Here is a 71,866-nt window from a genome sequence, read left to right as displayed (position 1 = left end):
ACTTAAGGTTTATACCTGACTCCTTACCTTCTCGAGTTCCCAATCTTCAGAGTTGCGTTTAATTCTTTCCAATAAATCCCATTTGAATTCAATATCCTTCTTCATAAAAGAACTAGTAAAAGAAGTATCGAGCATGGATCGATCATTATGAGAAAGCCGATCATAAAAAATTTGAATAATAATTTCTCTTGAGAGCTCATGATTGGGGCATGAATATAACATTGACTTAAGACTCCCCCAAGCTTGAGCGATACTTTATCCTTCACGAGGCCAAAAATTATATATATAGTTCCGATCATGATGAACCAGATGCATATGATAAAACTTCTGATGAAATTCTAATTTCAATCGGTTGTAGTTCCATGATCCAATATCATCACATAGCCTAAACCATGTCAATGCCTTTCCCTTCAAAGAGAAAGGGAAGACCTTCTTCTTGACCACATCCTCGGACAAACCTGCAAGCTTAAATAATCCATTAACTTCATCCACATAGATTAGGTGCATATGAGGATGTAATGTTCCATCTCCAGCATAAGGATTAGCTAGCAGTTTCTCTATCATACCCGAAGGAATTTCATAATAAATATTTTCAATAGGTGCAGTAGGTTGAGGAGAAACTCTTTGCTCTTCCGGTCGAGGTGAAGATACCCCGAACAAGCCCCTCAAAGGATTATTTTCCATAGTAACAAGTGACCGTAAATTTCAGCACACTATATAAATGTTTCCTTACCAAATTCCACTTACCAAAGGCACCTCACTCCCCGGCAACGGCGCCAGAAAAGAGTCTTGATGACCGACAAGTATAGGGGATCTATCGTAGTCCTTTCGATAAGTAATAGTGTCGAACCCAACGAGGATCAGAAGGAAATGACAAGCGGTTTTCAGCAAGGTATTCTCTGCAAGCACTGAAATTATCGGCAACAGATAGTTGTGTGATAATATAAATCGTAATGGGCAACAAGTAACAAAAGTAAATAAGGTGCAGCAAGGTGGCCCAATCCTTTTTGTAGCAAAAGACAAACCTAGACGAACTCTTATATAAAGCAAAGCGCTCCCGAGGACACATGGGAATTGTTGTCAAGTTAGTTTTCATCATGCTCATATGATTCGCATTCGTTACTTTGATAATTTGATATGTGGGTGGACCGGTGCTTGGGTGCTGCCCTTCCTTGGACAAGCCTCCCATTTATGATTAACCCCCCTCGCAAGCATCCGCAACTACGAAAGAAGAATTAAGATAAATCTAACCATAGCATGAAACATATGGATCCAAATCAGCCCCTTACGAAGCAACGCATAAACTAGGGTTTAAGCTTCTGTTACTCTAGCAACCCATCATGTACTTATTACTTCCCAATGCCTTCCCCTAGTCCCAAATCATGGTGAAGTGCCATGTAGTCGACGTTCACATAACACCACTAGAGGAAAGACAACATACATCTCATCAAAATATCGAGCGAATACCAAATTCACATGATTACTTATAACAAGACTTCTCCCATGTCCTCAGGAACAAACGTAACTACTCACAAAGCATATTCATGTTCATAATCAGAGGAGTATTAATTATCATTAAGGTCTGAACACATGATATTTCGCCGAATAAACCAACTAGCATCAACTACAAGGAGTAATCAACACTACTAGCAACCCACATGTACCAATCTGAGGTTTTGAGATAGAGATCGGATACAAGAGAAGAACTAGCATTTGAGAGGAGATGGTGCTGGTGAAGATGTTGATGGAGATTGACCCCCTCTCGATGAGAAGATCATTGGTGATGACGATGGCTTCAATTTCCCCCTCCCCCGGGAAGTTTCCCCGGCAGAACGGCTCTGCCGGAGCCCTAGATTGGTTCTGCCCAGGTTCCGCCTCGAGACAGTGGCGCTTCGTCCTGAAAGCTTCCTTCCGATTTTTCCAGGTCAAAACACACCATATAGCAGAAGATGGGCATCAGGGGCCTGCCAGGTGGCCCACAAGACAGGGGGCACGCCCAGGGGGGTAGGGCGCGCCCCACCCTTGTGGATGGCAGGTGGCCCCCTCTGGTGCTTTCTTCGCCCAATATTTTTTATATATTCCAAAAATATTCTCCGTGAAGTTTCAGGACTTTTGGAGTTGTGCATAATAGGTCTCTAATATTTGCTCCTTTTCCAGTCCAGAATTCCAGCTACCGGCATTCTCCCTCTTCATGTAAACCTTATAAAATAAGAGAGAAAAGGCATAAGTATTGTGATATAATGTGTAATAACAGCCCATAATGCAATAAATATCAATATAAAAGCATGATGCAAAATGGACGTATCATACTCCCCCATGCTTAGGCTTTTGGCCATCATGTCCCACGTTGAAGTGCTGGGGTGAGGGCACCGGAGCATCCCACTCCCGAGGTTCCTCCTCAGCCACTGCCTGGGCGTTTCGGTAAGCAATAATGTCTTCACGCACGATCTTGTATCCGCCCCTGGCAATAGAATCAAACAAAGCAGGTGCAGGCAATGGGATAATATCACGGGTATCCACACTGAAAACCAGGTTGTAAGGAATATTATGAATAGAGTTATCAATATCAGTGAACTGGTGATCCTCCATCGCCTGGTGATCTAAATAAACTTTGGGTAAACGATAATCATGTTGGCGGATGTGAACATTAAAGTGACTCGCTAAACGAGTAGCATAAATACCGCCATGAATTTTGCCCTTGGTTCTGTTAAGGTGCAGACGACGTGCAATAATAGCCCCTAGGCTAAAGGTGTTATCGCCGTATAGTGCATGGCGTAAGACAGCGAAATCGGGGGCACGAAGTGCACCAACCTTCTCTCTAGCAAGTAAACACTTCGCGATAAATAGAGCAAAATAATGCACAGAAGGAAACTGCAAGCTAGTGGCAGTGACACTCGATACACCTCTCTCACCTCCCACTGACATAGTACGATAGAAATCCTCAAACTCTGTAGGTCTAGGCTCTCTTATTTCCCCATCTGAAGGGATCAAGCATATATCACAAAAGTCAGTGAGTGGTATCTGATGGGTTTGAGCATATAAATTAAACTGCACCTCAGGAGGATTATTCCTACTCAGAAAATGAAAATCTTGCACAAAGGAATTTGTAAGGAGATGGTATTGTTCATACTCAGCTGCGATCAAGTCGGTTAGCCCGGCATTTGCAGCAAATTGTGCGAACTCTTGATGGATCCTGGACCCATCCATGAAGGGGTTATGCGGTCATTCGCACGGCCGCACCTCCGCCCTTCTCCAAGTATGGAGGTCATTGTTCGATGATTCCCCAATGACTACCTTAGAGCTTTTCTTGGAGGCAAACTTCCTAAAGAAACTCATCTTATTCCTAGGAACAAAATTCTGAAAAGATTAGTCCACAAAATTTTTGTTAACAAAACTTCACAAGATTGATAGCAACTACTCATAGGGAGGCATAGAGGCTATATTGGGCATTCAAACTACTTAGAACTCTAAGAATTAAATATGCAAGCTCATCTACATCAGCACCCAGAGTAGCAAATTATTCAAAATATAATCCACTAAAGCAAAAACTAATTGGAGCAATGGAGGAGTCAAATGCCAAGTAGCAATCCCCCAAAATAGTTTTGGAAATGGAGCTTCGAGCAAAGAGATCGAAATCCGCGGGTTTGAGAGCATGATACGTCTCCAACGTATCTATATTTTTTGATTGTTCCATGCTATTATATTATCTGTTTTGGATGTTTTATATGCATTAATATGCTATTTTGTATGATTTTTGGGACTAACCTATTAACCTAGAGCCCAGTGCCAGTTTCTATTTTTTCCCTTGTTTTAGAGTTTCGCAGAAAAGGAATACCAAACAGAGTCCAAAAGGAATGAAACTTTCGAGATGATTTTTCTTGGACCAGAAAACATCCACAGGGCTTGGAGTGCATGTCAGGAAAGCCACGAGGTGGCCACAAGGTCGTAGGGCGCGCCCAGGGGGGTAGGGCGCGCCCCCACCCTTGTGGGCCCTTCGTGACTCCACCGACCTATTTCTTCCGCCTATATATTCTCAAATATCCCAAAACCTACCAGGGAGCCACGAAACCACTTTTCCACCGCCGCAACCTTCTGTACCCGTGAGATCCCATCTAGGGGCCTTTTCTAGCATCCTGCCGGAGGGGGATTTGATCACGGAGGTCTTCTACATCAACACCATTGCCTCTCCGATGAAGCGTGAGTAGTTTACCACAGACCTACGGGTCCATAGCTAGTAGCTAGGCTTCTTCTCTCTCTTTGATTCTCAATACAAAGTTCTCCTCGATGTTCTTGGAGATCTATTTGATGTAATACTCTTTTGCGGTGTGTTTGTCGAGATCCGATGAATTGTTGATTTATGATCAGCTTATCTATGAATATTATTTTAATCTCCTCTGAATTCTTATATGCATGATTTGATATCTTTGCAAGTCTCTTCGAACTATCGATTTGGGTTGGCCAACTAGATTGCTTTTTCTTGCAATGGGAGAAGTGTTTAGCTTTGGGTTCAATCTTGCGGTGCTCGATCCTAGTGATAGAAGGGGAACCGACACGTATTGTATTATTGCCATAGAGGATAAAAAGATGAGGTTTTCATCATAATGCTTGAGTTAATTCCTCTACATCATGTCATCTTGCTTAAAGCGTTACTCTGTTGTTATGAAATTAATACTCTAGATGCATGCTAGATAGCGGTCGATGTGTGGAGTAATAGTAGTAGATGCAGGCAGGAGTCGGTCTACTTGATACGGACGTGATGCCAATATTCATGATCATTGCCTTAGATATCATCATAACTTTGCTCTTTTCTATCAATTGCTTGGCAGTAATTTGTTCACCCACCGTAATATTTTCTATCTTGAGAGAAGCCTCTAGTGAAACCTATGGCCCCCGGGTCTATTTTCCACATATAATCTTCTATTTTCCATCATATAAGTTTCCGATCTATAATTTTAGTTTCCTATTTACTTTCTTTGCAATCTTTTACTTTTCGTTCCATAAACCAAAAATACCAAAAATATTACTTTACCGTTTATCCATCTCTACCAGATCTCACTTTGCAAATAACCATGAAGGGATTGACAACCCCTTTATCGCATTGGGTGCAAGTTGGTGTTTGTTCGTGCAGGTATTCGGTGGCTTGTTGCGTTGTCTCCTACTGGATTGATACCTTGGTTCTCAAAACCGAGGGAAATACTTACTCTACTTTGCTGCATCACCCTTTCCTCTTCAAGGGAAAAACCAACGCAAGCTCAAGAGGTAGCAGGAAGGATTTCTGGCACCGTTGCCGGGGAGATCTACGCCAAGCCGAGACATACCAAGTAACCATCATAAACTCTCATCCCTCGCATTACATTATCCGCCATTCGCCTCTCGTTTTCCTCTCCCCCACTTCTAAAACGATTTTCGAAAAGTTTTGCCCTTTCTTTGCCCCTTTTACGTTCGTCTTCTTCACTTGCTTTTGTGTGCTCGTGTGTTGGATTGCTTTCCTTGTCACCATGACTCCTCCAAAAAATGTTGACCCTCACCTTAGGAGGTTAGACGATATTGAAAATAATGTTAGAAGCTTCATGTCTTTGCAATTTGAGCATAACAATTTCTTTAGAAACGAGCTCAAGGAGCCGAAAAGTTTTATGGAATACATGAATAAAGAGCTTGATGATATGTCTAAGGAAGTTTATGGTTTGAGAATTCAGTTTGCGCATCTTGAAAATTTAGTAGGCCAAATTTCTGATAAACAAGCTACTTCAGTAAACAAAATGGCCGCCAAACCAGAGGCTGAAAATAATGATGAAGAACTTAAAGTGATTGATGTGACTCCTATTGAATCTTTGTTTTCCAATATAAATCTTGATAAAGATGGGATTGGAGATGAGTCAACTTTAGTTAGAAGGCGTCCCAATGATTTGGAGTTTTTAGATCTTGATGCAAAAATTGATAAAAGTGGGATTGGAGAGGTCAAAACTTTAGGTAGCAATGAACCCACTCTTTTGGATTTCAAGGAATTTAATTATGATAATTTTTCTTTAATAGATTGTATCTCCTTGTTACAATCCATGTTGAATTCTCCTCATGCTTATAATCAAAACAAAGCTTTTACTAAACATATCGTTGATGCTATGATGCAATCTTTTGAAGAAAAGCTTGAACTGGAAGTTTCTGTCCCTAGAAAACTTTATGATGAGTGGGAACCTACTATTAAGAATAATATTAAAGATTATGAATGCTATGCTTTGTGTGATTTGGGTGCTTGTGTGTCCACGATTCCAAAAACTTTGTGTGATGTGTTAGGTTTCTGTGAATTTGATGATTGTTCCTTAAATTTGCATCTTGCGGATTCCACTATTAAGAAACCTATGGGAAGGATTAATGATGTTCTTATTGTTGCAAATAGGAATTATGTGCACGTAGATTTCATTGTTCTTGATATAGATTGCAATCCTACATGTCCTATTATTCTTGGTAGACCTTTCCTTAGAACGATTGGTGCAATTATTGATATGAAAGAAGGAAACATTAGATTTCAATTTCCGTTAAGGAAAGGCATGGAACACTTCCCTAGAAAGAAAAATAAATTGCCATATGAATCTATTATGAGAGCCACTTATGGATTGCATGCCAAAGATGATAACACTTAGATCTATTCGTGTTTTATGGCTAGCTATGGGCGTTAAACAATAGCGCTTGTTGGGAGGCAACCCAATTTTATTTTTGTTTTTAAATTTTAGGTCCTGTTTAGCAATAAATATTTCATCTAGCCTCTAGTTAGATGTGGTTTTGTGTTTTAATTAGTGTTTGTGCCAAGTAAGACCTTTGGGATAGCTTACGGTAATAGTTGATTTGATCTTGCTGAAAAACAGAAACTTTTGCGCGCATGAAAATAATTTCATAATTCATAGAAGCGTGCTTTTAAGTTGATTCTTTTTGCAGTAGATTAATAAACAAATTTCTCAGGATTTTTGGAGTTATAGAAGTATTCAAAATATCCAGATTGCTACAAATTGTTCTGTTTTTGACAGATTCTATTTTTCGCGTGTTGTTTGCTTATTTTGATGAATCTATGGCTAGTATTGGGGGGTATGAACCATGGAAAAGTTGGAATACAGTAGATATTACACCAATATAAATAAAGAATGAGTTCACAACAGTACCAAAAGTGGTGATTTATTTTCTTATACTAACGGAGCTTACGAGATTTTCTGTTGGAGTTTTGTGTTGTGCATTTTTCTAGTTTTGGGTAAGGATTTGATGGACTATGGAATAAGGAGTGGCAAGAGCCTAAGCTTGGGGATGCCCAAGGCACCCCAAGGTAATATTCAAAGACAACCAAGAGCCTAAGCTTGGGGATGCCCCGGGAAGGCATCCCCTCTTTCATCTTCGTCTATCGGTAACTTTACTTGAGGCTATATTTTTATTCACCACATGATATGTGTTTTGCTTGGAGCGTCTTGTATGATTTGAGTCTTTGATTTTTAGTTTGCCACAATCATCCTTTCTGTTCACACCTTTTGAGAGAGACACGCATGAATCGTGATTTATTAGAATGCTCTATGTGCTTCACTTATATCTTTTGAGCTAGGCAAATTTGCTCTAGTGCTTCACTTATATCTTTTTAGAGCACGACAGTGGTTTTATTTTATATAAATTGATGAACTCTCGCACTTCACTTATATTATTTTGAGAGTCTTTAAAACAGCGTGGTAATTTGCTTTGGTTATAAATTTAGTCCTAATATGATAGGCATCCAAGAGGGATATAATAAAAACTTCCATATAAAGTGCATTGAATATGAGAAGTTTGATTCCTTATGATTGTTTTCAAATATGAAGATGGTGATATTAGAGTCATGCTAGTGAGTAGTTGTGAATTTGAGAAATACTTGTGTTAAGGTTTGTAAGTCCCGTAGCATGCACGTATGGTGAACTGTTATGTAACGAAGTTGGAGCATGAGATATTTTTTTATTGTCTTCCTTATGAGTGGCGATTGGGGACGAGCGATGGTCTTTTCCTACCAATCTATCCCCCTAGGGGCATGCGCGTAGTACTTTGTTTCGATGACTAATAGATTTTTGCAATAAGTATGTGAGTTATTTATGACTAATGTTGAGTCCATGGATTATACGCACTCTCACCTTTCCGCCATTGCCAGCCTCTCTAGTACCGCGCAACTTTCGCTGGTACCATAAACCCACCATATACCTTCCTCAAAATATCCACCATACCTACCTATTATGGCATTTCCATAGCCATTCTGAGATATATTGCCATGCAACTTTCCACTGTTCCGTTTTATTATGACACGCATCATCATTGTCATATTGCTATGCATGATCATGTAGTTGACATCGTATTTGTGGCAAAGCCACCGTTCATCATTTTTTATACATGTCACTCTTGATTCATTGCACATCCCGGTACACCGCCAGAGGCATTCATATAGAGTCATATTTTGTTCTAAGTATCGAGTTGTAATTTTTCAGTTGTAAGTAAATAAAAGTGTGATGATCTTAATTATTAGAGCATTGTCCCATGTGAGGAAATAAAAAAAAAGAGAGAAAGGCCAAAAAAATAGAAGGCCCAAAAAAATGAGAGAAAAAGAGAGAAGGGACAATGTTACTGTCCTTTTGCCACACTTGTGCTTCAAAGTAGCACCATGATCTTCATGATAGAGAGTCTCCTATGTTGTCACTTTCATATACTAGTGGGAATTTTTTTCATTATAGAACTTGGCTTGTATATTCCAACGATGGGCTTCCTCAAAATGCCCTAGGTCTTCATGAGCAAGCAAGTTGGATGCACACCCACTTAGTTTTCTTTTTCTGAGCTTTCATAAACTTATAGCTCTAGTGCATCCGTTGCATGGCAATCCCTACTCACTCACATTGATATCTATTGATGGGCATCTCCATAGCCCATTGATACGCCTAGTTGATGTGAGACTATCTCCTTCCTTTTGTCTTTTCCACAACCACCGTCTATTCCACCTATAGTGATATGTCCATGGCTCACGCTCATGTATTGCGTGAAAGTTGAAAAAGTTTGAGAACATCAAAAGTATGAAACAATTGCTTAGCTTGTCATCGGGGTTGTGCATGATTTGAATATTTTGTGTGATGAAGATGGAGCATAGCCAGACTATATGATTTTGTAGGGATAAGCTTTCTTTGGCCATGCTATTTTGAGAAGACATAACTTTTTTGTTAGTATGCTTGAAGTATTATTGTTTTTATGTCAATATTAAACTTTTGTTTTGAATCATACGGATCTGAACATTCATGCCACAATAAAGAGAATTACATGGATAAATATGTTAGGTAGCATTCCACATCAAAAAATTTGTTTTTATCATTTACCTACTCGGGGACGAGCAGGAATTAAGCTTGGGGATGCTTGATACGTCTCCAACGTATCTATAATTTTTTATTGTTCCATGCTATTATATTATCTATTTTGGATGTTTTATATGCATTAATATGCTATTTTATATGATTTTTGGGACTAACCTATTAACCTAGAGCCCAGTGCCAGTTTCTGTTTTTTCCTTGTTTTAGAGTTTTGCAAAAAAGGAATACCAAACGGATTGAAACTTTCGCGATGATTTTTCTTGGACCAGAAGACATCCAGAGGGCTTGAAGTGCACGTCAGGAAAACCACGAGGCAGCCACAAGGTCGGAGGGCGTGCCCAGGGGGGCAGGGCGCGCCCCCCACCCTTGTGGGCCCCTCGTGACTCCACCGACCTATTTCTTCCGCCTATATATTCTCAAATATCCCAAAAAACCTACCAGGGAGCCACGAAACCACTTTTCCACCGCCGCAACCTTCTGTACCCGTGAGATTCCATCTAGGGGCCTTTTCCGGCATCCTGCCGGAGGGGGATTCGATCACGGAGGGCTTCTACATCAACACCATTGCCTCTCCGATGAAGCGTGAGTAGTTTATCATAGACCTACGAGTCCATATCTAGTAGCTAGATGGCTTCTTCTCTCTCTTTGATTCTCAATACAAAGTTCTCCTCGAGGTTCTTGGATATCTATTCGATGTAATACTCTTTTGCGGTGTGTCTGCCGAGATCCGATGAATTGTGGATTTATGATCAGATTATCTATGAATATTATTTGAATCTCCTCTGAATTCTTATATGCATGATTTGATATCTTTGCAAGTCTCTTCGAACTATCGATTTGGTTTGGCCAACTAGATTGGTTTCTCTTGCAATGGGAGAAGTGTTTAGCTTTGGGTTCAATCTTGCGATGCTTGATCCTAGTGATAGAAGGGGAACCGACACGTATTGTATTGTTGCCATCGAGGATAAAAATATGGGGTTTTCATTATAATGCTTGAGTTAATTCCTCTACATCATGTCATCTTGCTTAAAGTGTTACTCTGTTCTTATGAACTTAATACTCTAGATGCATGTTTGATAGCGGTTGATGTGTGGAGTAATAGTAGTAGATGCAGGTAGGAGTCGGTCTACTTGATACGGACGTGATGCCTATATTCATGATCATTGCCTCAGATATCATCATAACTTTGCGCTTTTCTATCAATTGCTCGGCAGTAATTTGTTCACCCACCGTAATATTTTCTATCTTGAGAGAAGCCTCTAGTGAAATCTATGGCCCCCGGGTCTATTCTCCATCATATAATCTTCTATTTTCCATCATATAAGTTTCCGATCTATAATTTTAGTTTCCTATTTACTTTCTTTGCAATCTTTTACTTTTCGTTCCATGAACCAAAAATACCAAAATTATTACTTTACCATTTATCCATCTCTATCAGATCTCACTTTGCAAAATACCATGAAGGGATTGACAACCCCTTTATCGTGTTGCGTGCAAGTTGGTGTTTGTTTGTGCAGGTATTCGGTGGCTTGTTGCGTTGTCTCCTACTGGATTGATACCTTGGTTCTCAAAACTGAGAGAAATACTTACTCTACTTTGTTGCATCACCCTTTCCTCTTCAAGGGAAAACCAACGCAAGCTCAAGAGGTAGCAATTCATATTGAATAATCAACTCACGGATACTTGTAGTGACATTGGAGTATCTAGGTGACATTAGAGTTGATTAATGTGTATCATATGGTGTTATTTTAGTACGAACTCTAGGGTTGTTTGTGACCTTTTATGAATAGCTCAATAGGTTGATCAGAAAATATAACTTTGAGGTGGTTCCCTACCCTACAACAATTCCATCTTATGTTCTCCACTAGATAAGAACTCCGGAGTGACTCTTTGTCGCACGTTGAGGGATTGTTATATGATTTAATTATGTTGGCACTGTTGAGAGATTGCACTAGTGAAAGTATGAATCCTAGGCCTTGTTTTCGAGCATTGCAATACCGTTTGTGCTCACTTTTGTTACTTGTTACCTTGCTATTTTTAAATTTCCAGATTACAAAAACCTATGTCTACTATCCATACTAAACTTGTATCACCATCTCTTCGCCGAACTAGTGCACCTATACAATTTGCCATTGTATTGAGTGTGTTGGGGACACAAGAGATTTCTTGTATTTGATTGCGGGGTTGTTTGAAAGAGACTATCTTCATCCTACGCTTCCCATGGATTGATAAACCTTAGGTCATCTACTTGAGGGAAAGTTGCTACTGTCCTACAAAACTATGCGCTTGGAGGCCCAACACAAGTCTACAAGAATAAGTTATGTAGTAGACATCATTCTCCTCGATGTTCTTGGAGATCTATTCGATGTAATCTTTTGCGGTGTGTTTGTTGGGATATGATGGATTATGGGTTTATCATCAGATTATTCATGAATATTAATTGAGTCTTCTCTGAATTCTTTTATGCATGATTATTATAGCTTTGTATTTCTCTTTGATCTATCTGTTTGGTTTGGCCAACTAGATTGATTTATCTTGCAATGGTAGAGGTGCTTTGTGATGACCCACAAGTATAGGGGATCCATCATAGTCCTTTCGATAAGTAAGAGTGTCGAACCCAACGACGAGCAGAAGGAAATGACAAGCGGTTTTCAGCAAGGTATTCTCTGCAAGCACTGAAATTATCGGTAACAGATAGTTGTGTGATAAGATAATTCGTAACGAGTAACAAGTAACAAAAGTAAACAAGGTGCAGCAAGGTGGCCCAATCCATTTTGTAGCAAAGGACAAGCTGAAGGAAATATGCCCTAGAGGCAATAATAAAGTTATTATTTATTTCCTTATATCATGATAAATGTTTATTATTCATGCTAGAATTGTATTAACCGGAAACATAATACACGTGTGAATACATAGACAAACAGAGTGTCACTAGTATGCCTCTACTTGACTAGCTCGTTGATCAAAGATGGTTAAGTTTCCTAGCCATTGACATGGGTTGTCATTTGATTAACGAGATCACATCATTAGGAGAATGATGTGATTGAATTGACCCATTCCGTTAGCTTAGCACTCGATCGTTTAGTATGTTGCTATTGCTTTCTTCATGACTTATACATGTTCCTATGACTATGAGATTATGCAACTCCCGTTTACCGGAGGAACACTTTGTGTGCTACCAAACGTCACAACGTAACTGGGTGATTATAAAGGTGCTCTACAGGTGTCTCCAAAGGTACTTGTTGGGTTGGCGTATTTCGAGATTAGGATTGGTCACTCCGATTGTCGGAGAGGTATCTCTGGGCCCACTTGGTAATGCACATCACTATAAGCCTTGCAAGCATTGCAACTAATGAGCTAGTTGCGGGATGATGTATTACGGAACGAGTAAAGAGACTTGCCGGTAACGAGATTGAACTAGGTATTGAGATACCGACGATCGAATTTCGGGCAAGTAACATACCGATGACAAAGGGAACAACGTATGTTGTTATGCGGTTTGACCGATAAAGATCTTCGTAGAATATGTGGGAGCCAATATGAGCATCCAGGTTCCGCTATTGGTTATTGACCGGAGAGGTGTCTCGGTCATGTCTACATAGTTCTCGAACCCGTAGGGTCCGCACGCTTAACGTTACGATGACGGTTATATTATGAGTTTGTGTGTTTTGATGTACCGAAGGAGTTCGGAGTCCCGGATGAGATCAGGGACATGACGAGGAGTCTCAAAATGGCCGAGACGTAAAGATCGATATATTGGACGACTATATTCGGACTTCGGAAAGGTTCCGAGTGATTCGGGTATTTTTTGGAGTACCGGAGAGTTCCGGGAATTCGTATTGGGCCTTAATGGGCCATACAGGAAAGGAGAGAAAGGCCCCAAAGGGTTGCCGCACCCCTCCCCATGGACTAGTACGAATTGGACTAGGGAAGGGGGGCGCCCCCTTCCTTCTTTCTCCTTCTCCCTTCCCTTCTCCTATTCCAACAAGGAAAGGAGGAGTCCTACTCCCGGTGGGAGTAGGACTCCCCCCTTGGCGCACCCTCCTCCTTGGCCGGCGGCCTCCCCCTTGCTCCTTTATATACGGGGGCAGGGGGCACCCCATAGACACAACAATTGATCATTGATCTCTTAGCCATGTGCGGTGCCCCCCTCCACCATATTACACCTCGATAATATCGTAGCGGTGCTTAGGCGAAGCCCTGCGTCAGTAGAACATCATCATTGTCACCACGCCGTCGTGCTGACGAAACTCTCCCTCAACACTCGGCTGGATCGGAGTTCGAGGGACGTCATCGAGCTGAACGTGTGCTGAACTCGGAGGTGCCGTGCGTTCGGTACTTGATCGGTTGGATCGTGAAGACGTACGACTACATCAACCACGTTGTGTTAAACGCTTCCGCTTTTAGTCTACGAGGGTACGTGGACAACACTCTCCCCTCTCGTTGCTATGCATCACCATGATCTTGCGTGTGCGTAGGAAATTTTTTGAAATTACTACGTTCCCCAACAGTGGCATCCGAGCCTGGTTTTATGCGTTGATGCTATGCACGAGTAGAACACAAGTGAGTTGTGGGCGATATAAGTCATACTGCTTACCAGCATGTCATATTTTGGTTCAGCGGTATTGTGAGATGAAGCGGCCCGGACCGACATTACGCGTACGCTTACGCGAGACTGGTTTCACCGTTGGGAGCACTCGTTGCTTAAAGGTGACTGGCGGGTGTTTGTCTCTCTCACTTTAGTTGAACCGAGTGTGGCTACGCCCGGTCCTTGCGAAGGTTAAAACAGCACCAACTTGACAAACTATTGTTGTGGTTTTGATGCGTAGGTAAGAACGGTTCTTGCTAAGCCCGTAGCAGCCACGTAAAACTTGCAACAACAAAGTAGAGGACGTCTAACTTGTTTTTGCAAGGCATGTTGTGATGTGATATGGTTAAGACATGATGCTATATTTTATTGTATGAGATGATCATGTTTTGTAACCGAGTTATCGGCAACTGGCAGGAGCCATATGGTTGTCGCTTTATTGTATGAAATGCAATCGCCATGTAATTGTTTTACTTTATCACTAAGCGGTAGCGATAGTCGTAAAAGCAATAGTTGGCGAGATGACAACGATGCTACGATGGAGATCAAGGTGTCGCGCCGGTGACGATGGTGATCATGACGGTGCTTCGAAGATGGAGATCACAAGCACAAGATGATGATGGCCATATCATATCACTTATATTGATTGCATGTGATGTTTATCTTTTATGCATCTTATCTTGCTTTGATTGACGGTAGCATTATAAGATGATCTCTCACTAAAATTTCAAAATAAAAGTGTTCTCCCTGAGTATGCACCGTTGCGAAAGTTCTTCGTGCTGAGACACCACGTGATGATCGGGTGTGATAGGCTCTACGTTCAAATACAACGGGTGCAAAACAGTTGCACACGTGGAATACTCAGGTTAAACTTGATGAGCCTAGCATATGCAGATATGGCCTCGGAACACGGAGACCGAAAGGTCGAGCGTGAATCATATAGTAGATATGATCAACATAGTGATGTTCACCATTGAAACTACTCCATCTCACGTGATGATCGGACATGGTTTAGTTGATATGGATCACGTGATCACTTAGAGGATTAGAGGGATGTCTATCTAAGTGGGTGTTCTTAAGTAATATGATTAATTGAACTTAAATTTATCATGAACTTAGTCCTGATAGTATTTTGCAAATTATGTTGTAGATCAATAGCTCGCGTTGTTGCTTCCCTGTGTTTATTTTTTGATATGTTCCTAGAGAAAAAATTATGTTGAAAGATGTTAGTAGCAAAGATGCGGATTGGATCCGTGATCTGAGGATTATCCTCATTGCTGCACAGAAGAATTATGTCCTTGATGCACCGCTAGGTGACAGACCTATTGCAGGAGCAAATACAGACGTTATGAACGTTTGGCTAGCTCAATATGATGACTACTTGATAGTTTAGTGCACCATGCTTAACGGCTTAGAATCGGGATTTCAAAGACGTTTTGAACTTCATGGACCATATGAGATGTTCCAGGAGTTGAAGTTAATATTTCAAGCAAATACCCGAGTTGAGAGATATGAAGTCTCCAACAAGTTCTATAGCTAAAAGATGGAGGAGAATAGCTCAAGCAGTGAGCATGTGCTCAGATTGTCTGGGTACTACAATCGCTTGAATCAAGTGGGAGTTAATCTTCCAGATAAAATAGTGATTGACAGAATTCTCTAGTCACCATCACCAAGTTAGTAGAACTTCGTGATTGTGACGCCCGGATAATCAAGCTACAGTAAAACTCTGCTAACGATGCCATGTCACCATGATCACTTTAGTTAACCTCGGGTTAGTTCAAATTCAAATTCAAGCAAACAATAAAACTTTTCAAATGTCAAAACTAAAATGTTCTAAAAGTGACAAATAAATCATATGTAATATTGGTGGAGGAACCTAGTCTTTATAAAATGTTTAAATGCACCAAACTAATTAAATCAGTAGCTAAAACCATTAATTAAATGCCTTTTGTATTTTGTAAAATATTAAACTATATTATTTTGGGATGAAACTTTTTTGTGGTTGTGACATAATTGGTAACAACAAATTAGGTGCCATTTTGGTATTTTGCTAAAACAAAATAAAAGAGAAACTAGAAATAAAACAGAAAAGAAAAATAAATAAAAGGTAAAAAGAAAGCAAAAGGAAAGAAAACCCCCCCCGGCTCCCCAAGGGCCTTGGCCCACTGGCCCAGCCGGCCGAATCGGTCCAGCGGCCAAGCACCTCCCTCCCTCCCCTTGTCGTCTTCCCCCCTACTCGTCTGTTCAACCGACCGAGGGCGCAGGCCCCTCGCCGTCCCCGCCGGACCTGCTCGCCGCCCCACGCCGCCACATCGCCGAGAGGATAAGGCCGCCGCGACGCGCCTCGGAACGCCTCCTCTCCCACTCATCTCTCCCAGATCCACTTCCCCTCTCCTCCCTCTCCCTCACGCGCCCGCTCCCTTCTTCCCTCTCTGTTCGGGCGCGGCCGACGTCACACCACCGTCGATCTCGCGGCCGCCGGCGCTCTTTGGTTCCTCCGACGAGTCTGGAAGGCCAGCCGGCCTCTGCCCCTTCCTCCTCGACCGGCGGTTGGAGTTCGGAAACTCTACGCGTGCCGGATCGACCCTTCGTCAACCTCGGGCCGCCAGCGACCTCCTCCCTCACCGGCCGACCACTATTGCTACTAAGCCCCTCGAAGGCCTCCTTGCGCCACGGCGGTGAGCTCCGCTCCTCCTCCCTCCTTCTGCCGCTCTTTTCCGCACCCGTAACTGCCATCGCCATGGATGGCCGCGCTGAGCTCCGCCGTGCAGCTAGTCGCCGTCGTTGTAGTCGTTGCCAAGGCCGGACAAGCACGTCAACGTGCTCAGGGCGCCTCCCTGGTGCCGCTCGAGCCTCCAGCTCGCCTCCTCGTGCCCACTGTCGCCGTTGGCGGAGATGGCCGAACTCCGGCGTCCGCCTCGCCGCATGCCGTCGTCGTTTTAGGCCTTCCCGAGGCCAACCGTTAGCGCCACGCGACGCGCCTCGCTCCCCTCTTTCGAACGCCACCTCACGCGTGCAAAACGGTGGCTGGAGCGCGTTTTCCGACGAGTTCCGAGGCCACGCCACTGTAGGTTTGGTCGCCGGCGTGATTCCGGTGCCGACGCCGGCGAGGCTGACTTGGCGCTGACGTATGGGGCCCGCTGAGCCACTGACGGGTGGGCCCAGTTGACTCGTTGACTGGGTCAACCCACTGACATGTGGGGCCGAGTCAATAAAACGAGTTAGATAAATAGAAAATCTGTTAATTAAATTGATTAATTAATCTATCCACCAATTAGACACTGACAGGTGGGGCCTACTAGCTAATTAACTTAGTTTAGTTAAATTAACCACTGTTAATTAGTCCAGTCACTGACCAGTGGGACCCACTGGACCCACAGGTCAGTTTTGACCTGGTCAGCGTGTCTGTTGACCGCTGACGTCATCCCCACGCAATGCTGACGTCATATTCCTTTTCTGTTAATATAAATAATTCCAGAATATTGTTAAATCTTTCAAAAATCATATAAAATAATCCGTAGCTCGGATGAAAATGTTTTCTATATGAAAGTTGCTCAGAAAAGTCCAACGAATCTGAATACGCGGTCCGTTCGTTTGTCACATGCCTCTAGCATGCTGAACATGGAACTTTCCCCCTCCGGTAATCTGTCTGGCATAGGTCCGGAACCGGGAAAACATTCCCGGTTGAATTTCCCCCTTCACCTATTCGTGTAGACATACGTTAGGTCACACCCGACACGCCGTATTACCACGTTATGCTTTGTGATGCTATGTTTGCTTTATATTTACTGTTTCTTCCCCCTCTTCTCTCCGGTAGACCCCGAGACCGATGCTGCCCCTGTGATCGACTACGTCGACGACAACCCCCTCCTTGCCAGAGCAACCAGGCAAGCCCCCCCCCTTGATCACCAGATATCGCCTATTCTTCTCTATACTGCTTGCATTAGAGTAGTGTAGCATGTTACTGCTTTCCGATAATCCTATCCTGATGCATAGCCTGTCTTTGTTGCTACAATTGTTACCCTTACCTGCTATCCTACTGCTTAGTATAGGATGCTAGTGTTTCATCAGTGGCCCTACACTCTTGTCCGTCTGCCATGCTATACTACTGGGCCGTGATCACTTCGGGAGGTGATCACGGGTATATACTATATACATTATATACATGACACATGTGGTGACTAAAGTCGGGTCGGCTCGTTGAGTACCCGCAAGTGATTCTGATGAGGGGGCTGAAAGGACAGGTGGCTCCACCCCGGTAGAGGTGGGCCTGGGTTCTTGACGGCCCCCGACTGTTACTTTATGGCGGAGCGACAGGGCAGGTTGAGACCACCTAGGAGAGAGGTGGGCCTGGCCCTGGTCGGCGTTCGCAGATACTTAACACGCTTAACGAGATCTTGGTATTTGATCTGAGTCTGGCCATTTGGTCTATACGCACTAACCATCTACGCGGGAGTAGTTATGGGTATCCCGGCGTCGTGGTATCAGCCGAAGCCTTCGTGACGTCAGCGACTGAGTGGCGCGCGCCGTGTTGGACCGCTTTGACGTAACCGCCGTGATCGTGTGGGTTGCTAGGTCTGCTCGCGGCCGCGTTCGCAACGTGCAGGTGTGCATAGGGCGATGGGCCCAGACCCCTGCGCGCATAGGTTTAGACCGGCGTGCTGACCTCTCTGTTGAGCCTAGGTGGGGCTGCGACGTGTTGATCTTACGAGGCCGGGCATGACCCAGAAAAGTGTGTCCGGCCAATTGGGATCGAGCGTGTTGGGTTATGTGGTGCACCCCTGCAGGGAAGTTTATCTATTCGAATAGCCGTGTCCCTCGGTAAAAGGACGACCCGGAGTTGTACCTTGACCTTATGACAACTAGAACTGGATACTGAATAAAATACACCCTTCCAAGTGCCAGATACAACCCGGTGATCGCTCTCTAACAGGGCGACGAGGAGGGGATTGCCGGGTAGGATTATGCTATGCGATGCTACTTGGAGGAATTCAATCTACTCTCTTCTACATGCTGCAAGATGAAGATGACCAGAAGCGTAGTCTTCGACAGGACTAGCTATCCCCCTTTTATTCTGGCATTCTGCAGTTCAGTCCACTGATATGCCCCTCTACACATATACCCATGCATATGTAGTGTAGCTCCTTGCTTGCGAGTACTTTGGATGAGTACTCACGGTTGCTTCCCTCCCTCTTTCCCCCTTTCTATCTATCTGATTGTCGCAACCAGATATTGGAGTCCAGGAGCCAGACGCCACCGTCGACGACGACACCTACGACACTGGAGGTGCCTACTACTACGTGCAGGCCGCTGACGACGACCAGGAGTAGTTAGGAGGTCCCAGGCAGGAGGCCTACGCCTCGTTCGATCTGTATCCCTGTTTGTGCTAGCCTTCTTAAGGCAAACTTGTTTACCTTATGTCTGTACTCAGATATTGTTGCTTCCGCTAACTCGTCTATGATCGAGCACTTGTATTCGAGCCCTCGAGGCCCCTGGCTTGTATTATAATGCTTGTATGACTTATTTATGTTGTAGAGTTGTGTTGTGATATCTTCCCGTGAGTCCCTGATCGTGATCGTACACATTTGCGTGCATGATTAGTGTACGAGCAAATCGGGGGCGTCACAAGTTGGTATCAGAGCCAACTGCCTGTAGGAATCCCCCTATCCACACTCCTTGGCCGAAGTCGAGTCTAGACATTACAAAACATTTTACTAACATGGCTGTGTGTCTTACGGGCCCACGTCGCCATTGGGTGGTACTAGGATCTTTTACTCCTCGACCTTTACTCTGGGACTCTGACATCTTTTCTATTCGGGTTAAGTGAATTTTGCTAAATCTAACATTAGGATCTCGTTATCGCTTTCACCCGGAGAGCCCCTTATTGCTGATGATCGTCTGCTGCACGTGAAGACCCTGAAGATACTCCCCGCTGATAACCCGAGAACTTGTGTTCATCGCTTTTGCAATTCCCTTTCATCGATAAACTCCTATGGATAACCGCGTATACTCGCCATTCATACAATGTTCCCAGTTGATCTTGTTATTACAAGATACCCCGAAATTATCTCTGTTGTTCCGAGAATCCTTGAACTTACTGCCTTGCTGTTCTTTGTCACCTGGATACCCCTACGGATAATTCTCGCACTTACCGAGTATCCGCTCATCCCCAGTTGAATTCAAGTATGTCACCAAGGTGTTCAGAATACCATTCGATCCTCCGAAAATCCTCAGGAGCCTATTGCTCTTGAAATTCTTGCTTACTAGCATTATGATTAAACCCATAAGTCTCGAAATCTTATTGGCACCCTTTTTCATTATCTTTTTGAGTCTGTTGATTCAATATGTTGCGAATGCTCGCAATCCTCAATCAGATCCTAGAATTCATCCTTCCGGCTCAGACATCATTTTTAACGTGAGCTGGATCTCGACCTATCAAATTGCCATCGATTGTACCCCTAAGCCTACTCAACTTATCCATCCTTGCTCAGAGCGTGGCTTCTGACCCTCTGATTTGGAAATCATAATTCCTTTGCATTTGAACTTTGAGTTAGTCAGTTGTCTCTATAATCAGATCTCCTTACATTCTTCTTCCTCTGGTTGAGTACTGATGCTCACATCAGATCCCTTGTGGACCACCAGACCCCTTTTGTCGGATTTTATCCGACCATGTCCTCCATATTAAATAAGCTTGTGAGCTTTTCCTCGGATACATGATGCCTTTGGTAAATTGTATCCTCTGCTTTGTGAACCATGCTCTACTTTTGAGCTTGTATTATTTACTCCGAAGTTTGTGGTATATGTTCCTAAGATGGCCTGATGGGTTGAACCTATGCCTTCCTTAATATGTGTGAACTCAGAAGTTTTCACGAGTCAAACTCTCCTAGTATTTTGCCAGTTAAAATTTCAACACTACAACTTCTTTGAAAAATGAGAAGTGAATGAAAGGTTATGCATTGGAGAAGTGGGAGTCGACCTTGAACCTTTGTGTTCATGCCTGTGGACACGATGTAGATCCTATCATGGAAGCTCCTTATAATAATAACTATTTCCCTGGTATAATATCATCTGGTATCGGTGAATTGATCCTTTGCGATCGTGGTTTCGACCATGTTCTCCTTTAAATACCATTTCCTACGCAAGTTTAAAGAAATTGTCTTCTATAGAGCCATACCCCAATCCATCCTCTACTTTGACCTGTCGTCGAGTATTACCCCCTGGTATCTCGAGATTATCACGGAACTGCATAACTTCTTATGAGTTCTCCATCAAGTATTACATTCTCATGGATTCCAATTTTTCACGGGCTCCGAGTTATTAAACACTCAAGGACATCGGTAACTGAATCGAGTCCGCATCATGATTAAACAACTCTTAATAATCTCCTTTGTTTACGAGTTCGTACTCGATCACGTCATCCCTAGCCTGCTCGGCTATGTTATTATCGTGCCGATTTTAACTGTGCTACCCGGTCCTTCCCGGAACACAACTTTCGATGATGAGCTAAGCTTACGTCGATCTTCCTCGTCATATTAGTTTGCCTTGAACAACAAGCTTGATTTCAAGTTTGTGTCGTACCCTTGGTTCCATTAACCTATCGCTTTCATCATTTCTTTGACTTGATGTCATCATCGATCAATTACATCTTCTTGAAAACCTCTCGACAATTTGTCGTGATCATTGTCAAACAATTTGATTTCTTCCAAGATATCTATCGAATTCTGGATGAGAAATACCATCCTTGCCCTCAATGATTTGTTTTATCATCGACCATTTTATTGCCTTCCATTCAACACAAACTTGTTCGTGTTTTGTGTTGTACCTTGATTTCCTTGCTATCTAGCTTATGATATGTTCTACCCTGGAGTATTACCATCTTTTATGTCAAGAATGTCGTAAGGATCTCACCACCTCGTATGACATCTTGGTACAGTGATACTTCTCCCCATCACCATTCTTCTTGGCCCCCGTGTTGTTTCTAAAAGGAATACCAACAAATGGGCTGTGATGTGTAAATTTTAAAATTCTAGCAACCCTATTGCTTTGAAGTCATTGGTCTATAGTTTCATTCTACGTCTATGGTTTAATGAATCATCATTCGAACATTGATTGTGCTACCTAGCCCATATTTCGGTTGCACATTTCAACCAATGTTTAACTGTGTATGTTTTCCTCGAGCATACATCATTAAGTCATTCGATCTAGCTAATGTTATCTCCTTGTTCACATAGTGGTGGAAATCCATCCTTTGGAAATCTCAATGGATTGTCGCTGAGTCAATCAGTCACCTCCTCACCTCTCCTTGATGTAATGATGAACCCTTGTCCGGAACTCGCTTCCATAGTTCATCTCCCGAGAATCTCCGATGTCGTTTCGACAATTTGTGTTGCACCTTTCTTCTCAGGCATCCTGAGTCTGAGTTACCCTGACACCAATCAGATCTGAATCTCGGTCAGATATGATGGTTGGAACATATTTCCAAGAGTTATAACATTGACCTATTTATGACCCGGTAAGGTGATGATACCCAGCACACATGGCGGGAGGACCTATTGTTATAAGTTTTCCTTTCAGCAAGGTTATCTATTCTTCCATGAGGAAATTGTAAGACTTATTCTATAAGTTGTTCCTGATGGATCCTTTTTGTTTCCAAATTCTGATCTTCACCTGTTGACCATGTCAATGCTATCTCAAAGCATGTCTATGGTACTTCGATTTTCAACAGGAACATTTGAAGCCCAATGCTAAATGTTTCCTGCTCAATTATCCAAACACCATTGTATGGGTAATGTCATGAAATTTTCTCTCCCGTACCTAAAGAGTTTTCTACATTATATCATGTCATGGATATCATGCTCTGCTTGTCCTTGGAAAGGATATAACCTTGAAATATGTGTTTAAACACATTTTCCTTTCCATTCTTCTGCTTAATCTGATAATCATATTTTCCTTGCCATTGTTTGGTTTAACTTTTCTGGTGGACTATATGATCTAAGCAGTATTAATTCCCTGCTTGTGCAAACACCTCGGTGTACAACTAAGTCAGTAAGACCCTGTTACTATTGTTGGTGACATTCCAGTAACCACCGATGGACGAGAACTTTGCCTATTGGTCCGCCTCGTTTCAACGAGCAGGAAAATGGTTCTCTTCGTCCCTCGCCCTTGGTACCGACGATGTTGCTGACATATAACTGACAGGCTACCCTCTGACATGCCTTGCTATCATGATCGTGCAAGATGTCACCGCCCTTCCTACTTTTAACCCACATGGTGGGCCCATAACCCACAGTTCCACAGGATCGAAACCTGACTCTTATGTACACCCCCTGTTTTCAAGGTTGTTCCTCGCACCTGGCCTCGTATGTAATTCACGGGCCACCTTCAGGTCTGATATCGGACACAATACTTATTCCCGTTGCTTTGAACCTTTCACGCCCTATAACCGGCATCGAACGATTGCCTGCCCGCTCGAAACTTCCCAGGTTACCTCCTTACTTTGCTCTCGATATTTTCTTAAGTTTCGATTCGAGGGTTACCTTTCGCCACCTTCCTCGATGCTGTCGACCCGATAGACAACCTTGTCGAGGCCCGTTCTCCCAGAATGCCCACCCCTTATTCTTTCGTAAGTACGATGGAGTTCCTGAAGAAAGGACGCCGACTTCATCATGATGACCGAAGCAGAGAAATGAAGACATCAATGTATTGGGCCAGCCTCTTCCAGAAGTGCAAGCCAGGATGAGGAGAACCGCTAGATTCGTTACCAAACCTTCCCCCCTTACTCCCCTCTTAAATCTCGGGACGAGATTTCTTGTACTGGAGGAGAATTGTGACGCCCGGATAATCAAGCTACAGTAAAACTCTGCTAACGATGCCATGTCACCATGATCACTTTAGTTAACCTCGGGTTAGTTCAAATTCAAATTCAAACAAACAATAGAACTTTTCAAATGTCAAAACTAAAATGTTCTAAAAGTGACAAATAAATCATATGTAATATTGGTGGAGGAACCTAGTCTTTATAAAATGTTTAAATGCACCAAACTAATTAAATCAGTAGCTAAAACCATTAATTAAATGCCTTTTGTATTTTGTAAAATATTAAACTATATTATTTTGGGATGAAACTTTTTTGTGGTTGTGACATAATTGGTAACAACAAATTAGGTGCCATTTTGGTATTTTGCTAAAACAAAATAAAAGAGAAACTAGAAATAAAACAGAAAATAAAAATAAATAAAAGGTAAAAAGAAAGCAAAAGGAAAGAAAACCCCCCCGGCTCCCCAAGGGCCTTGGCCCACTGGCCCAGCCGGCCGAATCGGTCCAGCGGCCCAGCACCTCCCTCCCTCCCCTTGTCGTCTTCCCCCCTACTCGTCTGTTCAACCGACCGAGGGCGCAGGCCCCTCGCCGTCCCCGCCGGACCTGCTCGCCGCCCCACGCCGCCACATCGCCGAGAGGATAAGGCCGCCACGACGCGCCTCGGAACGCCTCCTCTCCCACTCATCTCTCCCAGATCCACTTCCCCTCTCCTCCCTCTCCCTCACGCGCCCGCTCCCTTCTTCCCTCTCTGTTCGGGCGCGGCCGACGTCACACCAACGTCGATCTCGCGGCCGCCGGCGCTCTTTGGTTCCTCCGACGAGTCTGGAAGGCCAGCCGGCCTCTGCCCCTTCCTCCTCGACCGGCGGTTGGAGTTCGGAAACTCTACGCATGCCGGATCGACCCTTCGTCAACCTCGGGCCGCCAGCGACCTCCTCCCTCACCGGCCGACCACTACTGCTACTAAGCCCCTCGAAGGCCTCCTTGCGCCACGACGGTGAGCTCCGCTCCTCCTCCCTCCTTCTGCCGCTCTTTTCCGCACCCGTAACTGCCATCGCCATGGATGGCCGCGCTGAGCTCCGCCGTGCAGCTAGTCGCCGTCGTTGTAGTCGTTGCCAAGGCCGGACAAGCACGTCAACGTGCTCAGGGCGCCTCCCTGGTGCCGCTCGAGCCTCCAGCTCGCCTCCTCGTGCCCACTGTCGCCGTTGGCGGAGATGGCCGAACTCCGGCGTCCGCCTCGCCGCATGCCGTCGTCGTTTTAGGCCTTCCCGAGGCCAACCGTTAGCGCCACGCGACGCGCCTCGCTCCCCTCTTTCGAACGCCACCTCACGCGTGCAAAACGGTGGCTGGAGCGCGTTTTCCGACGAGTTCCGAGGCCACGCCACTGTAGGTTTGGTCGCCGGCGTGATTCCGGTGCCGACGCCGGCGAGGCTGACTTGGCGCTGACGTATGGGGCCCGCTGAGCCACTGACGGGTGGGCCCAGTTGACTCGTTGACTGGGTCAACCCACTGACATGTGGGGCCGAGTCAATAAAACAAGTTAGATAAATAGAAAATCTGTTAATTAAATTGATTAATTAATCTATCCACCAATTAGACACTGACAGGTGGGGCCTACTAGCTAATTAACTTAGTTTAGTTAAATTAACCACTGTTAATTAGTCCAGTCACTGACCAGTGGGACCCACTGGACCCACAGGTCAGTTTTGACCTGGTCAGCGTGTCTGTTGACCGCTGACGTCATCCCCACGCAATGCTGATGTCATATTCCTTTTCTGTTAATATAAATAATTCCAGAATATTGTTAAATCTTTCAAAAATCATATAAAATAATCCGTAGCTCGGATGAAAATGTTTTCTATATGAAAGTTGCTCAGAAAAGTCCAACGAATCCGAATACGCGGTCCGTTCGTTTGTCACATGCCTCTAGCATGCTGAACATGGAACTTTCCCCCTCCGGTAATCTGTCTGGCATAGGTCCGGAACCGGGAAAACATTCCCGGTTGAATTTCCCCCTTCACCTATTCGTGTAGACATACGTTAGGTCACACCCGACACGCCGTATTACCACGTTATGCTTTGTGATGCTATGTTTGCTTTATATTTACTGTTTCTTCCCCCTCTTCTCTCCGGTAGACCCCGAGACCGATGCTGCCCCTGTGATCGACTACGTCGACGACAACCCCCTCCTTGCCAGAGCAACCAGGCAAGCCCCCCCCCCTTGATCACCAGATATCGCCTATTCTTCTCTATACTGCTTGCATTAGAGTAGTGTAGCATGTTACTGCTTTCCGATAATCCTATCCTGATGCATAGCCTGTCTTTGTTGCTACAATTGTTACCCTTACCTGCTATCCTACTGCTTAGTATAGGATGCTAGTGTTTCATCAGTGGCCCTACACTCTTGTCCGTCTGCCATGCTATACTACTGGGCCGTGATCACTTCGGGAGGTGATCACGGGTATATACTATATACATTATATACATGACACATGTGGTGACTAAAGTCGGGTCGGCTCGTTGAGTACCCGCAAGTGATTCTGATGAGGGGGCTGAAAGGACAGGTGGCTCCACCCCGGTAGAGGTGGGCCTGGGTTCTTGACGGCCCCCGACTGTTACTTTATGGCGGAGCGACAGGGCAGGTTGAGACCACCTAGGAGAGAGGTGGGCCTGGCCCTGGTCGGCGTTCGCAGATACTTAACACGCTTAACGAGATCTTGGTATTTGATCTGAGTCTGGCCATTTGGTCTATACGCACTAACCATCTACGCGGGAGTAGTTATGGGTATCCCGGCGTCGTGGTATCAGCCGAAGCCTTCGTGACGTCAGCGACTGAGTGGCGCGCGCCGTGTTGGACCGCTTTGACGTAACCGCCGTGATCGTGTGGGTTGCTAGGTCTGCTCGCGGCCGCGTTCGCAACGTGCAGGTGTGCATAGGGCGATGGGCCCAGACCCCTGCGCGCATAGGTTTAGACCGGCGTGCTGACCTCTCTGTTGAGCCTAGGTGGGGCTGCGACGTGTTGATCTTACGAGGCCGGGCATGACCCAGAAAAGTGTGTCCGGCCAATTGGGATCGAGCGTGTTGGGTTATGTGGTGCACCCCTGCAGGGAAGTTTATCTATTCGAATAGCCGTGTCCCTCGGTAAAAGGACGACCCGGAGTTGTACCTTGACCTTATGACAACTAGAACTGGATACTGAATAAAATACACCCTTCCAAGTGCCAGATACAACCCGGTGATCGCTCTCTAACAGGGCGACGAGGAGGGGATTGCCGGGTAGGATTATGCTATGCGATGCTACTTGGAGGAATTCAATCTACTCTCTTCTACATGCTGCAAGATGAAGATGACCAGAAGCGTAGTCTTCGACAGGACTAGCTATCCCCCTTTTATTCTGGCATTCTGCAGTTCAGTCCACTGATATGCCCCTCTACACATATACCCATGCATATGTAGTGTAGCTCCTTGCTTGCGAGTACTTTGGATGAGTACTCACGGTTGCTTCCCTCCCTCTTTCCCCCTTTCTATCTATCTGATTGTCGCAACCAGATATTGGAGTCCAGGAGCCAGACGCCACCGTCGACGACGACACCTACGACACTGGAGGTGCCTACTACTACGTGCAGGCCGCTGACGACGACCAGGAGTAGTTAGGAGGTCCCAGGCAGGAGGCCTACGCCTCGTTCGATCTGTATCCCTGTTTGTGCTAGCCTTCTTAAGGCAAACTTGTTTACCTTATGTCTGTACTCAGATATTGTTGCTTCCGCTAACTCGTCTATGATCGAGCACTTGTATTCGAGCCCTCGAGGCCCCTGGCTTGTATTATAATGCTTGTATGACTTATTTATGTTGTAGAGTTGTGTTGTGATATCTTCCCGTGAGTCCCTGATCGTGATCGTACACATTTGCGTGCATGATTAGTGTACGAGCAAATCGGGGGCGTCACAGTGATGAACTATAGTATGCAAGGGATGACAAAAGTAATTCCCGAGCTCTTCGTGATGCTGAAATCGACGAAGGTAGAAATCAAGAAAAACATCAAGTGTTGATGGTTGACGAGACCACTAGTTTCAAGAAAAGGGCAAAGGGAAGAAGGGGAACTTCAAGAAGAACGGCAAGCAAGTTGCTGCTCAAGTGAAGAAGCCTAAGTCTGGTCCTAAGCCTGAGACTAAGTGCTTCTACTGCAAAGGGACTGGTCACTGGAAGCGGAACTACCCCAAGTATTTGGTGGATAAGAAGGATGGCAAAGTGAACAAAGGTATATGGATATACATGTTATTGATGTGTACTGTACTAGTGTTTATAGAAACCCCTCGGCATTTGATACTGGTTTAGTTGCTAAGAGTAGTAACTCGAAACGGGAGTTGCAGAATAAACAGAGACTAGTAAAAGGCGAGGTGATGATGTGTGTTGGAAGTAGTTCCAAGATTGATATGATCATCATCGCACACTTCCCTATACTTTCGGGATTAGTGTTGAAACTAAATAAGTGTTATTTGGTGTTTGCGTTGAGCATGAATATGATTTGATCATGTTTGTTGCAATACGGTTATTCATTTAAATTAGAGAATAATTGTTGTTCTGTTTACATGAATAAAACCTTCTATGGTCATACACCCAATAAAATGGTTTGTTGGATCTCGATCGTAGTGATACACATATTCATAATAATGAAGCCAAAAGATGCAAAGTTAATAATGATAGTGCAACTTATTTGTGGCACTGCCGTTTAGGTCATATTGGTGTAAAGCGCATGAAGAAACTCCATACTGATGGGATTTTGGAATCACTTGATTATGAATCACTTGATGCTTGCGAACCATGCCTCATGGGCAAGATGACTAAAACGCCGTTCTCCGGAACTATGGAGAGAGCAGCAGATTTGTTGGAAGTCATACATACAGATGTATGTGGTCCAATGAATATTGAGGCTCGTGGCGGATATCATTATTTTCTCACCTTCGCAGATGATTTGAGCAGATATGGGTATATCTACTTAATGAAACATAAGTCTGAAACATTTGAAAAGTTCATATAATTTCAGAGTGAAGTGGAAAATCATCGTAACAAGAAAAATAAAGTTTCTACGATCTGATCGTAGAGAATAGTATTTGAGTTACGAGTTTGACCTTCAGTTAAAACAATGTGAAATAGTTTCACTACTCACGCCACCTGGAACACCACAGTGTAATGGTGTGTCCGAACATCGTAACCGTACTTTATTAGATATGGTGCGATATATGATCTCTCTTACCGATCTACCACTATCGTTTTGGGGTTATGCATTAGAGACAGCTGCATTCACGTTAAATAGGGTACCATCTAAATCCGTTGAGACGACATCTTATGAACTGTGGTTTGGCAAGAAACCAAAGTTGTCGTTTCTTAAAATTTGGGGTTGCGATGCTTATGTGAAAAAGTTTCATCCTGATAAGCTCAAACCCAAATCGGAGAAATGTGTCTTCATAGGATACCCAAAGGAGACAGTTGGGTACACCTTCTATCACAGATCCGAAGGCAAGACATTCATTGCTAAGAATGGATCCTTTCTAGAGAAGGAGTTTCTCTCGAAAGAAGTGAGTGGGAGGAAAGTAGAACTTGATGAGGTAATTGTACCTGCTCCCTTATTGGAAAGTAGTTCATCGCAGGAACCAGTTTCTGTGACACCTATACCAATTAGTGAGGAAGTGATGATCATGGAACTTCAGATCAAGTTATTACTGAACCTCGTAGGTCAACTAGATCAAGATCCGCACGAGAGTGGTACGGTAATCCTGTTCTGGAGGTTATGTTACTAGACCATGACGAACCTACGAACTATGAAGAAGCGATGATGAGCCCAGATTCCGCAAAATGGCTTGAGGCCATGAAATCTGAGATGGGATCCATGTATGAGAACAAAGTGTGGACTTTGGTTGACTTGCACGATGATCGGCAAGCCATAGAAAATAAATGGATCTTCAAGAGGAAGACAGACGCTGATAGTAGTGTTACTATCTACAAAGCTATAATTGTCGCAAAAGGTTTTCGATAAAGTTTAAGGGATTGACTACGATGAGACCTTCTCACCCGTAGCGATGCTTAAGTCTGTCCGAATCATGTTAGCAATTGCCGCATTTTATGAAATCTGGCAAATGGATAAACAAAACTGCATTCCTTAATGGATTTATTAAAGAAGAGTTGTATATGATGCAACCAGAAGGTTTTGTCAATCCTAAAGGTGCTAACAAAATATGCAAGCTCCGGCGATCCATCTATGGACTGGTGCAAGTATCTCGGAGTTGGAATATACGCTTTGATAAGTTGATCAAAGGATATAGTTTTATACAGACTTGCGGTGAAGCCTGTATTTACAAGAAAGTGAGTGGGAGCACTACAACATTTCTGATAAGTATATGTGAATGACATATTGTTGATCGGAAATAATGTAGAATTATTCTGCAAAGCATAAAGGGGTGTTTGAAAGGAGTTTTTCAAAGAAAAACCTCGGTGAAGCTGCTTACATATTGAGCATCAAGATCTATAGAGATAGATCAAGACGCTTGATAAGTTTTTTCAATGAGTACATACCTTAACAAGATTTTGAAGTGGTTCAAAATGGAACAGTCAAAGAAAGAGTTTCTTGCCTGTGTTACAAGGTGTGAAATTGAGTAAGACTCAAAGCCCGACCACGGCAGAAGATAGAAAAAGAATGAAAGTCATTCCCTATGCTTCGGCCATAGGTTCTATAAAGTATGCCATGCTGTGTACCAGATCTATTGTATACCCTACACTGATTTTGGCAAGGGAGTACAATAGTGATCTAGGAGTAGATCACTGGACAGCGGTCAAAATTATCCTTACTGGAATAAGGATATGTTTCTCGATTATGGAAGTGACAAAAGGTTCGTCGTAAAGGGTTCCGTCGATGCAAGTTTTAACACTAATCTAGATGACTCTAAGTCTCGGTCTAGATACATATTGAAAGTGGGAGCAATTAGCTAGACTAGCTCCGTGCAGAGCATTGTAGACATACAAATTTGCAAAATACTTACGGATCTGAATGTGACAGACCCGTTGACTAAAATTATCTCACAATCAAAACATGATCACACCTTAGTACTCTTTGGGTGTTAATCACATAGCGATGTGAACTAGATTATTGACTCTAGTAAACCCTTTGGGTGTTGGTCACATGACAATGTGAACTATGGGTGTTAATCACATGGTGATGTGAATTATTGATGTTAAATCACATGGCGATGTGAACTAGATTATTGACTCTAGTGCAAGTGGGAGACTGAAGGAAATATGCCCTAGAGGCAATAATAAAGTTATTATTTATTTCCTTATATCATGATAAATGTTTATTATTCATGCTAGAATTGTATTAACCGGAAACATAATACATGTGTGAATACATAGACAAACAGAGTGTCACTAGTATGCCTCTACTTGACTAGCTCGTTGATCAAAGATGGTTAAGTTTCCTAGCCATTGACATGGGTTGTCATTTGATTAACGAGATCACATCATTAGGAGAATGATGTGATTGACTTGACCCATTCCGTTAGCTTAGCACTCGATCGTTTAGTATGTTGCTATTGCTTTCTTCATGACTTATACATGTTCCTATGACTATGAGATTATGCAACTCCCGTTTACCGGAGGAACACTTTGTGTGCTACCAAACGTCACAACGTAACTGGGTGATTATAAAGGTGCTCTACAGGTGTCTCCAAAGGTACTTGTTGGGTTGGCGTATTTCGAGATTAGGATTTGTCACTCCGATTGTCGGAGAGGTATCTCTGGGCCCACTCGGTAATGCACATCACTATAAGCCTTGCAAGCATTGCAACTAATGAGCTAGTTGCGGGATGATGTATTACGGAACGAGTAAAGAGACTTGCCGGTAACGAGATTGAACTAGGTATTGAGATACCGACGATCGAATCTCGGGCAAGTAACATACCGATGACAAAGGGAACAACGTATGTTGTTATGCGGTTTGACCGATAAAGATCTTCTTAGAATATGTGGGAGCCAATATGAGCATCCAGGTTCCGCTATTGGTTATTGACCGGAGAGGTGTCTCGGTCATGTCTACATAGTTCTCGAACCCGTAGGGTCCGCACGCTTAACATTACGATGACGGTTATATTATGAGTTTATGTGTTTTGATGTACCGAAGGAGTTCGGAGTCCCGGATGAGATCAGGGACATGACGAGGAGTCTCGAAATGGCCGAGACGTAAAGATCGATATATTGGACGACTATATTCGGACTTCGGAAAGGTTCCGAGTGATTCGGGTATTTTTCGGAGTACCGGAGAGTTGCGGGAATTCGTATTGGGCCTTAATGGGCCATACGGGAAAGGAGAGAAAGGCCCCAAAGGGTGGCCGCACCCCTCCCCATGGACTAGTCCGAATTGGACTAGGGAAGGGGGGCGCCCCCTTCCTTCTTTCTCCTTCTCCCTTCCCTTCTCCTATTCCAACAAGGAAAGGAGGAGTCCTACTCCCGGTGGGAGTAGGACTCCCCCCTTGACGCGCCCTCCTCCTTGGCCGGCGGCCTCCCCCTTGCTCCTTTATATACGGGGGCAGGGGGCACCCCATAGACACAACAATTGATCATTGATCTCTTAGCCGTGTGCAGTGCCCCCTCCACCATATTACACCTCGATAATATCGTAGCGGTGCTTAGGCGAAGCCCTGCGTCGGTAGAACATCATCATCGTCACCACGCCGTCGTGCTGACGAAACTCTCCCTCAACACTCGGCTGGATCGGAGTTCGAGGGACGTCATCGAGCTGAACGTGTGCTGAACTCGGGGGTGCCGTGCGTTCGGTACTTGATCGGTCGGATCGTGAAGACGTACGACTACATCAACCGCGTTGTGTTAAACGCTTCCGCTTTCGGTCTACGAGGGTACGTGGACAACACTCTCCCCTCTCGTTGCTATGCATCACCATGATCTTGCGTGTGCGTAGGAATTTTTTTGAAATTACTACGTTCCCCAGCACAAGCCTGGATGAACTCTTATATAAATCAAAGCACTCCCGAGGACACATGGGAATTGTTGTCAAGTTATTTTTCATCATACTCATATGATTCGCGTTCGTTGCTCTGATAATTTGATATGTGGGTGGACCGGTGCTTGGGTGCTGCCCTTCCTTGGACAAGCCTCCCACTTATGATTAACCCCTCTCGCAAGCATCCGCAACTACGAAAGAAGAATTAAGATAAATCTAACCATAGCATGAAACATATGGATCCAAATCAGCCCCTTACGAAGAAACACATAAACATATGGATCCAAATCAGCTCCTCACTCTAGCAACCCATCATCTACTTATTACTTTCCAATGCCTTCCCCTAGGCCCAAATCATGGTGAAGTGTCATGTAGTCGACGCTCACATAACACCACTAGAGGAAAGACAACATACATCTCATCGAAATATCGAACGAATACCAAATTCACATGATTATTTATAACAAGACTTCTCCCATGTCCTCAGGAACAAACGTAAATAGTCACAAAGCATATTCATGCTCATAATCAGAGGAGTATTAATTATCATTATGGATCTGAACATATGATCTTCCACCGAATAAACCAACTAGCATCAACTACAAGGATTAATCAACACTACTAGCAACCCACAGGTACCAATCTGAGGTTTTCAGACAAAGATAGGATACATGAGATGAACTAGGGTTTGAGAGGAGATGGTGCTGGTGAAGATGTTGATGGAGATTGACCCCCTCTCGATGAGAGGATCGTTGGTGATGACGATGGCTTCGATTTCCCCCTCCAGGAGGGAAGTTTTCCTAGCAGAACAGCTCCGCCGGAGCCCTAGATTGGTTCTGCCCAAGTTCCACCTTGAGACGACGGCGCTTTGTCCCGAAAGCTTTCTTCTGATTTTTTCCAGGTCAAAACACACCATATAGCAGGAGATGGGTGTCGGGGGCCTGCCAGGTGGCCCACAAGGTAGGGGGCGCGCCCTCCACCCTTGTGGATGGCAGGTGGCCCCCCTCTGGTACTTTCTTCGCCCAATATTTTTTATATATTCCAAAAATATTCTCCGTGAAGTTTCAGGACTTTTGGAGTTGTGCATAATAGGTATCTAATATTTGCTCCTTTTCCAGCCCAGAATTCCAGCTACTGGCATTCTCCCTCTTCATGTAAACCTTATAAAATAAGAGAGAAAAGGCATAAGTATTGTGATATAATGTGTAATAACAGCCCATAAGGCAATAAATATCAATATAAAAGCATAATGCAAAATGGACGTATCACTTTGTAATGGGTTCAATCTTGCGGTGCTCAATCCCAGTGACAGAAGGGGACACGACACGTATTTGTATTGTTGCCATTAAGGGGAAAATGACGGGGTTTATTCATATTGCTTGGGTTTACTTTGTCTATATCTTGTCATCTTGCTTAAGACGTTACTCCATTTTTCATGGAACTTATTACCCTAGATGCATGCTGGATAGCGGTCGATGGGTGGAGTAATAGTAGTAGATGCAGGCTGGAGTCGGTCTACTTGTCTCGAACGTGATGCCTATATACATGATCATTGCCTTGAATATCGTCATAGCTATGCGCTTTTCTATTAATTGCCCAACAATAATTTGTTTACCCACCGTATGCTTTTTGTTTGAGAGAGAAGCCTCTAGTGAAAACTATGGTCCCCGGGTCTACCTTTATCATATATTAAATCCAAAAGTAACTTGCTGCAATTTTTCTCGCTGTTATCTTTTTGTGTGTTTTATTTTATCTATCTATCACTATCAGATTTGATCCTTGCAAATAAGCGCCAAGGGGATTGACAACCCCCTTGGTCGCGCTGGGTGCAAGTATTTGCTCTTTTGTGTGTAGGTGCTGCTAACGTGATTTCGCGTGGTTCTCCTACTGGATTGATAACCTTGGTTCTTAACTCAGAGAAATATTTATCTCTGTTGTACTGCATCATCCTCTCCTCTTTGGGGAAATCCCAACGCAGCTCACAAGTAGCACATAGTTTCTTTGTCCTTCACCATGTCACTAATTTGCCCCCTCAAAGTAGATGCTTCGTCCGACCTCTTCACGCTCTCTTTCTCCTTATTTCCATCTGGCTTGCACTTGTTTCTCCCCTGGTGCATCATCACTATCATCATTGTCTTCCAAGTTATTGAGTGCACCTTTCTTTGGAGGAGCTTCCTTGTCCCTCAAGCTCCATTTCTCACTATCCTTGAGCAAGAGCCAACAATGTCCAAGCACAAATGGCTCGCCCTTGAAACTCGGGCTTTGCTTGAACATTTCATTGCAATGCAATCCTACATCTGGAAAAGACACAAGTGTGAGCTCAACTTGTCATAAAAAAACAAGATCATAAAACTATGAGATACAAACACAACAAACTCACATAGTCATCGATCATGCATCCACTTGGAGGTGCATTTCTCACTTTCTCCAAGCAACTACTCAAACAACTCCATGTTTTCTTCATCGTTACCCACCGACCTTGGATTGATTACAAGGTACGGCTCGACACGAACGGCAAGAGCTTATGATTTTTATCCTTGGTGTGTTGCCGACACTTCTTGCCGTTTTGGTCTTTTCCGGTCACCGCATTAAGAGACACACTCTCGCATGCTTGAATCAAGCAAACGTCCTCCGTCTCCGTGTAATTGTCGGTTCTTTTTCTAAATTTTGCTTGGCTAGCATCAAACTCCTCCTCCTCAAGCTCTTATAGTCTATCATCGCCGTCACCCCCTCCTCAACCTCGGCTTCAACCTTCGGTTGCATGACCGATTCAAAATCATCAAGTGGAACACTCAAGTCCACCTCATTCTCCTCCAACAACTCGACATATGATGTATGAATGGGGTAGCTACCAAATCCGATGGCTGAAACACTAAGAAACCGAAGCAAAGTTCAATCAAAGTGATGTAGGGTGGATACCCTAAGGCCGATCTTTCACAAAATGGAGTGGATCCTACGAAGAACACGATGAACACGAGGAGAAACACTCAAATCAACGGGAGAGATCACACATGTGCTTGATCCATGAACATAAAGAGTGAGACAAGATGCAAACGCAACAAAGGACGATATAATCGGTAGCGAGTTCTTCTCCGAGAGGAGGTCTCGAGGGATCTTCCCATGAGGGGTCTTGAATCCAATCGGTGGATCTTCTCTGTAGAGGCCCTGGTCTCTCGATGGAGTAGAACCGAATGGATGAGCAAAGCTCTATCTCTAAAATGAGCTAAACCTATGCTAATCCTAGAAAGAGGGCGGAGGAGGAGTATATATAGTCTAGGATCACGAAAGGGTACATGGGCCTCGGCCCAACACACTGTGCACAGACAGGCGTCGGTTGTCCGGACGCTGCCGGACGTCTGGTGGCTCGTGAGGGTCCGACATTTCGCGAGGGCCGGACGTCTACAACGGTCGGACGACTGACGTTCGGAAACGGTCGGACGTCCGACATTTCGGCTCGGATCAGGTGGCGTCGGATTTTCGACGGTGATCCATCTTCTGGTCGTCGGTCGTCCGGAGGTCTCGGACTTCCGATAATTTCCCTTCTGTTGGGTGACATCGGATGTCCGGAGGAGCTCGGTCGTCTGGTCGCTGGGGTGTGTCGGACGTCTGGTCCGTGTCGGTCATCCGACCGCTGTAGCTATCGCAGGCTGGGACTTGGCTGGCGGGCTGGTGCTTCACGCGTCGGACGTCCGGTGAGGTTTGGTCGTCCGGTGGCTGTAGAACTCCTGGCAGCACGTTCTCTTGGTCCTTGTACTTGGTGTCCTCGCCGTCTTGCCCGTTGGGTGTAGCTGCTCCATGGCTTTCCTCCAAGTACCTGATCACGCATAGGGTCTCCGCTTGAGGTAGTAGCCATGTCCCATATGTAGAAAGTGGTAGTTCGGAGAGGAGCGAGTTCACCTTAGTTTTGATAGCTTTTGCTCGAGCTCTTGTCATTGGTCCAAGTGGTGTCGTGGGAGATGTAGGTAGGTCCATGGGGATGACTGTGGGATGCTCGCATCACAAAGTTCACCGAAGCAAGGGTTTTTTTACCTCTCCGATGCTTGATCGAGCACGTTGCGGACGCCGTGGAGTTGACGGGATCGTGGGGCACGCCGGAGGGGGTGGAGGCAGGGCCCTTCCTCACGCCGCCGCCTTCTTCTTCTCTGGGCCCTTCGCTTGCATCTTTGGCCGTTCCACGGAGGGGGTGGAGGAGGCGGTCGTCCTCGAGCCGGCGACCGCGACGAGAGGATTCACGGTCGCGGCAGAAGTTGGCGCGGCGGCGATCACTCTCCATGGACGACGTGGCTGCTCTGCCGCTTCTGCTTCACGCCGGTGGGGGGAGGAGTAGGCGCAACAACGAGGAACATGACTGCGAGAGCGGCAGGGAGACGAGGCGGCGCCGATTGGGTGGCCGACGCATGGAAAACGTTGGCCAGGGGTTGTCTCCATGGCGGCGTTTGGGGGGCGCGATGAGGCGAGACAGCATGGGGCTGGAGGGATTGACGGCGGCGACGACGCGGAGGGGCCGCGCAGAAGGGGAGGAAGCTTCCCTCCCATCAAATCGCGCGTTGGATAGAGGGAGCGGCAAAACGGAAAGGAGGGACAGGAGATTTGGCGGACGTGGGCCAAAATATGAAGGTCACCGCAAAAAAAAATTTACGTGTCGGGCCCTGGTTGGATTGATTTTTTATTCCGGTCCCGCATATCGACGGTTATTTTGTGGGATATAGCAAATCTAGATTTTATTTTTACTGCGCCGGAGAAAACCTAGGACGAGGATTGAGGAGCGGAGATCCTGGACCGCGACCGTCCCGTCCCCTCCTAAAACCCCAATCTTGTCGGGTTACGCGCCCTCATTTCCATTCCCCTCCCCCCTTCTCCGCCGGCGCCTCCTCCTCCGCCTCCCTCCTTCCCACCCCACGCCGCGCTAGGGCTTATCAAAACCCCCCAGGTGACACCCCCGCCATTTCCGCCTCCCTCCTTTCTCCCGGCCTCCTTCCGTTCCGCCCGCGCCCCCACTTTCTCGCTTCTCTGGGTGGGGTGGTGTCGCGTTTCTTCCTCTTCCCCCCTTTCTCTGGTGGTGGCTCCTCCGGTTCTCATGTGCCTTGTTTCGCCGCAGGTGCGGGCGGTGTGTGCGCCTAGGGCGGTGGTGATTTTTGCTGTCTGCGAGGAGGATGCAGGCCACCGGGAGTGTGACCTGGGTCGTCGGCGCCCAGGCGTCCGTCTTGGGGAGATGCAGCGGCGGGGTGCCCTACCCTTCGTCGTCGTCTTCTGCTTCCTCGGGCAGGTCCCAGGGGCTCGGCACGGTGCGGTGCTGCGTGCAGGCGCAGGAGAAGAAGCCACGGGTGAGGAAGACCAAGGAGGAGCGGAGGGAGATGGTCGAGTCATTCGTCGACACGTACTGCCCCCTTCTCTTTCCCTCTCGCCACAGTTACTTGTAGTTTTGAATTCTGTGTGTGTAGGCCTGTACCGTCTAATCAACATGCTCATCCTTCTGATTGTTGGTGTTAAAATGAAGTTGCCAGTAGGATTTAGTTCACACATTTGTTCTATGTCCTTCTTGGTGCCCTCTGTTTGTTACTAGGACTTAGTTCACACGCTTTGCGACTGTTGTTAGTTTGTTTTGCAACCTTTATAGGAAGTTTGCGTCGCAAGCCTACTTTTCTAGCGCATTGTTTCTTAGAATCATGATTTAACCTATATGTTCTATGATTTTGATTATGTTTTTTTTGTGGCGTGATCTAGACTACGATTTTATCCACTGTTCTTATTTTTGCATTTTGGTTTATCTGATTGGAATGCGAGGGTGAGGGAGTGTGTCTTTCTCTTTAGACTCGTTTTGCACAAAGATTTTATAGAGGTTAAAGATATGAGCAAACCAGTTTTCCCTGTTTCATCATATGTGCTTTGTGCATGTCGAGTTTTTCATTTCCTTGTAGTAATCCAATTGGCGCTGCTTTCGTCTCATTTCAGGTATCGGGTTTCAAACAACGGGAAATTTCCTTCAGTCAATCTTACACACAAGGAAGTTGGAGGATCATATTATATAGTCCGTGAAATTATGAGAGATATCATCCAAGAGAACAGAGTTCTTGGCCCTGGTGACTTGAATGCTAAGACGTTGAGTTTTGAGGATTGCCCTGATTCTTCAGAATTATCAAATAGGCATGAATTGGGCCAAGACAACATAGAGATATTAGATATGTCTGATGGGTATCATGGCAACAAAGATTATGTGCTGGAAATGTCTGACAAGGATGAAGCATTTTCATTGCAAACGAATTTCATCAGCACTCAACAGTTACCGACCTCATCTGATATCTTGGAATCTGGTATTCTGAACAGTGTTCTCCAAAATGGGAATGTAGCAGATGCAACATGCTTGGAGCCAAACCTTGAGAAACAAGACGAAGCCTTTCGTGGGAAACCAAGTGAGTCTCAGACTAATAGTTCTGAGATGCAAGCCCCATCTCTTGCTCATGTTTCTGATTTGCATAAGGAAATTGAGCTCAACAATGCAGGGGATGAGCATGAGGAAACAACCAGTAGCATCACTGATGAAGTCACTCCTTCCCCAGAACATAGTGTTTCTCAAACAAATGGTGCACTTCTACATGAGCATGTGACATCACCTGACGATTGTGATGTCACAACTAATACTGCTGTTGATGAGGCTATTGTTTGCTCAGAAAATGGCGTTCTTCAGACAGATCAGATCCTTATACAGGAGCATGAGATAGTACCTGAAACAGCAAGTATCAAGACAGAAGTTGTTCAGATTTCAGATGGCCACTTTAGATCTGCAACACCTGCAACTCAAATGGATGCTTATACCTCGAATACAAGTGCAGCAACAGTAGAATCAGCTGTGTCCATTGATCATCATGATGTGGTTGAGCAACCACTGCTTGGTGCCAGCCCTAACGAACAACAAAAGTCAGAAGATCTTGCTTCTCGACCAGCAATGGATACAAAGGTTAGTCCATAAATCTATGTAGGTTTCTGCAAGAATTTGACCGTCTTTACTAAACTGTGCATAATCATGCGATAAGATTGTATGGTTGTATGTATCAATGTATCATAGCCTTTATGGAATCACTTATCTTCCAGTGACCATTATCTCTCCTCTGACATTGTTGTGTTTACTGATTTATTCTATGTCCTCAAATGGCACATTGTTTACTTTTGGTTGGACCCTTTTTTCTTGTAATTCATTTACTGCAAATTTTGGTATGTCCAAGTCATATTATTCTGCATCTTTTCAGGGTTTTCTGCAAAAGGAATACAACCACAACACGGTAGAGAAAGATGTAAGTGAATTCAAGAAATCAGTATCTGGCATCACAGAGGAAGAGCGTGAGGCAAGCAAGGCTAATAATGAACATGGGATAAGTGCGACAACAACGATCAGCAGGCATGCACTTTGCATTCTGACATTGCGTTGCATGCTTACTGTTTATAATTTTCTGCATACATCGCAAAAGGCCATAACATATTAGGTAAGTGAAAAAAATCAAAATTCATCATGTTTCTCATCTTCATGTACCTGTTAAAGCTATATCATGCATTTTGTTACATGGTTTACATCCTGTAGAGGTATCTTTTGAATAAGTCCACACAATAATATAAACTCATGTGAGGTTACCCTGCACATCTTAGCGTGCATTGAGGCAAAAGTGGAGCTTTGGAACAGCTATAGGTGACCAATCTGCGAAATAGCATGCTAGTAGATACTCTAGTGATAACTGCATTTGGCATTCTGTCAGTAGCACATGATGCAGTGGTTATGTCCATGCGCGAGCATCCCCCCTCCCTCTCTCTCCCTCCGAACATTTTCATGGTACTGCACTTTATCAAGTAACATTTCACTTTTAGCGTGTAACATTTTTGCAAAGCCAAACTTTGTAGTACACACTACACAGTAAAACCTACACAGAACTGTACATTTTTAAGACGAGTGTAATTTTGTAAACTGGCTGCTCAACAATGTAGGTCAGTTTGGTTCTTTTGCCCACAGCCCTGATTTGAATTTTAAAAGTTTTGCCCTTTCTATTTCCTTTTCTGGTTGCTTAAATTTTGGTTTGGTTCATTGGAATGTGATCCTTTGTGGGGCGGTAGTTAGTGAAATGCTATATCGCATATTTTCTGTTGGAGGAAATAGATGTGGTGACTGCCAAGTGCAAACAAAGGAAGAAGAAAAGCAAAAAATCAAACTACTTATAATAAAGCTACTCTCCTTTGGTCAACCATGCCAAATCACTTCTTGCTTACTTTCCCAGGAATGATTAACCCAGCTCAAAAAAAGGGGAATGGGATTAACCATGGCAAACGTTTGATAACTCACACTTTATATATTCAACAATGCATCATGACCTTTTGTCTCTCTCATGCTCTGCTTTACTGACCTGCAGGAGAACTGGGAAGGGACAGCAGAAGAAAGAGGACAACCTATTTTGGCTTATCGTAAGGGCATTTGTTGTTTCTATGTCCAAGTTGTGGGCAAAATGAGTGATGGGCGAAATGCATCTTCATCTGGTACTGCCTGGGATGTCTTCCTGCCTACTAGGAAACGAGAAGCGCCCTTTGCGGAGCTCCGATCTCCCTGATGCATATAGATGTCTTCTTGCGCAGCACTTTGGGTGTTTTGTTATGCTTGGTTTAGTTTATAGCCTATTTTTGTAGTTCAGATGTATCGTTTGGTCAACTTCGTCTGCTGTGTCAAGTTGACACTGCCAACTCTAGAGAAGTACTCAGGAGTTTCTTATTTTGTAGGAGTATAAGATCTGTCTTGAGCTCTGAAAGAAGCAGTTCGTACATTCACCGATTTAATCGAGCATGAATGATTTCCCGTTAACTTTTCTGCAATCATTATGGAAGCTTGTTCCTTCCGTCACAGCAGAGCAGCGTTTAGCAACCGCCTCAAATTGATCCTTCTGACCTATGAACCTATCCAGATTAGCACAATTTTTTGCTCTTGATACACAAAACCCATGAGTATTTTAAGCACAGAAATGAACAAATTTAGTACTCCCTCCGTTCACTTTTACAAGTCGTTTCAGACAACTGAAATTGAGTTGTTTTGCACGTTATCTGAAATGTCTACAACACCTTATAAAAGTGAACAGAGTTGGTACTTTACACTTGAATGTAAGGGTACTGCTCGCAGTTAAAACAGGGTTCCACTTTATACAAATATATAACTTATGTAATTCCACAAGATTCATAACTAATCTTGCTGTGTTTATTACTCCCTCCGTAAAGAAATATAAGAGCATTTAGATCACTAAAGTAGTGATCTAGACGCTCTTATAGATGGAGTACTTCGCTATACCTAAAGGATGACACAGAGAGACTGTTAATTATTCAATTCCAAGAACGCAAGCTATGTATTAGTTCAAGTTTATGCCTGCCATCATTCTGCTTCAGATTTGTAAATCCAAATGAACTATGACAGGTCATCTCAACAAACATCACATCCTGGAGCATCCAATCTAACACAACCTATTATTACATCTCAAGACATTATTGTTGAAACTTCACCAATTGGGTACTTGCTAGTCGATTTCAACAATCTCCTAGTTTCATCATCCATTGAGACCTTATCCTCGTCCATTCGTTCATCAATTATCAGAGGCATCATCTCAGCTTTAGCGTACGTGCGCAGGACCGAGTTATATATCTCAGTTGTGACATAGCCTGCTTCTCGAAGCACAACGAGGAGCTCCTCTGCAGCTTCAATGTCACCTCTCTTCTCAATCTGCGAAAAAAGAGCCGTGACGAGTTGTGGGTTTGGCTCCCATTTCTCCAAGCTTGACAACGCTTTCTTAAGGCACTCCATAACTTTGTCCGTCCTCTCGTTGTTGCCAAGATAACCCCAAACAAATAACTCCCAAGTGCTATAGCTGGGCTTGACTCCTTTCTGCACAATGTGTTGAAGAAAACTCTCTGCCTTCTCCATCTTGCCATTCTTGATGTAAAATGAAAGGATGGTGTTCGGGATCCTTGAATCTTTAGTTCCTGACTCTGACTCCCATTCTCCGTAAACGCACTCTGCTGCTGCAATATCGCCAAACCTTGTAAGCGAAGTAAGCATGCACTTGTACTCGGCGTCACTGAACTTCCTGAAGGTTTGTTTCATCTTGCTCCACACCCTGTCCAAGTTACCTCTATCTGACAGGCTTGCGTACATGGTGAGAAGTGACGAGAAGGCGGCTCGCTCCTTCCTGGAGGCCCTCTTCTCCATCTCCACAAGCGCATCCCGGCCTTTGACATGAAGACCGGCATTGATGTAAATGCTAGCCAGCAGGCTGAAGGTCATCCAGTCAGGGACCACCCTGTCATCTTTCATCAGATCAAAGACCTTCTCCGCGCTTTTCACGCTGTTCTTCCTGGAGCAGTAGGTGAGCCATATGTTGTACGTGACCAGGTCTGGGATGGTGAACCTCCTGAGCTCCTTGATCATCTCGGGCACCTTCTCCAGCTCGCCGGTCGACATGTAGAGCGACATCATGTGGTTGAACGGGAGCGCGCACGTGAGGTACCCTGCGCCAGCCATCTCCTTGAGCATGGCCTCGGCCTTGTCCCGGGCGCCGTGCTGCACGTAGGCGTGCAGGAGGGAGTTGCAGGTGGACGGCCCCTTGGCCCGCTCGGGGACGTCCTCGAAGAACTTCTCGGCGCTGGCCAGGCCCCGCACCTTGGCGACGAGGTCGAGGTGCACGGCGTGGTCCCCCGGCAGCAGCCTCATCTCCGGCTGCGTCCTCATCCACTCGCAGATCTGCATTCGGGGCGGGGCGGGGCGGGGTCTAAGTCGACAGGCAATACGGCAAACAGGTGGCGGGCGCGCGCTGCTAGCTAGGTGCAACGCGATGACACCGGTGCGGCAATGGCGCGTACCTCGAGGGCGTGCTTGAAGCGGCGGTACTTGCGGAGCTCGCGGACGACGCGGTTGAGCTGGTACTTGTGCACCGGGCGGCCTTCCTCTGCCCATCGGCGCAGCACCACCACCGCGCTGCGCTTCGGATAGATGAGCTTCAGCAAACGGTTCCCCAGCGTGTCCCCGCCCCCCGTGGAACTCGATCCTCCAACTCCTTCTGTTGACGCCGCCGGGGCGGAGGCGGACAGCAGCCTCGCGTAGCCGGCGGCGGCCGCTAACCGGCGGGAGAGCATAGCTTCGCAATATAGGGAGAAAAAAGTATTGTTCACTTGGAACTAACGGGCTTCATTCATTATAATCTATCTCGGATGACTTCTCAGCAGGACTGGTACTGGAAGGCCCATCGCAGGCCCATATAGAAAAGGGCTGTGGGTACAAAAACCCCCATGTCAGAGGCCTGTAGCTGCATCAGGCAAGTTGTTTACCCCTCAAAAAATAAATAAAAATCAGGCAAGTTATTTGAATTCACACGTATGTCTGACCGCCCTCCCCCCCAAAAAAACTGAATTCACACATTACAGTTTTAGTTGTCAAGCTCTCGTGCACACGACGCTGTTGAGCCGGTACTTGTGCACCGCACGGCCTTCCTCTGCCCACCAGCGCAGCACCACCAACGCGCTCCGTTTTATAGATAAATCAACAGTCCATACAACCAACATCCAAACTTCGAACCATAATAACGGCTGGGACAAGAGCACAATCATGCCTAACAAACAGGAGAGAAATAAGGAAAAAAGCCACCTAGTGACTGCCGACAAGCGGCACTACAAAGACGCAAGTCGATGCGTTGTAGCCAGTGGCGCATCCAGCATGAGCCCAAGATAATCTCAGTCACGCTGCCTAGAAAGTGGGTGCCAGTGCTGCAGAAAAGTAAGGAATTTGAAGGAGTCAGATGCATGCCTTGGAAAAACTCGTTCAATCACCATTTTATTACGCGTCATCCATAGAGTCCATGACATTGCCACAAAGATAAACCATAATAAGCAACGATGTCGTCCGGGTGAGTAGCCCTGGTCTGGAGGAACTCCGTGAGGTCCAGGGCCTCCCAGGCACCATAGATCTTCCACCAGACGGCCGCCAATGCAACTTACTGCTTCGCGCGCAGGCGACCAACGACATCCGCGGATCTCCTATGAACGGCTCTAGTGAATGCCACTTGAGTGTTTGAGTTTTACCGTGAGCACCGTGGTTCGCCGGACATGTCGCTTTCTTCCTTTTCACTTTCTTGAGACTATTTAAGTGGGTGATCTCCAAAGGAGAACCCCATCTATTGTAATCGGGCTATGCCCTGAACCGGCGTGTCCCAGCCGACACAAACCCTAACTACTTTTCCCTCTTGATTTGGAGTGAACCCTTCCCCAAAGTTCATCAATTTGAGCATTTCTTGCATATCTTCCTCTGAAGATGATTTTTTTTATTTCGCAAAAAAGAAGATGTTTTTTTGATAAACTTCCTCTGAAGATGATCGCTAGTTTTTTTTTCGAGAAACCTTGCCGTTTGTATTCATTCAAAACATAGGTCATACGTACAAGGTTTGGGTCATGAGGAGTGCCCAATCACACATGTTTGCCTACACCTAGATTACAAGCATATTTGGCGAGATTATGAGCCTCAAAATTAAAATTCCTACGCTCATGTATGAAAGAGCATGAATTTAAACTAGTACAGAGGTTCAAGATTTCATGAACTATAGCAGCATTGGGACCTCCTGCCCCGTTGTTGACGTCGTTCACCACTCCTTGGCTATCCGAAGCGACACAAATATTTGGTTCTCCAAGATCGTATGCGAGTGATAATGCTTCCCGACAAGAATATGTTTCCAAGATAAGTGGATCATCTATACCTTGGAAGACTACCGCCGAAGAACCCAGATAATTACCAGTTTGGTCACGGTAAATCGCCGCGACTGCTCCCCCACGGCGGGACCTGGCGACTACTCCATCTGCATTAAGCTTCACAGTACCCGCTGGTGGCGGTAGCCATCTATTTTCTGGTGCTGGTGCAGCATGGGCTGGACCTCGGCGAGAATAGCTCGCTGTTGACTGTGACAATTCTGCTATAAAATTGTTTATAAAGGAGATTGTTTGTTGTGGACTTTGGAAGATGGACTCATAGATTGCCTTGCTTCTAGCAAACCATATGGACCACAGGATGACAACCATTGTCGTGAAACTCGCATGGTCTAGAGTATCACTCAGCTCGAATAGCCATAGCCTCGCATTAGACTCCTCGTCCTCTGCCATATGAGAGACAAGACCATCATCTGACAATGCCCAAATGCACCTGGACATGGTGTCTGAAATAAGAGCATGCCACCATGAATCCGGAGGTCCACAGAGTGGACAAGTGTCTTGAGAGGACATGTGACCCTTGCTAAGAACATCGGTCGTAGGGAGAGAGTGGTGGGCGAGCTGCAATAGAAAAATTCTCCTCTTGGAGGGAACCTTAAGTTTCCAGAGCGAACTCCATGAATTTTGGTCTCTCTCAGCATTGGATGTCCCACCACGTCCTTCCAGCCACTCCTCCCGCTACAGTTTTGTTGCAAGCAGAAACTTGTACACCGAGGAAACAGTAAACCTGCCCTTCTTGTCCGGAAACCAAACCCAGAAATCTAGCATTTCCTATTTGGCACCACAAGCGCCAATTAATGTGCATTTTTGTTAACTGGCGCCTGTGGCGTCTGTAATTGGGCCGACCCATCTAGGCTTCCGTTGACAATTTCTTTTTTGAAATTTCTATGAACTTTTTGAATATTGGTGATTTTTTTTAAAATTCAACATTTTTTTTCAGATTGATGTTTTTTTTGAATTTTGATGAACATCCTTTTGAAAATGGATGAACTTTTTTTAGATTTATGAACTTTTTTCAATTCAACGATTTTTTTTTAAAAATACATGATTTTTTTGAAATTTAATGAACTTTTTTAAAAACTAATGAACTTTTGCTAAAGTAGATGATCTTTTTTTTTTCAATTTGAATGATATTTTTTTTCCAATTGATGATATTTTTTTCAAAATTGATGAACCTTTTTTACAGATATGTACTTTTTTTCGAATGGATGAAACTTTTTTCTTTAAATCTGTAAACCTTTTTTGATTTCATATTTTTATTTTCGTAACAAAAAATAAACTGGGCAGCTCGTGAGTGGGCCGGCCCATGCTAGCAGCGCTGCAGGCGCCGGATCGTTAACGGGCGCCTGCAGCGCTGCATAGGAGCTCCCCAGAAATCTTTTATGATCGCTAGTGGAAAAAGTCTTGTTCGCCTGGAACTAATGGGCTAGCGGATATAGGGAGAAAAAAAAGCCTCATTCTTAGGCCTGGTACTGGGAGGCCCATCGCAGGCCCACGTAGAAAAAGGGTGTGGGTACAAAACCCCCACCCCCCAGGGACCTAGCCGCAAGAGCTCCCATCTCCGCCGTGCCCGTGCTCCCCCGCCCCAAGGTAAGGAACCCTCCCTCCCCCTCTCCCCCCTCCGCAGTCCAAACGAAATTAAGAGAAATCTCCCCCAAAGTTTTCGAAACGGAGGCGAATCCCCACCCAAATCGGTTTGAATCGGCCACCCACCCCACCAAACGAACCCATCTGGTTCCGGGCTCTGGTGGCCGTGGCGACGGGCGAGCGAGCACCCCATCTCGCCCCGCCCGCCTCCCATGGCGTTTCACGTCGCGTGCCCCATCACTTGGTATGTTTACGTTACACTCCTCTTCCTCCTCCCCCTCCCCCCTCCCCGTCTCGGTCTCGGTATCTCTCTCTCGTCACCGCCCGCCCGCTTCTCCTCTCTCGCGCTGACGGCCGGCCGGGCCTCTCTTCCTTCCTTTGTGCAGCCGGAGGGTGTGCGACTGCGAGCTAGGGTTCGGCGCCGCGAGGGCCAACAAGAGGGCCGGGGCATGGGCCGGCGTCGCGGCGGCGCTCGAGGGCTTCCTCGCCGATCCGTGGCTGCTGAGGCCGGCGGTGGGGGGGGCGGGGGATGCCCGAGAGCCCGGCACGGTGCAGGTGGAGGTGCCGCCGCTCGAACTGCCGGAGGAGGGCGAGGACGAGGCGTGCAGGGCGGCGATGCAGCGCCAGGCCGCCGCCGCGGAGGACTTCGCCAGGCGCCTCGAGGGCGCCTATGAATCTCCGGTGAGCCGAATCTACGACGCACTTGCTTCTGCCTAGGGCTATTCCTCTTGGGTTTCCCCTCGTTGTTAAGGACCTAGGGTTTGTGCCTTTTTGTGGCGTTCATGACGATGATTCTAGCTAATGTCGGTGTAGGCGCATTTCGGGTTCAGTTGTCTGTTTAGCTGTCTGGTTACTGCGAATTTCCCGAGGTTTTGGTGTAGATTCCTTGGGAAGTCTGAATTGGGATGATAATGGGCCGCCCGGAGATCATATGCTAGCGCAGAAGTTTGCATCTTCTATGTTCTGAGGTTGTAAGAGTGTGTACTGGCTCCAGGTAGGTATTTGTGGGAATTCTGGTTAGATTTTAGAGCCAGTAGGCTTGGATTTTTGGGTAAATACAGTTGTTTGTGACATTCATAGGCTCATAGCTCATCAGTTTCGTGTGGCCCAGAGCAATTTCGATGCCCTTGAGTGGTTGTATGCACGTGGGCTATGCCAGATGGAATTGACCATGACCTTTGCTGATTCCGGTGTATTACTTTGAGAGGGGTATATGGCCGTGCTCTGTCTTTGAGGTTTTGTTATGCTACGGCCAAGTTGGTATGTTTTGGTGTTTAATAAGTGCTGTGATTACTGGTGCTAGTTTTTGGTGCCTATGGAGCTTCTGATCTGTAGATGGCTTATGAGCTCTGGATGCAAATGATGGTGTGAAGTTCACTTATTGTTGTTTTGTCTTGATTCTTTTAGTTACCCTGTATTGTTTGTGCTTGTGCATAGTTGGTGCTGCTCTATACTTTGCAGGCATGCACTGGGGGAGCCCTGGTTCTAGGAACAATTTAGCCATATACGAGTATACCTGTATATTATGCAGACGTGTGGCTTATTGAGAGCAAGCATTACTTGTGCATCCCCCCACACCCCTGAAAGAGAAATGGACCCGTGTCTCGCAGAGATTCTCATTTACGTTAATCACGCATTCATGCCGACGTTGCTGTATATTGAACTTACCTTTGCAGTAACGTGATAACTGCTCCAGTAAGATATATAAGCTAGTTTATATGTTCTGTTTTCTGTTTCAATGAAGCAATATCTTATTGATATGCTGTATTTAGCTGTTATAGTCGTGGTGCCTTTTTTGTTTCCAAATTTGGTAATCAAATACTGCTTTTCTCGGTTTTGGCATTCGACTCCCACCAAAGTTAGCATTGCAACCTTCAACTCCTAAACTATTTTTTAACCCTGCACTAGAGAATCCATTTAACTTTTACAACATCGGTCGCGTTTCAGATGGTTCGTGCTGACTCAGATGCTACGTGTCAGACAACCTGGACAACTTATCCACTTCAGTGGACTGACACATCAGCAAACTACGTAAAAAAACTTAGCAGCCTTAATAGCAAGATAGATAAGTTCTTTATGTAGTTTGCTGACGCAGATAAGTTGTATCCGAGTCGTGTGACATCTGAGTCGGTACGAAACCATCTGGGACGGGGACAAGGTTATAAAGTGAACGAATTTCATAGTTCAGGGTTAAAAATAAACTGTCTGAAGGTTGTAATGTGAGCTTCAGTGAGACTTGAAGGTTGTAAAGTGGACTTTCTTCATTTAGAAATGGCGCAGAATTTATAACCAGTCAATGAGATTCCTGATTCTTTGTCAGTTCATCATTATTACGGTAGTTTTGTACTTCTATGCTGGAACAGTGGAGTTCACAACTAAATACCTTCTTAAAATATTATTTTATACTTCTTCCAGGAGGCTGAAGGAGATGAAGATGACTCGGATCGAGAAGATCAAGGGAATGCTGCTGTCAAGGTTATGTGCCGCTTATGCTTCTCTGGAGAAAACGAGGGCAGCTCAAAAGCTGCCAAAATGGTTCCATGCAAACTCTGCAACAAGAAGTATCATAAGAAGTGTGTGAAAAATTGGGGTGAACATAGAGGTAATTTAAAAAATTATTCCCTGCGTGCGTCTTAAAAACATTGTCTTTTGTATCCTTTGATGATATCCATTCCATCTAGATCTCTTCCACTGGAGCTCGTGGATCTGTTCATCTTGCCGCAGCTGTGAGGTTGGTTGTCTATAACATCATTATCCTTACCTTGTGCATGTGTATTTCCCAACTATCAGAGTTTTTGTGACACCAGAAGTATTTAAGGGCGTGTCTGGTTGAAGGGATTGAGTGGCTGTGGGTATCTCCAACCACCTGGTTAGGGATAGCCATTTTTTTTGTTTGGTTGAGTAGAATGCACAAGTGGTTGAAGATAACCACTGCGTGTTTGGTTTGAGGGATGAACGGATGAGTGGTGGTCTGGTGGATAAGAGTTCGAGTAACCTTCTTCTATTGAGGCGGTGAGATTACCTCGTAATTACAACATAAAATTACATGTTGCTTATTACATGGTGCACGCCCATCAATGCAACTAGATCTCCAATTATGCCTACTCAAGAAATGTAATCCAAGTCAAGACCGAGCATAATGTGTATGTATATGTGGACATGGGAACAAATCAGCAGTTGAATGAAGTTGGGGCAAAAGTTTGCAGAAACACGATTGTGGTATCTCAAAGTTTCAGATTACAAACACTAATTTAACTAAGTATGCAATCATTAAAAACTGTATATACAGAACAGAATACTTCACGGTTCATATTTACAGCCTACTCATGTTCGTTGGGGTTGGCAGTTGCCTCAAAAGCAATTATGCAACAGAGGAAGACAAATTCAATGGGAGGAGGTAATAGACAGAGGTTAGAGGGACTGCCGCTGTGCGCCATGCGCCCTCATGCCGCCGGACACGAGCTCACTCGGCGAGCACCTACAAGGCTCTACATTGAGCCGGCGCCCCACCCCAGGGCAGCGCACATGCATCATCAGGCTGGCTCCGCCTTTGGTCTTCCTCGCCGTGCTCTTTGGTCGGCCTGCGGCCCAGCCGGCACGCCATGGATGACTCCGCCGCCGTGCGTGCCCTTGTCGGCCCCGCCACCGTGCCATGGCTGGCTTCACTGCCTCGCGCCTTGGCCGGCCCTGCCACCCAGCACCATCAGGATCTGCGGCCCCAAGCCCTGGAGGCAGCCACCCTCGCCTTTGATGTGCCACGGTCGCGCACAATCTGCGCTGCTGACTAAGTCAAGCGAAGAGGCCATATAGGGGAAGAGAGGTGACAGAAGAGAAGAAAACGTTTCGCGGTGAAGCTAGCGATGCACGCGTGTGCTTGGCTATGTCCACGAGATTTTCGCGGACGCGCTCAGCCTTGTTTTGATAGCATACGGGGAATCTTGGCTACCCATATCCCTGGCCATCCCTTCTCTCTGTTGAACCAAACACCTGATAACCACCTAAAAAGTGGCTATCCCTGGCCATCCGGGGATAGCCACTGAACCAAACGCACCCTAACAGTTCTCTAGTACTATTAATTTTGGCTTCACCCGTATGCTGGTACATGACTAGAGTTTAAATCCTTTTTGAGTCGGTGCAGTTTATGAAAATTGTAGCATACATTTTGCATTATTTAAGAGCTCTAATATTTGTATATGCATCAACTGTTATTGTGGTGGCCATTAACTTCCAAATCAGCAAATACTTACGTTTGATCATAATTAATTTTGAAGTTCTCCTCCATGTTCCTATATGAGCAGTTGTAGAGTACTCCCTCTGTCCCATATTAATTGTCGCTGAAACGGATGTATCTTGACGTATTTCAGTGCTGGATACATCTGTTTGAGCGACAATTAATGTGGGATGGAGGGAGTAGCATCTTTGCACCGTGTAGAACGTTTGTTATGCCTTAGTTACCACCAGCTTTCTTGGTAAAGAGGGAAATGAACCCAGATTCTTTGCCTAATTCTGTGTAAATAAACACGTATTTAGGTGTGTCGGCGGCCTGGTGATCCCAATAAGTTAATGTTCTGTAAAAGGTGTGATGGAGCCTATCACTGTTACTGTCAGCAACCCTCACACAAGGTACACCTATTGTGCACCTTCCTCATTCTGCTTTCTACAAATTGAATATGTGGGGCTCGTCACTTAACAGTGAACTATGACGTTGCAGAATGTTACTCATGGACCATATTTATGTCCAAAACATACAAGGTGTCACAGCTGTGGATCTGGTGTACCTGGGAGTGGCCATAGCACAAGGTACTTAAACCACTAATGCGGATGAATGATATTGCTCTGAAATTTACTTAAGATCTTTTTATCACGTATTTGCCACTTTATGTGTCGTGCTTATATACGTCATTGCGAGTTTTGGTGCGCAGGTGGTTTTTGGGGTACACATGCTGTGATGCTTGTGGGCGGTTGTTTGTGAAAGGAAACTACTGTCCAGTTTGCTTGAAGGTACCTCCTTCCCTTTTACTCTCTCTTGGCATGACTACTGTTAAATTTCAGGGTATTAGAAAATGTTTCGTTTCTCTCCAGCTGCCCTTTCTCTTCTAATATAGTGACCATATGCTATGCGTGAGGCCTTAAAATGAGGATCCTGTTTGTCTATAGCTGAAAGTTTCTTATTGAGACTTTGTTTGTTAAGTTTAAAATGTACTAAGCAATGTTGGGTCATATACACCATAATGTGTTGCGGAGTTTTTCCATGCTAACTTCTGCTGAGATACCCTTTTCTGTTGCTTGGTTCACCCCTTTTCAGGTTTATAGAGATTCTGAAGTGATACCTATGGTTTGCTGCGACGTTTGTGAAAAGTGGGTACATATTGAATGTGATGGCATCAGGTCTTTCTGAACGTCAACCCCTCATTTTGTTTAAATTAACCCACTCGTATTTGTTGCCTTCTCTGAATCTAGTGTTTAGTGCCTTGATACTTCAAGATTTTCACTTCTGTGGTGTACTACGCTTTACTGACTTTCCATATAATTATGCAGCGAGGAAAAGTACCAGCAGTTCCAAGCTGACCAAAATCTCCAGTATACATGCGCATCATGCCGTGGCGAATGCTCCCAGGCAATATATAATTCTTTCATGGTTTCTCATCGCTGTATTACACTCCCTCCATTCCAAAATAAGTGTTGCTGATTTAGTACTAAATTAGTATAAAATTTGTACCAAATCAGCGACACTTATTTTGGGACGGAGGGAATACTCTGTTATCTTACACGCCTTTTGCTCTCTTCAGATCAGGGATGCAGAAGATGCAGTTAGGGAGCTTTGGAAGAGGAGGAACATTGTTGATCATGATCTTATGGTTAGTTTAAGGGCTGCTGCTGGACTGCCTTCTTTAGAAGATGTGACACCTTGTCCAAACTCGGACGATGAAAGGCTCGGTGCATTAGTATTGAAAAATGATGGTAGAAACACACTAAAATTCTCTTTCAAAAGTAACAGCAGTAAGCCTCCATTAGATCAATCTGAACAAGAAAAGAATGTTCCTAAGAACTCAGGGACGAATAAGAAGCATTCCAAGAAAAAAGGCAATCAAGGTAATAAGTCAGTTGCTGATCCGAATGAGATATTTCTTGAGAGAAGGCATGAAGTCAAATCAATGAGTAGTCACTTGGGAGATCATACTGTAGATATTAATCATGACAGGAATTCTTTCAAGAATAATGAGAATGTGTTTGTTTTATCTTCAACTCGAAGTTCAGAGAAGGATCTGAAATCCACATCTGCGAAAGCTGCAACAAACAGTGCAGATATGATACCAAAAGTCAAAATCAAAGGCAGTAAGGTGCCGAGCCTGCATTTCAAAGATATAGGTGAGGAAAATAATGCCAAGGGTGACACAGGGAAAGGTACCAAGTTGGTTATTCATCTTGGAACACGTCACAAAAGTAAAAGTGGCTCTCCTAAGTCTGAAATGTCCAATTCTCATAAAGAGCAAGAGCTTGGTTTGATGCATGGTATGTGCCTTATTTTGTTTTGCTTTGCCATTTACCTTTTTAGTTTGCTTGATATATTGTATCTGGCATGTATGTACAAACTTCTGTGCTAGTAACTACTAGTAATTTACTAATTTGAGACGTTACTAAAGGTCTCCTATAGACAGCTACGAAATTATAGCTATTTTGTGGGCATTTGTCCTCATAAACTTTCATTTGACATATGTTGCCATATTGGCATAATTTTAAGAACTGGACTTGTGACCAAACCAGTCAGGATGCTGGTTCATCCAGTTTGATATTCGGACCATTATATACTCAATGTTCCAAATACTGGCCAGTTAATCGGCATCTCGGTCAGTTAATCGCTACTCGGTGTGTTACCGAATAGCTGATTAGCTGATATATTGGCCGATTGACTGGCCAATTCGTCTATTTATCATAGTTCAAAAAGCGCTGTTAGGCGCTCGCCTAAGCGTGCTTAAGCGGTGGGCGTTGGCATAACGCCTCGCTTTGGCCCTAAGCGCTCAAAAAGGCGGCCGGCGAGAAATCAGCCTTCTCCGTCGAGGAATTGTGTTTCTCAGGCGAGAAATCAATCTCCCTGGCGAGGATTTGACCACTCTGACGACAAATCGATCTATTCCGGCAACGGGTTGAGATTCTCCGGCGAGAAATCGAGCTTTGCTGGCTTGTTGCCATGGGTGCAGCAAGGGAGAGGAAGAGGTAGAGAGGCGGCATGAGGAGGATCCCTAAAATTTCTGTCGACTGTGCACACACAGGAGGTTTTAATAAGAGAAGAATAAGGATAGATGGGCCGGTGCTTTAATGGGCTAGGTCACCTCATCTTGCTTATTTCTTCACACTAGCGATCGTGTACGGAACTCCTAATCCTAATCGCGCCTAAGCAGCACATAAGCTATCAAGGCGCAAATAGGTGGTCAAACGCATAATTTACACCTAGTGCTTTTTTGAACTTTGCTATTTATCCCTACTCAACACCTGACCGATATGGTACCAGTTACCGATATCCTGAACATTATAGTATATATAGTAGAAAAAGGTAAAATAGAATTCCTTCTATTGAACAACAGCTGACCTGAGGCGAGTTGGTTATCATATGCCATGGTTGGGCTTCGGCCTACTGCCTAGGTGACCCGGGTTCGAATCATCCAGCACGGATTACATTTTTCTCGCCTCCACCCGTTCCGCTGCCTGGTTTGCACAAAGATACCCGGTCGACCGCTTTTCATCAGTCCGGTGGCTGGGACGGTCTGTGGAGCTTAAGAAACAGCTAAGGTCATCTGTTCTGTCTTCTTCTGGTCCAACCGGCTATCCGGTCCTGTTTTTACTACTAGACATATTGCCTGATTTGGTAATATTGAATTGCTTAGTACTCCTTAAGAATATGTAGGGTGTATCCACCATTCTCCAATTTGTAAGGCGTATTAGTTATTTTGCCACCTTAGTTCTGAAAATACCCTCTGCTCAGCCTTCTGAGATTTCTTTCCCGTGCATGCATGGCTCACACTTGTTTCCGTAAAATTTGGATCATCCACCCCTTAAAAGAGAATTTGCGGTTTGCCAGTGGAGATTGAGTTGTATGCATTTCTTGATATGGTGATCTGTCGAGCGGAGATTGAGGAGATGAACCGGCTATTTTTGGTGTGTTAATAACTATGACATCACACGATTTGGAATGAGATGATTACACTGGGGCAATACATTCCGCAAATTTGTTATGACTCCTTGTTATTCTTGCAAAACTTATACGTCCAACATATTGGGGAGGGAGTACTCATTCTGGTTCCCAAAAAAGCTTAATTGGAAATTATATATGATATATATTAGCTGTTCTGTTAAAAACAATTAGCTGTTTGCTCATTCCAACCTAGGTATCTGATTGGGTTCTTAGGCAGGGTTTGTCCAGTGCTTCAGAGTTCATATCCTTACCTGTATGTGCACTCCAAATACCCATATTATCCGCCCCTGAGATGGCAGTTCCAGAAAGACATTGCCAAACCTATGGTTCATATACTGCAATCTAATTCGCAGTGCTGACATTCCTGTAACCTCGTCATCATCCCCTGATAATTTTCCCATCTTATTGTCCGAGCAGTTGCATTGTTGGTATTGATATGTCATGCTACCTCTGTTCCAAAATAGATGATGTCCTATAAAGCATGCAGTCAACGTTCTCTAACTTTGACTATTGGTTTAAAGAAAATAATACCATTATATATTCCATTAAACTTCATAATTCTGCAACCTTTTATTTTATTTCCTTATATTTGTATGAAAGAATGACGGTCAAAGTTGTGTGTTGGAGGCTCTGTGCATAAACGTCTGTATTTTAGAACGGAGGTAGATTTTTATTTATTGGCTTCCCTTGTTTTGTAATGTTAGATGCTTAAGCTGTTGCTTGATTTTTGCTGTTGCAAGTTTTCTCTTAATTTACTTCAGATTTCTTCCCTTGATTCTGTGTTCAAGATTGAAGTGGCTTAGTCACCTTTTGCTATATATTTCAGGAGGGAAAATTGATGTAACAAGCCACTTCAAAAGCTCGAAGAGTAGTAAAAAGGAAAAAAGTGTAATGAAACTAGTTGGAGAGACAGGAGTACAGCAAAGAAGTAGCCTTTTGGGAGATCTGGGCACCTCCAAAAAGCATGCAACTGGAAAAAGGAGCAGTGCTCTAATTTCTGGGATGGAAAATGCAAGTGAAAGTGGAACAAGAAGCAGATCATTTGGACATAAGCAATCTATTCCCAGTCAGCTGACAGAGAGCCAGGGCACTGCTTCAGTTCCTGTCAACAACTCTCCTGACAGCTTAAAGCCCTCGTTGCTTAAACTCAAATTTAAGCGTCCACATTTGGAGCAGCCAAGTGCCCAGGTTTCCCAACCAGAGGAGCCGGCCACCTGGGCTTCTCAGCAAGAGGACTTAAATGTTGCTAAAGGCCAGAGATCAAAGAGGAAAAGACCTTCGACAGACAAGATGGATGGCTCAGAGGGCAGTACTCCATCCAAGAGGCATGGGCAGAGCACGGGGGACGAAGCAATGGATGCGACCTGGATACTGCGCAAGTTGGGCAATGATGCAATTGGGAAGAGGATTGAGATCCAATTAGCTTCTGATGGCAAATGGTGAGCTCCCTCTTGCCTAAATTCTTGTTATCTTTTATGTTTGTTGTATTTTGCTGGTTAAATATTTGTCTTATGTTTTCAGTTACTCCCTCTGTAAACTAAATATAAGAGTGATCTAAATGCTCTTATATTAGTTTACAGAGGGAGTATTTGTTAATGTTGTTCATAGCATATCTACTGAAACTCAGGTACTTTGCCATCAGAAATGGGTTTGGTCTGGGGATCTGTATAATCCAAGTAATCTGAGTTCGCTATTGATCTTTACCATAGTCTTTTATCTGCTCTTGCATTGCATGGTAGTATTGCCCAGCATCAATTTTTTGAGTATTTTTGCTGGGCAGCAAAAAGGGGTGATTTAGGGTTGTCTCCCGCGCTTTGTCAGTCCTTTTGTTTGTTGTTGAATTAGCAACAGGTACTAAATGTCATTCTTTTTGGCAGGCATCAAGGTGTGGTATCTAATGTCATCAGCGGCATGCTTTGTGTTCAGTTAGATAATGGTAGCTCTGAGAACTTAGAGCTGGGAAAGCAGGCAGTTCGATTGATAGCTCAAAGATCGAAGGGCGGAAAGAGATGAAACCTTTCTCCATCTACTCTCGTCTCTTCCCGGTAGTGCGGCGGGCGGAGTTCACCCGGCGGCTGCTGCTCATGTGGTGGCTCCTCCACATACTGCCGCTGACTGGACGAGTTACAGTGCGCAACCTTGCGCCGGTTACGTCATCAGTCTAGCGTAACAGACTTGTTTTCCATGCTGTTTGAAGCTCATTTGCTTCCATTGAATTCGTTAGTGTAGCAACTGGGAGAGTAGTTCGTTTTCCATGGATGTAAAAGACGCTGTTAGCGTGCTGTTGTGATGGTCTTGTACATGTGGATGTTGAATGAGGAGTTCGAATGAGTTTTCCCTTGACATTTTTCCTTGTTTACTGATGGGTTTTCCATGGTTCTTGCCTGTTTTGGTTGAGATGTATCGTGACTCGTTGACGTCAGTCGATGGTCGAGTAGGGTGATGACAGGATGCGTGGATTGGTGGGTGCTGTAGGTCGAAGTCTAACTTTGTACTGCCTCTGACGTCTTATATTTGTTTATATAGGGGGAGTATTTCACTCTAAACTAATAAGTTCTTTTTTTTAAGTAAAGAAAGAAGTTTATAAGACAACGGACAAACAAAAATGCTACTTACGGAAACCAGCCTACAGACCGAAGTTACGGGGTGGGGTGTTGTAATCTCATTGAGGCTCAACCCTTGAATTAAGTTGTGGTATCCAAATCGTGGTAAATCCTAAGAGCATCTTCAGCCGTTGCCCCCGCCCCCCCCCCCCCCCCCCCCCCCCGAGGCATAAAAATCGCCGCCTGGGGGCGAGCCGGCAATACAACCGGCGCTGGGGGCGGTTGGGCATCCAGCCGTCGCCCCCAGGTCGCCCTTAGGCACCGACATTGGCCCAGTTTTTGGCCCACTTTCGGCGAATAAAGGCCCTATATGGGCAAGAATCGGCCCATATTCGGCGTGGTTCGTCGTGGTTCGGCGTTGAATTCTTAACATAAATATTTTTATCACATAGTTCATCACAGAAAATCAAATAGTTCAACAAAATAGTGCAACAACAAATAGTTCAATACAAATTATATAGTTCAACAAATAAAAACTCATATTTGATCACACGTCGAGCCTGGCGTCGCCCCTGAGCCTTCATAGGTGCTCCACCAGATCCTGCTGCAGTTGATGATGCACCTGTGGGTCTCGGATCTCCTGACGCATACTAAGGTAGGCAGTCCAGGTTGCTGGTAGCTGGTGATCAACTTCGGCTAGAGGACCCTGCCTGTAGTATGGTTCAGTGTTAGATGCTTCCAAGCATCCCAGGAAATCCTCTTGCTGCATTCTGTGCTAGGATCCGAGCAGTGTCTTCTGCATTGGGTGTTCGCAAGTATTGCGGTCCAAACACTGTCACCACTGCCCGACAGAACTTGTAGTAACACTCAATGGTGGTGGACTCGGCCATGCGCCCATAGTCGTCGAGTGAATCACCGGGAGCTCCGTATGCAAGCATCCTCATCGCTGTCGTGCACTTCTGGATCGAGGTGAATCCAAGTTTGCCGGTGCAATCCATCTTGCACTTGAAGTAGCTGTCGAACTCTCGGATGGAATTCACAATCCTGAGGAAGAGCTTTCGGCTCATCCGATAACGGCGCCGAAATGTTTTGTCGCCGTGCAGTGGAGCATCAGCGAAGTAGTCGGAGTAGAGCATGCAGTAGCCTTCGAGACGAAGCCGGTTCTTTGCTTTCATCCGCCCCGACGCCGAGCCACCTCGCCGCGGCTTTTCATTGCTCGCCAGCAGGGCGGCGAGGGCGGCGAGGACCATGAGATGTTCCTCTTCCTGGACGTCGGCCTCGGCTTCCTCCTCCAGCAGCGCGGCGAGCGCTTCCTCGTCGTCCGAGTCCATTGCCGAGGCAGGCAAATTTCCGAACACCTTGCGGGCGCGGTGGGCGCGCACCCGCCGCTACATCGCCCCTCCGCGGCCGGAAACGCCGGAAAAATCGCCCAGCGAGAGGCTACCTCGGTGAAACCTCTGCGCTTTTTCCGGCGGGGATGGGCTATCTAGCGGTGGCGGGCGGTGGGCGGCGCCGGGATACAGCCGGTTGGCGGCCGAGCGCGCTGGGGGTGGGAGGCGAATCTGAAAGAAAGACTTGACTTTTCGCCTGACGGTATGGGCCAGACGTGCTTTTCCCTTGCGCCGGAGCCCCCGAGTGCCCCTAGTGCACCGGGTTCGGCCCGCGATTGCCGGGCCCAAAAACGGGCCGAACCGGCAGATTTCGGCGTCCTGGGGGCGCGACTGGGCGCCGGCGCCGAAAAAGTCGTCTAGGGGGGGGCGTGTTGGGGGCGCGGCTGGAGATGCTCTAAGTCTCCATCTCATCTCCGTAACAACTTTCCATGAAAACTACCATAGCCGTATCAAAGTTCATGGACAAATATCTACAATAACAAATGGACGCCCTTATCCGGCGACGGGTGGTTGGGAGGACCATACGGGTCGCCGGGGATGTGCATTTGGTATTCTAGATGTATCTATTTTTCTCTATAAATATGGTCAAAGTTTTTAATGTTTGACTTTTAGGAAAATCTATATGCACTATATTATGCTACGGAGGAAGTAGCCAACAAGCTGCTATAAGAAGTTGTCATGTCATCTAGAGCCAACCTAATAGACGACTTGTATAATACTTTACTAATAGTAAGTTTAAATATGTACTACTTTACTAATAGTTGGCTCACCTTACAATCTCACAAAGTGTCTTTGTTCTCGTGCAGACTAGGTGAATAGTAAGAGCATGGTTAATAATATAGCCAAGAGCTGGCTATATGGAGTTTCCATGTCACTTATAGCCAACCTAATAGCCCACTCATACAATAGTTAGCCATACTAGTATGTCATACAATTAATATATGGTCCACCTCTTTCTCTCACAAAGCTTGTTGGGTCTTGAGCTACAGCCGGCTGTAAGCTTGTAGCCTGCTTCTCTCCTCTCTCCTCTCCTCCAACTAGGCACAAATATGACGTGACATCTCTTATAGCATGCCTACGTCACTCTATTGTACTTGCCCTAAGTTTTAAATATGTACTACTTTACTAATAGTTCTTCAAATGTGTACAAGTGTCTTGTGTCTTGGGTCTCGCAAACACAATTGGCTAGGTGATTTTTTCGGTTGTTCGGATAGTTGGCGCTATCTTACATCCACGTTGATGGAGGCTTCGATCCATGGAAGATCTAAGATAACAAGGATCCCGGTTGCGAGACTCCATGAAGGAGTAGTCCACAAAAGGACACTCACCCACGAAGGAGCAACCAACTTATTCCACCATGGATTACGCCCACGAAGGACTACACTCACTAGGGTATATCTTCACGAAGTAGGCAATCTCCAAGTCCATACAAACTTCTTGGATTCTTTCCAAACTTGAAGACTTCCAAGCACACTTAGCTGATCTAGGAGGCGAACACCCTCCAAAAAATAAACAAGATATAGGTTGCTTGGCAATGAATCCCTTGCTCTTATGCTTCAAAATATAATCTCCTCAACACTCAAACCATCTCAATATTTGGCTATGGATTTGGAGAAGGTAGGAGTGGAAAGCAAGGGGGATTAGATCTCAAAGGGTTGATTAGATGGTTGGAGTAGATGGCCCTTTGAAATCAGCACAAGGATGTGGAGTTATCTACTCAGAACAAACGATGAGAGTGGAGTTTGCTTCGAGTTGAACCGATGGGACATGTAGGGGTATATATGGAAGGAAATATGCCCTAGAGGCAATAATAAAGTTGTTATTTTATATTTCCTTATTCATGATAAATGTTATTATTCATGCTAGAATTGTATTGATTGGAAACACAAATACATGTGTAATACATAGACAAACACTGTGTCCATAGTGAGCCTCTACTTGACTAGCTCGTTGATCAAAGATGGTTAAAGTTTCCTAACCATGGACATGAGTTGTCATGTGATAATGGGATCACATCATTAGGAGAAAGATGTGATGGACAAGACCCATCCGTTAGCTTAGCATATTGATCGTTCAGTTTTATTGCTATTGCTTTCTTCATGTCAATTACATATTCCTTCGACTATGAGATTATGCAACTCCCAGATACTGGAGGAATACCTTGTGTGCTATCAAACGTCACAACGTAACTGGGTGATTATAAAGATGATCTACAGGTATCTCCGAAGGTGTTTGTTGGGTTGGCATAGATCGAGATTAGGATTTGTCACTCCGAGTATCCGAGAGGTATCTCTGTGCCCTCTCGGTAATGCACATCATTTGCAAGCAAAGTGACTAATGATTTAGTTACAATATGATGTATTACGGAACGAGTAAAGAGTCTTGCCGGTAACGAGATTGAACTAGGTATGTGGGTACCGACGATCGAATCTCGCGCAAGTAATATACCGATGACAAAGGGAATAACGTATGTTGTCACAACGGTTCGACCGATAAAGATCTTCGTAGAATATGTAGGAGCCAATATGAGCATCAAGGTTCAGCTATTGGTTATTGACTGGAGAGGTTTCCCGGTCGTCTACATAGTTCTCGAACCCGTAGGGTCCGCACGCTTAACGTTCGATGGCGATTTAGTATTATATGAGTTATGTGATTTGGCGGGGAGCACACCAGCCCACAAGGGGTGGCGCCCCCCCAAGGAAGGAGGCCGAGTGGGAGAAGGGAAAGAGGGGGTTCGGCCCCCCTTTCCTTCTCTCCTTCCTCTTCCCTTTTCCCCCTCCGACAAATATGGAAGGGGGAGGCCGAATTGGGAAGGACCCCAAGTAGGATTCCTCCAAGTAGGATTCCTCCTACTTGGGGCGCACCCTTGCTGCTCCCCTCCCCCTCCCACCTATATATATGTGGGGAGGGGGAGCCTAGAACATACAACATCAATTGTTAGCCGTGTGCGGCGACCCCCTCCACAGTTTACACCCCCGGTCATATTCTCGCGGTGCTTAGGCGAAGCCCTGCGCGGATCACTTCACCATCACCGTCACCACGCCGTCGTGTTGATGGAACTCATCTACTTCCTCGACACCTTGCTCGATCAAGAAGGTGAGGGATGTCATCGCGCTGAACGTGTGCAGAACTCGGAGGTACCGTACGTTCGGTGCTTGATCGGTTGGAGCTAGAAGAAGTTCGACTACATCAACCACGTTTTCAAATGCTTCCGCTTTCGGTCTATGAGGGTACGTAGACACACTCTCCCCCTTGTTGCTATGCATCTCCTAGATAGATCTTGCGTGAGTGTAGGATTTTTTTTTGAAATTGCATGCTCCATTTCCCAACTGTGGTATCAGAGCCAGGTCTATGCATAGATGATATGCACGAGTAGAACACAAAGAGTTCTGGGCGGTGATCGTCATACTGCTTACCACCAATGTCTTATTTTGATTCAGCGGTATTGTTGGATGAAGCGGCCCGGACCAACCTTACATGACCACGTTTATGAGACCGGTTCCACCGACAGACATGCAACTAGTTTTGCATAAAGGTGCCGACGGATGTCTTTTTCTCCTACTTTAGTTGAATCGAATTTGACTGCGGCCGGTCCTTGTTGAAGGTTAAAACATCAAACTTGATAAATCACCGTTGTTGTTTTGATGCGTAGGTAAGAACGGTTCTTGCTAGAAGCCCGTAGCAGCCACGTAAAACTTCCAACAACAAAGTAGAGGACGTCTAACTTGTTTTTGCAAGGCATGTTGTGATGTGATATGGTCAAGACATGATGTGATATACGTTATTGTATGAGATGATCATGTTTTGTAAAAGTATCGGCAACCGGCAAGAGCCTTATGGTTGTCTCTTTATTGTATGAAATGCAAACGCCATGTAATTGCTTTACTTTATCACTATGCGTTAGCGATAGTTGTAGAAGCAATAGTTGGCGAGACGACCACGACGCTACGATGGAGATCAAGACGTCGAGCCGGTGACAATGGAGATCATGACGATGCTTTGGAGATGTAGATACAAAGCACAAGATGATGATGGCCATATCATGTCACATATTTTGATTGCATGTGATGTTTATCTTTTATGCATATTATTTTGCTTAGTACGGGGGCAACATTATAAGATGGTCCCTTCACTAAATTTCAAGGTATAAGTGTTCCCCCTTAGTATGCACCGTTGGGACAGTTCGTCGTGTTGAGACACCACGTGATGATCGGGTGTGATAGACTCTACGTTCACATACAACGGGTGCAAGACAGTTTTGCTCATGCGGAATACTCGGGTTAAACTTGACGAGCCTGGCATGTACAGACATGGCCTCGGAACACTGGAGACCGAAAGGTCGAACGTGAACCATATAGTAGATATGATCAACAGAGATGTTCACCATTGATGACTATTCCATCTCACGTGATGATTGGACATGGTTTAGTTGATTTGGATCACGTATCATTTAGATGACTTGAGGGATGCCTATCTAAGTGGGAGTTCTTAAGTAATTTGATTAATTGAACTTAATTTATCATGAACTTAGTCCTGATAGTTTTTGCATATCTATGTTGTAGATCAATGGCCCGTGTTACCGTTCCCTTGAATTTTAATGCGTTCCTAGAGAAAGCTAAGTTGAAAGATGATGGTAGCAACTACACGGACTGGGTCCGTAACTTGAGTATTATCCTCATTGCTGCATAGAAGAATTATGTTCTTGATGCACCGCTAGGTGAAAGGCCTGCTGCAGGAGTAGATGCTGATGTTATGAACGTCTGGCAAGCTCGATCTGATGACTACTCGATAGTTCAGTGTGCCATGCTTTACGGCTTAGAATCGGGACTTCAAAGACGTTTTGAACGTCATGGACCATATCAGATGTTCCAGGAATTGAAGTTAATATTTCAAGCAAATGCCCGAGTTGAGAGATATGAAGTCTCCGACAAGTTCTATTGTTGGGGAACGTAGTATTTCAAAAAAATTCCTATGATCACGCAAGATCTATCTAGGAGAAGCATAGCAACGAGCGGGGAGAGTGTGTCCACGTACCCTCGTAGACCGAAAGTGGAAGCATTTAGTAACGTGGTTGATGTAGTCGAACGTGTTCACGATCCAACCGATCCAAGTGCCGAACGTACAGCACCTCCGTGTTCAGCACACGTTCAGCACGATGACGTCCCTCGAGCTCTTGATCCAGTTGAGGACGAGGGAGAGTTCCGTCAGCACGACGGCGTGGTGACGGTGATGATGAAGTTACCGACGCAGGGCTTCGCCTAAGCACTACGACGCTATGACCGAGGTGTTAACTGTGGATGAGGGCGCCACACACGGCTACGAACAATTGATGTGTGTTCTAGGGGTGCCCTCCCCACATATATAAAGGAGGGAGAGGGAGGGAGGCAGCCTAGGGTGGGCCCAAGTAGGAGGAATCCTACTTGGGCCCCTAGTCCAATTCGGCCCCCTACCATATTTGGACAAGGGGAAAGGAAGGAGGGGGGAGGGGAAGGAAGTAGGAGTCCTACTTCATACTTTCCTTTTCCTCCTCTCCTTTTCCTTTCTCCCCACGTGGCTGGCACTATAGGGGGCGCACCAGCCCCTTGTGGGCTGGTGTGTTCCCTTACTTGGCCCATTAAGCCCATATCTTTGTCGGGGGTTGACCGGAACCCCTTCCGGTGACCCGGTATCACCCGGAACACTTCCGGTGTCCAAATACCATCGTCCTGTATATGAATCTTTACCTCTCGACCATTTCGAGACTCCTCGTCATGTCCGTGATCTCATCCAGGACTCCGAAAAAACTTCGGTCATCAAATCACATAACTCATAATACAAATCGTCATCGAACGTTAAGCGTGCGGACCCTACGGGTTTGAGAACTATGTAGACATGACCGATACACATCTTCGGTCAATAACCAATAGTGGAACCTAGATGCTCATATTGGCTCCTACATATTCTATGAAGATCTTTATTGGTCAAACCGCATAACAACATACGTTATTCCCTTTGTCATCGGTATGTTACTTGCCCGAGATTCGATCGTCGGTATCATCATACCTAGTTCAATCTCGTTACCGGCAAGTCTCTTTACTCGTTCCGTAATGCATCATCCCGTGACTAACTCATTAGTCACATTGCTTGCAAGGCTTATAGTGATGTGCATTACCGAGAGGGCCCAGAGACACCTCTTCGATACACGGAGTGACAAATCCTAATCTCGATCTATGCCAACCCAACAAACACCTTCGGAGACATCTGTAGAGCATCTTTATAATCACCCAGTTACGTTGTGACGTTTGATAGCACACAAGGTGTTCCTCCGGTATTCGGGAGTTGCATAATCTCATAGTCAGAGGAACATGTATAAGTCATGATGAGAGCAATAGCAATAAAACTAAACGATTGTTATGCTAAGCTAATGGATGGGTCTTGTCCATCACATCATTCTCTAATGATGTGATCCCGTTCATCAAATGACAACACATGTCTATGGTCAGGAAACATAACCATCTTTGATTAACGAGCTAGTCAAGTAGAGGCATACTAGGGACACTCTGTTTTGTCTATGTGTTCACACATGTACTAAGTTTCCGGTTAATACAATTCTAGCATGAATAATAAACATTTGTCATGATATAAGGAAATATAAATAACAACTTTATTATTGCCTCTAGGGCATATTTCCTTGAGTCTCCCACTTGCACTAGAGTCAATAATCTAGTTCACATGGCCATGTGATTTAACACCAATAGTTCACATCGCCATGTGACTAATACCCAAAGGGTTTTACTAGAGTCAATAATCTAGTTCACATCGCTATGTGATTAACACCCAAAGAGTACTAAGGTGTGATCATGTTTTGCTTGTGAGAAAAGCTTAGTCAATGGGTCTGTCACATTCAGAGCCGTATGTATTTTGCAAATTTTCTATGTCTACAATGCTCTGCATGGAGCTATTCTAGCTAATTGCTCCCACTTTCAATATGTATCTAGATTGAGACTCAGAGTCATCCGGATCGGTGTAAAAGCTTGCATCAGCGTAACTCTTTACGACGAACTCTTTATCACCTCCATAACCGAGAAATATCTCTTTAGTCTTCTAAGGATAATTTTGTCCGCTGTCAAGTGATCCACTCCTGGATCGATATCGTACCCCTTACCAAACTCATGGCAAGGTACACAATAGGTTTGGTACACAACAGAGCATACTTTATAGAACCTATGGCTGAGGCATAGGGAATGATTTTCATTCTCTTTCTATTTTCTGTCGTGGTCGTGTTTTGAGTCTTACTCCACTTTACACCTTGCAATACAGGAAAGGACTCCTTCTTTGACTGTTCCATTTTGAACTACTTCAGAAATCTTGTCAAGGTATGTACTCATTGAAAAATCTTATCAAGCGTCTTGATCTATCTCTATAGATCTTGATGCCCAATATGTAAGCAGCTTCACCGAGGTCTTCCTTTGAAAAACTCCTTTCAAACACTCCTTTATGCTTTCCAGAAAATTCTACATCATTTTCGATCAACAATATGTCATTCACATATACTTATCAGAAAGGTTGTAGTGCTCACACTCACTTTCTTGTAAATACAGGCTTCACCGCAAGTCTGTATAAAACTATATGCTTTGATCAACTTATCAAAGCGTATATTCCAACTCCGAGATGCTTGCACCAGTCCATAGATGGATCGCTGGAGCTTGCACATTTTGTTAGCACCTTTAGGATTGACAAAACCTTCTGGTTGTATCATATACAACTCTTATTTAATAAATCCATTAAGGAATGCAGTTTTGATGTCCATTTGTCATATTTCATAAAATGTGGCAATTTCTAACATGATTCGGACAGACTTTAAGCATCGATACGAGTGAGAAAATCTCATCGTAGTCAACATCTTGAACTTGTCAAAAACCCTTTTCGACAAGTCAAGCTTTGTAGATAGTAACACTACCATCAGCGTCCATCTTCCTCTTGAAGATCCATTTATTCTCAATGGCTTGCCAATCATCGGGCAAGTCCACCGAAGTCCACACTTTTTTCTCATACATGGATTCTATCTCAGATTTCATGGCCTCAAGCCATCTATCGGAATCTGGGCTCATCATCGCTTCCTCATAGGTCGTAGGTTCATCATGGTCTAGTAACATGACTTCCAGAACAGGATTATTGTCCCACTCTGGTGCGGATCGTACTCTAGTTGACCTAGGAGGTTCGGTAGTAACTTGATCTAAAGTTTCATGATCATCATCATTAACTTCCTCACTAATTGGTGTAGGCATCACTGGAAGTGGTTTCAGTGATGAGCTACTTTCCAATTCGAGAGAAGGTACAATTACCTCATCAAGTTCTACTTTTCTCCCACTCACTTCTTTCGAGAGAAAACTCCTTCTCTAGAAAGGATCCACTCTTAGCAACAAAGATCTTGCCTCCAGATCTGTGATAGAAGGTGTACCCAACAGTTTCTTTTGGGTATCCTATGAAGACGCACTTCTCCGATTTGGGTTTGATCTTATCAGGCTGAAACTTTTCACATAAGCATCGCAACCCCAAACTTTAAGAAACGACAGCTTAGGTTTCTTGCTAAACCACAGTTCATATGGTGTCGTCTCAACGGATTTTTAGACGGTGCCCTATTTAACGTGAATGAAGCTGTCACTAATGCATAACCCCAAAACGATAGTGGTAAATTGGTAAGAGACATCATAGATCGCACCATATTTAATAAAGTACAGTTACGACGTTCAGACACATCATTACGCTGTGGTGTTCGAGGTGGCATGAGTTGCAAAACTATTCCACGTTGTTTCAAATGAAGGCCAAACTCATAACTCAAATATTCGCCTCCGCAATCAGATCGTAGAAACTTTATTTTCTTGTTACGATGATTCTCAACTTCACTCTGAAATTCTTTGAACTTTTGAAATGTTTCAGACTTGTGTTTCATTAAGTAGATATATCCATATCTGCTCAAATCATCTATGAAGGTTAGAAAATAATGATACCCGCCACGAGCCTCAACACTCATCGGACCGCATATATCGGTATGTATTATTTCTAATAAGTCAGTGGCTCGCTCCATTGTTCCGGAGAACGGAGTCTTAGTCATCTTGCCCATGAGGCATGGTTCGTAGGCATCAAATGATTCATAATCAAGTGATTAGTCATCTTGCCCATGAGGCATGGTTCGCAGGCATCAAATGATTCATAATCAAGTGATTCCAAAAGTCCATCCGCATGGAGTTTCTTCATGCGCTTTACACCAATATGACCTAAACGGCAGTGCCACTAGTATGTTGCACTATCATTATCAATTTTGCATCTTTTGGCATCAATATCATGAATATGTGTATCACTACGATCGAGATTCAATAAACCATTCACCTTGGGTGTATGACCACAGAAGGTTTTATTCATGTAAACAGAATAACAATTATTCTTTGACTTAAATGAATAACCGTATTGCAATAAACATGATCCCATCATATTATGCTCAAGGCATACACCAAATAATATTTATTTTAGGTTCAACACTAATCCCGAAGGTAAAGGGAGTGTGCGATGGTGATCTTATCAACCTTTGGAATCATTCCCAACACACATCGTCACCTCGCCCTGAACTAGTCTTTGTTCATTTTGTAACTCATGTTTCGAGTTACTAATCATAGCAACTGAACCAGTATCAAATACCCAGGGGCTACTATGAACAATAGTAAAGTACACATCAATAACATGTATATTATATATATCCTTTTGTTCACTTTTCCATCCTTCTTATCCGCCAAGTATTTGGGGCAGTTCCGCTTCCAGTGACCATTTCCCTTGCAGTAGAAGCACTCAGTTTCAGGCTTGGGTCTAGATTTGGGCTTCTTCATGGGAGTGGCAACTTGCTTGCCATTCTTCTTGAAGTGCCCTTTCTTTCCCTTGCCCTTTTACTTGAAACTAGTGGTCTTGTCAACCATCAACATTTGATACTTTTCTTGATTTCTACCTTCGTCGATTTTAGCATCACAAAGAGCTCGGGAATCGTTTTTTATCATCCCTTGCATATTATAGTTCATCACGAAGTTCCAGTAACTTGGTGATAGTGACTAGAGAACTCTGTCAATCACTATCTTATTTGGAAGATTAACTCCCATTTGATTCAAGCGATTGTAGTACTCAGACATTCTGAGCACATGCTCACTGGTTGAGCTATTCTCCTCCATCTTGTAGGCAAAGTACTTGTCAGAGGTCTCATACCACTCGACTTGGGCATGAGTCTGAAATACCAATTTCAGCTCTTGGAACATCTTATGTGCTCTGTGGCATTCAAAACGTTTTTGAAGTCCCGGTTCTAAGCCGTAAACATGGCACACTAAACTATCAAGTAGTCATCACACCGAGCTTGCCAAACGTTCATAATGTCTGCATCTACTCCTGCAATAGGTCCGCCACCTAGCGATGCATCAAGGACATAATTCTTCTGTGCAGCAATGAGGATAATCCTCAGATCACGGACCTAGTCCGCATCATTGCTACTATCATCTTTCAACTTATTTTTCTCTAGGAACATATCAAAAAATAAAACAGGGGAGCTATACGCGAGCTATTGATCTACAACATAGATATGCAAAAACTATCAGGACTAAGTTCATGATAAATTAAAGTTCAATTAATCATATTACTTAAGAACTCCCACTTAGATAGACATCCCTCTAGTCATCTAAATGATCACGTGATCCATATCAACTAAACCATGTCCGATCATCACGTGAGATGGAGTAGTTTTCAATGGTGAACATCACTATGTTGATCATATCCACTATATGATTCACGCTCGACCTTTCGGTCTCAGTGTACCGAGGCCATATCTGCATATGCTAGGCTCGTTAAGTTTAACCCCAGTATTCTGCGTGTGCAAAACTGGCTTGCACCCGTTGTATGTGAACGTAGAGCTTATCACACCCAATCATCACGTGGTGTCTCGGCACGACGAACTGTAGCAACGGTGCATACTCAGGGAGAACACTTATACCTTGAAATTAAGTGAGAGATCATCTTATAACGCTATGGCCTTACTAAGCAAAATAAGATGCATAAAGGATAAACATCACATGCAATCAAAATAAGTGATATGATATGGCCATCATCATCTTGTGCCTTTGATCTCCATCTCCAAAGCACCGTCATGATCACCATCGTCACCGGCTTGACACCTTGATCTCCATCGTAGCATCGTTGTCGTCTCGCCAACTATTGCTTCAACGACTATCGCTACCGCTTAGTGATAAAGTAAAGCAATTAGATGGCAATTGCATTTCATACAATAAAGCGACAACCATAAGGCTCCTGCCAGTTGCCGATAACGGTTACAAAACATGATCATCTCATACAACAATTTATATCTCATCACGTCTTGACCATATCACATCACAAAATGCCCTGCAAAAACAAGTTAGACGTCCTCTACTTTGTTGTTGCAAGTTTTACGTGGCTGCGACGGGCTTCTAGCAAGAACCGTTCTTACCAACGCATCAAGACCACAATGATTTTTCGTCAAGTGTGCTGTTTTAACCTTCAACAAGGACCGGGCGTAGCCAAACTCGATTCAACTAAAGTTGGAGAAACAGACACCCGCCAGCCACCTGTGTGCGAAGCACGTCGGTAGAACCAGTCTCATGAACGCGGTCATGTAATGCCGGTCCGGGCCGCTTCATCCAACAATACCGCCGAATCAAAGTAAGACGTTGCTGGTAAGCAGTATGACTATTATCGCCCACAACTCTTTGTGTTCTACTCGTGCATATAACATCTACGCATAGACCTGGCTCGGATGCCACTGTTGGGGAAGGTAGTATTTCAAAATATTTCCTACGATCACGCAAGATCTATCTAGGAGAAGCATAGCAACGAGCGGGGAGAGTGTGTCCATGTACCCTAGTAGACCGAAAGCGGAAGCGTTTAGTAACGCGGTTGATGTACTCAAACTTCTTCACGATCCAATCGAGTACCGAACGTACGACACCTACGTGTTCAGCACACGTTCAGCATGATGACGTCCCTCGAGCTCTTGATCCAGTTGAGGACGAGGGAGAGTTCCATCAGCACGACGGCGTGGCGACGGTGATGATGAAGTTACCAGCGCAGGGCTTCGCCTAAGCACTACGACGATATGACCGAGGTGTTAACTGTGGATGAGGGCGCCGCACACGGCTAGGAACAATTGATGTGTGTTCTAGGGGTGCCCTCCCCACGTATATAAAGGAGGGAGAGGGAGGGAGGCAGCCTAGGGCACGCCCAAGTAGGAGGAATCCTACTTGGGCCCCTAGTCCAATTCGGCCCCCTACCATATTTGGACAAGGGGGAAAGGAAGGAGGGGGGAGGGGAAGGAGTAGGAGTCCTACTTCATACTTTCCTTTTCCTCCTCTCCTTTCCCTTTCTCCCCACGTGGCTGGCCCTATAGGGGGTGCACCAGCCCCTTGTGGGCTGGTGTGTTCCCTTACTTGGCCCATTAAGCCCATTTCTTTGCCGGGGGTTGATTGGAACCCCTTCTGGTGACCCGGTATCACCCGGAACACTTCCGGTGTCCAAATACCATTGTCCTATATATGAATCTTTACCTCTCGACCATTTCGAGACTCCTCGTCATGTCCGTGATCTCATCCGGGACTCC

At 44.8% G+C, this 71,866-nt stretch overlaps 3 protein-coding genes across 5 annotated transcripts; 2 read left to right on the top strand and 1 right to left on the bottom strand.

The window, feature by feature from the left end:
• The first annotated feature begins 37,534 nt into the window (after positions 1-37,534).
• LOC109775922 (uncharacterized) lies at positions 37,535-41,585 on the top strand. Of its 3 annotated transcripts, none has more exons than XM_020334624.3 (5): positions 37,535-37,682; positions 37,851-38,129; positions 38,705-39,707; positions 39,997-40,230; positions 41,143-41,585. In XM_020334624.3, exons 2-4 carry the CDS (start codon positions 37,906-37,908, stop codon positions 40,228-40,230), a joined length of 1,461 nt encoding a protein of 486 aa, XP_020190213.1. In that variant the 5' UTR covers positions 37,535-37,682; positions 37,851-37,905; the 3' UTR covers positions 41,143-41,585. The 3 variants fall into 3 exon arrangements, with proteins under 3 accessions (XP_020190213.1, XP_020190211.1, XP_020190212.1); XM_020334622.3 differs by having other exon boundaries at positions 37,536-37,682; positions 39,997-40,145; XM_020334623.4 differs by having other exon boundaries at positions 37,629-37,766; positions 39,997-40,145.
• A 496-nt stretch (positions 41,586-42,081) lies between these two features.
• Positions 42,082-44,085, bottom strand: LOC109775921 (pentatricopeptide repeat-containing protein At4g02820, mitochondrial). The gene is made up of 2 exons (XM_020334621.4): positions 43,625-44,085; positions 42,082-43,505 (listed from the first exon to the last, which is right to left on the bottom strand). The coding sequence occupies exons 1-2, from the start codon at positions 43,895-43,897 to the stop codon at positions 42,246-42,248; spliced, it is 1,533 nt and encodes a 510-aa protein (XP_020190210.1). The 5' UTR covers positions 43,898-44,085; the 3' UTR covers positions 42,082-42,245.
• Positions 44,086-47,062: 2,977 nt separating this feature from the next.
• On the top strand, positions 47,063-57,637 carry LOC109775923 (uncharacterized). The gene is made up of 12 exons (XM_020334626.4): positions 47,063-47,345; positions 47,488-47,782; positions 49,517-49,703; positions 49,783-49,832; positions 51,632-51,724; positions 51,813-51,901; positions 52,024-52,102; positions 52,407-52,489; positions 52,640-52,718; positions 52,891-53,614; positions 56,119-56,731; positions 57,170-57,637. Exons 1-12 carry the CDS (start codon positions 47,314-47,316, stop codon positions 57,303-57,305), a joined length of 2,460 nt encoding a protein of 819 aa, XP_020190215.1. The 5' UTR covers positions 47,063-47,313; the 3' UTR covers positions 57,306-57,637.
• Positions 57,638-71,866: the final 14,229 nt, after the last annotated feature.

This window comes from Aegilops tauschii, chromosome 5 (genome assembly GCF_002575655.3).
Source record: "Aegilops tauschii subsp. strangulata cultivar AL8/78 chromosome 5, Aet v6.0, whole genome shotgun sequence".
NCBI lineage: Eukaryota > Viridiplantae > Streptophyta > Magnoliopsida > Poales > Poaceae > Aegilops > Aegilops tauschii.
Note: the sequence above shows the minus strand (reverse complement) of the source record. Positions and strands in the feature narration are given on the sequence as shown.

Excerpts from the sequence above, each read along its gene's own strand:
- LOC109775923 (XM_020334626.4), top strand. The coding sequence starts at position 47,314 with ATGGCGTTTCACGTCGCGTGCCCCATCACTTG. Across the intron at positions 47,783-49,516 it reads AGGGCGCCTATGAATCTCCG|GAGGCTGAAGGAGATGAAGA; the intron begins GTGAGCCGAATC and ends TACTTCTTCCAG. Across the intron at positions 56,732-57,169 it reads TTAGCTTCTGATGGCAAATG|GCATCAAGGTGTGGTATCTA; the intron begins GTGAGCTCCCTC and ends TCTTTTTGGCAG.
- LOC109775922 (XM_020334622.3), top strand. The coding sequence starts at position 37,906 with ATGCAGGCCACCGGGAGTGTGACCTGGGTCGTCGGCGCCCAGGCGTCC. Across the intron at positions 38,130-38,704 it reads GTCGAGTCATTCGTCGACAC|GTATCGGGTTTCAAACAACG; the intron begins GTACTGCCCCCT and ends GTCTCATTTCAG. Across the intron at positions 40,146-41,142 it reads GCGACAACAACGATCAGCAG|GAGAACTGGGAAGGGACAGC; the intron begins GCATGCACTTTG and ends ACTGACCTGCAG.
- LOC109775921 (XM_020334621.4), bottom strand. The coding sequence starts at position 43,897 with ATGCTCTCCCGCCGGTTAGCGGCCGCCGCCGGCTACGCGAGGCTGCTG. Across the intron at positions 43,506-43,624 it reads GCTTCAAGCACGCCCTCGAG|ATCTGCGAGTGGATGAGGAC; the intron begins GTACGCGCCATT and ends CCCCGAATGCAG.